This window comes from Salvelinus fontinalis, chromosome 2 (genome assembly GCF_029448725.1).
Source record: "Salvelinus fontinalis isolate EN_2023a chromosome 2, ASM2944872v1, whole genome shotgun sequence".
Taxonomy (NCBI): Eukaryota; Metazoa; Chordata; class Actinopteri; order Salmoniformes; family Salmonidae; genus Salvelinus; species Salvelinus fontinalis.
In genome coordinates, this window is record NC_074666.1 from 22,251,278 (window position 1) to 22,321,764 (window position 70,487).

Below are 70,487 nucleotides of genomic sequence, written 5' to 3' on the forward strand. Positions count from 1 at the left end.
CTGACTTGCCTAGTTAAATAAAGGTAAAATAAACCATTCCGTAGAGTACTGTATTTCTCTCAAAACAAATGCTTCACAATGTGCTTCTCAGAGGGAGGAAATCATATGTACTGTATTTCAAAGCCTTTATGGACTTGGCATAGCCTTTAAGAAGTCTAGAGCAGTATCAAAATTGAGAAATGAATGCCCATTAGACCCAGCCAGACATTCACTACGGGCATATAACTTCCTTTTATGTACATTTATGGAATTGTCTGTGAAGTGGATGATCATATTGCTCAGTTCATACTTAGGCAGACTTTGGTTTTGACAAAGCAGCATTCTGAGAGAGTTGGACAATGCCCAAAGTTAGACAAACCTAATGCTGCCAAACCACTAAACTCAAAGCTGACATTTTGGATTTGCAGACACATTCTCAGAGGATTTCTTCCCACCTGATTTATTCCAATGTCTGCTGAAGTAGATAGTTAAAGCTCTCAAGCACTGAAAATTCCATAAACAATGTATTTTGTGGCTCAGATATAATCCCTTTACTAATCTGTGTGTCTTACTGTAATTACAGGGATATTGTGGGGGTTTGTTATTTATCCTTAATTCAACTGTCTGAAAACAGAATATTGCATTTCAAAAGTTATATTCATATTTAGTTCTGGCAGTTGCATGCCCAGATATGTCAGTAACATTAAACTTAATGAACCGATACAAGCATGGTTACGACCATATTTATCTTCATAGTTCATATCATTTGTTTTAGGATTCCTTCCAAGGAAACTCTCCTGAGCAATCTCCAAAACCAACATGGAGCTCCAGTCAAAGCAAACTGTCTCAATCATCAACATCAGTAACACGTCTGAGGGCAGAGTACTGAGCAAATACTAGCTAAAATACTGTACAAGACATCGTAATACTGCTGTGCTATTGACAGAGGCACTTCTACAGAAATGATAAATAGATAATTGTGGGTCATACACTGCAGAGCTGTGCTTGTCTATTAGAGAAGCATAGTCACTATCAATTCACAATCAGTGTTGGAGAGAATCTCCTCTTTCTCACAGCAGCAACACAATCAGCGTTATGGAGAGAATCTCCTCTTTCTCACAGCAGCAACACAATCAGCGTTATGGAGAGAATCTCCTCTTTCTCACAGCAGCAACACAAACAGCGTTATGGAGAGAATCCAAAACAGTGTATAACTACGGTGATGCAGCAGAGCAGCAGTTCACAACCATTCATCACTAGCAGTAGCAGAGTCCTTCTTCACACAGCAGGCCTGGCACCACTACTGCTTCTCAGACCCAGACCCAGCCCAGACCCAGACAAGACCCAGGCCAGAGACCCATGACCCAGACAGATATTAAAGAACCACAGGAGTTCCTGCCCTGGCCTCCGTAGACAGACAGGTTAATCTAGTGCTCTGGGACTGGGAGGAACACCCAACTGAGTACGAACCCAGAGCCAGAGACATGTGGAGACCCAGTGTAAAGAGCCATCAGACTGAAGAGCAAAGCCTACACCTTTGTAGTCTCTGTAGTCTTCACATAGATTCTGGAAATTTCTGGGGATAGTTAATACTGTGATTGTTATTTAGATATGTCAGATAAAAATGGCATGAGAAGCACACAGATAGAGACAGAGGGAGATTGGCAGAGGCCATGAGCAGTCAAAGGGGACTTTGTGGTAAAAGCTGCCAAAGGAAAGGTTGTGTGGTTGAAAGCAGCGGTAAGTGTCAAAATGAATCTATAGCACAGGCCCTTTAATCACCATGGAGCCAGATGGCATAGTGAGCATGGCCCTTTAATCACCATGGAGCCAGACGGCATAGTGAGCATGGCCCTTTAATCACCATGGAGCCAGATGGCATAGTGAGCATGGCCCTTTAATCACCATGGAGCCAGATGGCATAGTGAGCATGGCCCTTTAATCACTATGGAGCCAGAAGGCATAGTGAGCATGGCCTTTTAATCACCATGGAGCCAGATGACATAGTGAGCATGGCCCTTTAATCACCATGGAGCTAGAAGTCATAGTGAGCATGGCCCTTTAATCACCATGGAGCCAGAAGGCATAGTGAGTATGGCCCTTTGATCACTATGGAGCCAGAAGGCATAGTGAGCATGGCCTTTTAATCACCATGGAGCCAGAAGGCATAGTGAGTATGGCCCTTTAATCACCATGGAGCCAGATGGCATAGTGAGCATGGCCCTTTAATCACCATGGAGTCAGATGGCATAGTTAGCATGGCCCTTTAATCACCATGGAGCCAGATGGCATAGTGAGCATGGCCCTTTAATCACCATGGAGCCAGATGGCATAGTGAGCATGGCCCTTTCATCACCATGGAGCCAGATGGCATAGTGAGCATGGCCCTTTAATCACCATGGAGCCAGATGGCATAGTGAGCATGGCCCTTTAATCACCATGGAGCCAGATGGCATAGTGAGCATGGCCCTTTAATCACCATGGAGCCAGATGGCATAGTGAGCATGGCCCTTTAATCACCATGGAGCCAGATGGCATAGTGAGCATGGCCCTTTAATCACCATGGAGCCAGATGGCATAGTGAGCATGGCCCTTTAATCACCATGGAGCCAGATGGCATAGTGAGCATGGCCCTTTCATCACCATGGAGCCAGATGGCATAGTGAGCATGGCCCTTTCATCACCATGGAGCCAGATGGCATAGTGAGTATGGCCCTTTAATCACCATGGAGCCAGATGGCATAGTGAGCATGGCCCTTTCATCACCATAGAGCCAGATGGCATAGTGAGCATGGCCCTTTAATCACCATGGAGCCAGGTGGCATAGTGAGCATGGCCCTTTCATCACCATAAAGCCAGATGGCATAGTGAGCATGGCCCTTTCATCACCATAAAGCCAGAAGGCATAGTGAGCATGGCCCTTTAATCACCATGGAGCCAGATGGCATAGTGAGCATGGCCCTTTAATCACCATGGAGCCAGATGGCATAGTGAGCATGGCCCTTTAATCACCATGGAGCCAGATGGCATAGTGAGCATGGCCCTTTAATCACCATGGAGCCAGATGGCATAGTGAGCATGGCCCTTTAATCACCATGGAGCCAGATGGCATAGTGAGCATGGCCCTTTAATCACCATGGAGCCAGATGGCATAGTGAGCATGGCCCTTTCATCACCATGGAGCCAGATGGCATAGTGAGCATGGCCCTTTCATCACCATGGAGCCAGATGGCATAGTGAGTATGGCCCTTTAATCACCATGGAGCCAGATGGCATAGTGAGCATGGCCCTTTCATCACCATAGAGCCAGATGGCATAGTGAGCATGGCCCTTTCATCACCATAGAGTCAGATGGCATAGTGAGCATGGCCCTTTAATCACCATGGAGCCAGGTGGCATAGTGAGCATGGCCCTTTAATCACCATGGAGCCAGGTGGCATAGTGAGCATGGCCCTTTCATCACCATAAAGCCAGATGGCATAGTGAGCATGGCCCTATATCACCATAGAGCTGAGCATGGCCCTTTAATCACCATGGAGCCAGGTGGCATAGTGAGCATGGCCCTTTAATCACCATAGAGCCAGATGGCATAGTGAGCATGGCCCTTTAATCACCATGGAGCCAGATGGCATAGTGAGCATGGCCCTTTAATCACCATGGAGCCAGATGGCATAGTGAGCATGAATGCCATTACTGTTTGGTGAGTGTCATGGCTGAGAGGATGCGTGTCTGTGCGTGATATGTTATTTTTTGGGGGGGGGGGGAGAACATGTGTGTGTGTGTGTGTGTGTGTATGAGAGAGAGAGAAACAGAGAGGAACATAAAGAGTGTGAGAGAGAGAGACTCACCCGTGAGATAGTGAGGGGCAGACAGAAGTCCTTTCCTCCCTGCAGTCTGAAGCCCCAGGGGGCGGGGCCACCCAGGGAGACGCTGTAGTTGCTGTTCATGATTCTCCTGCAGAAACAAAAACATATTGAGGCAAAACATTAACAAGCTGGTCCTTTATAGCTTATACAGATAAGACAAGGCACTCCTACACTCCTATCTACAATATTCTAATATTGAATAAGAAACATAAAACATCAGCAAAAACAAACTAGTACCAGCTGTTCTCAGTGGGTCACTGAAGAGTAGGGCTGTGACAATACCTGCAACAATACCAGTGTTTCCATTGAAACATTTAAAACACGAAGCAGACCAAACTCTTTGGTCCTTTACAAACCTGCTGTATGTAAATTATTGTGTGCTATAGTTTTGGAAAATAAATAAATGTGACGTTTGTTTCCAACATTAGGGTTGTTTTCCTAAAGATGTTAAATCCGCTTTGTGTTTTGTTTCCTTTCTAAAGAGTAGAGTGATACTGGTATCATCCCGGCCCCACTGAAAAGGAGAACTACAAAGCCTAAACCATAGTCCACAGCCGCTGAGGCGTGATAGTTCAGCGTCCTATTGTGACATAGCTACATGGCTCTGAGACCACCATCCACAGGGAAGACCTGGGAAGACCACACCTGCCGACAATTCAAAAACCAGCGCGGCTCCGGTACGTGTTCTCTATTCATTTGAATGAGTTGATAGTTTGAGACATTTCTTGAACTGCGCTGAGAATTTGTAAAGTATGAAAGCCAATGGTCCAATATTCTAGAACATTGCTGTGCGTAAGCTTAAGACCAAAGTCTGCCAAGCTCCAAATATCTGCAGTGTCACAAAATCCTTCACTTAGCTGATTCCATGGAGCCGGATGGGCTAAAAGTTAGGGCTTCTTTTATAACAGTATTGTTATTAGTCTGTTAAATACTTTTTGAAAGACAACACATGATTACAGTGCCTTCAGAAAGTATTCATACCACTTGACTTATTCTACATTTTGTTGTGTTACAGCCTGAATTCAAAATTGATTAAATTGCCTGTAATTAGCGCCATTCATTTTTCCCTCTATCCTTAGCAGTCTGCCAGTCCCTGGCGTGAAAAGTGTCCCCACAGCATGCTGCCATCAACATGCTTCACGGTAGGGATGGTGTTAGGCAGGTGATGAGCTGTGCCTGGTTTACTCCAGACATAGCGCTTTGCATTCAGGCTAAAGAGTTACATTTGATGTCTCATCAGACCACTGACTTTTGCCTTATGCTCTCAGTCTTTCACGTGCCATTTTGCAAACTCCAGGCATACTGTCATGTCTGGCCACTCTCCCATAAAACCAAGATATGTGAAGTGCTGTAGATACTGTTGTCCTTCTTGCAGGTTCTCCCAACTCAGCCAAGGAACTCTGCAGTTCTGTCAGAGTGGCCATTGGGCTCATGGGCACCACCCTGACCATAAATTGGCCACAGATGGACTCCAATCAAGTTGTAGTGACAAGGATGATCAAAGGAAAGTGGATGCACCTGAGCTCAATTTGGAGTGTCATATCTAAGGGGCGTGAATACTTACAGTACCAGTCAAAAGTTTGGACATACCTACTCATTCCAGGGTTTTTCTTTATTTGTCCTATTGTCTATATTGTAGAATAATAGTGAATACATCAAAACTATGAAATTACACATATGAATCATGTAACACCCAAAAAAGTGTTAAACAAATTCTTCAAAGTAGCCACCCTTTGCCTTGATGACAGCTTCATGATGTAGTCACCTGGAATGCATTTCAATTAACAGGTGTGCATTGTTCAAGTCCATATTATGGCAAGAACAGCTCAAATAAGCAAAGAGAAACAACAGTCCATCATTACTTCAAGGCATGAAGGTCAGTCAATACGGAAAATGTCAAGAATTTTGAAAGTTTCTTCAAGTGCAGTCACGAAAACCATCATGCGCTATGATGAAACTGGCTGTCATGAGGACCTCCACAGGAAAGGAAGACCCAGAGTTACCTCTGCTGCAGAGGATAAGTTCATTAGAGTTACCAGCCTCAGAAATTGCCGCCCAAATAAATGCTTCACACAATTCAAGTAACAGACACATCTCAACATCAACTGTTCAAAGGTGACTGCGTGAATCAGGCCTTCATGGTCGAATGGCTGCTAAGAAACCACTACTAAAGGACACCAATAATAAGAAAAGACTTGCTTGGGCCAAGAAAAAAAAGCAATAGGCATTAGACCGGTGGAAATCCAAATTTGGGATTTTTGGTTCCAACCTCCGTGTCTTTGTGAGACGCAGAGTAGGTGAACGGATGATCTCTGCATGTGTGGTTCCTACCGTGAAGCATGGAGGAGGTGGTGTGATGGTGTGGGGGTGCTTTGCTGGTGAGACTGTTTGTGATTTATTTAGAATTCAATGTACACTTAACCAGCATGGCTACCACAGCATTCTGCAGCGATACGCCATCCCATCTGGTTTGAGCTTAGTTGGACTATCATTTGTTTTTCAACAGGACAATGACACCAACACATCTCCAGGTTGTGTAAGGACTATTTGACCAAGAAGGAGAGTGATGGAGTGCTGCATCAGATGACCTGGCCTCCGAAATCACCCGACATCAACCCAATTGAGATGGTTTGGGATGAGTTGGACCACAGAGTGAAGGAAAAGCAGCCAACAAGTGCTCAGCATATGTGAGAACTCTTTCTAGACTGTTGGAAAAGCATTCCAGGTTAAGCTGGTTGAGAGAATGCCAAGAGTGTGCAAAGCTGTCATCAAGGCAAAGGGTCACTACCCTGAAGAATCTAAAAGATAAAATATATTTTGATTTGTTTAACACTTTTTTTGGTTACTACATGATTCCATGTTTTATTTCATAGTTTTTATGTCTTCACTATTATTGCACAATGTATAAAATAGTAAAAATAAAGAAAAACCCTTTTGACTGGTACTGTATAAATTTACAAAACATTATATGTGGGATTGGAAATTATGCAGACAATTACATTGATGGAAGCTACAATCTATCTGCGATATTAAAGCTGATCTACCCCCTAAATAAAGTAAACAATGAAATGAAAAGACGAATATGAGCAAAGTAACCATTCTATGCAGCATTCTATCAAACAGTGAACAGTGTGAAGTCAATATGTGTTGTATTGAGTAGAAGAGTGAATATCAGTGATAGGTTTTTGGTGTAGCACATGCGCATAACATTTCGAAAAGGGGAACAAGCATTGCTGGGACGGGCGAACAGGATACTATGCCACTCTGAATTTGTCCCCCATACTACTGGTATTGTGACAACACTAACCAAAACTGATCTTGTATAAAGTGTTTCAGCACAGAGATATGGAGTCATGCCAGCATTACACCTCACTGACACAATAGGCTACCACACACTTAGGAAGTGACATTGATACTATACACCCAGGAAGTGGCACAGCTACTACACACCCAGGAAGTGGCATAGCTACTACACATCCAGGAAGTGGCATAGCTACTACACACCCAGGAAGTGACCTAGCTACTACACATCCAGGAAGTGACAAAGTGATGAGAGGGCCAAACATAGAGAGTGAGGCCAGACTTAAGATGGTGGACAAATGAAGATGTCTTACTCAGGCTGTTTACCATTGAAAAAAATTGTCCCAGTTCCGGTGTGCTTATTAAGGGGTGGCTCCCTCATAGACACCAATGCGATTGCAGCTTGGTCTGGTCTGCTTAGATCATTGACTGTACATGATCCAGAAAAAATTAGGTAGTGGGATGTTCCGCTTCCTCTTCCGTCTCTGTCTAGACCACACATAAACATACGCAAACAGTAAATAAGAGATATGAAAGAAAACAAAAACAATCTAGCAGAAGATATTGCTTAATTCATGCCTGTCATCATAATCGACAGCACCAGGCCTCTTTAACGTCTTTCAACTGATAGGACTCTGTACGGCCTATTAGGTGTTTTTGCTATAAAAAGTGTTTCATAACCGCCAGCTCATCTCTGGGTTTAAGGCTAAGCTGAGGTGATTAATGTATTGTACAGTCGTGGCCAAAAGTTTTGAGAATGACACAAATATTAATTTTCACAAAGTCTGCTACCTCAGATTGTATGATGGCAATTTGCATATACTCCAGAATGTAATGAAGAGTGATCAGATGAATTGCAATTAATTGCAAAGTCCATCTTTGCCATGCAAATGAACTGAATCCCCCAAAAAACATTTCCACTGCATTTCAGCCCTGCCACAAAAGGACCAGCTGACATCATGTCAGTGATTCTCTCGTTAACACAGGTGTGAGTGTTGACGAGGACAAGGTTGGAGATCACTCTGCCATGCTGATTGAGTTCGAATAACATACTGGAAGCTTCAAAAGGAGGGTGGTGCTTGGAATCATTGTTCTTCCTCTGCCAACCATGGTTACCTGCAAGGAAACACGTGCGGTCATCATTGCTTTGCAGGCAAGGATATTGCCAGTAAGATTGCACCTAAATCAACCATTTATCAGATCATCAAGAACTTCAAGGACAGCGGTTCAATTGTTGTGAAGAAGGCTTCAGGGCGCAAAAAGAAATTCCAGCAAGCGCCAGGACCGTCTCCTAGTTGATTCAGCTGTGGGATCGGGGCACTACCAGTACAGAGCTTGCTCAGGAATGGCAGCAGGCAGGTGTGAGTGCATCTGCACACACAGTGAGGCAAAGACATTTGGAGGATGGCCTGGTGTCAAGAAGGGCAGCAAAGAAGCCACTTCTCTCCAGGAAAAACATCAGGGACAGACTGATATTCTGCAAAAGGTACAGGGATTGGACTTCTGAGGACTGGGGTAAAGTCATTTTCTCTGATGAATCTCCTTTCCGATTGTTTGGGGCATCCAGAAAAAATCTTGTCCGGAGAAGACAAGGTGAGCACTACCATCAGTCCTGTGTCATACCAACAGTAAAGCATCCTGAGATCATTCATGAGTGGGGTTGCTTCTCAGCCAAGGGAGTGGGCTCACTCACATTTTTGCCTAAGAACACAGCCATGAATAAAGAATGGTACCAACACATCCTCCGAGAGCAACTTCTCCCAACCATCCAGGAACAGTTTGGGGACAAACAATGCCAGCATGATGGAGCATTATGGAGCACCTTGCCATAAGGCAAAAGTGATAACTAAGTGGCTCGGGGAACAAAACATCGATATTTTGGGTCCATGGTCAGGAAACTCCCCAGACCTTAATCCCATTGAGAACTTGTGGTCAAACCTCAAGAGGCGGGTGGACAAAAAAATAAATAAAAATTCTGACAAACTCCAAGCATTGATTATGCAAGAATGGGCTGCCATCAGTCAGGATGTGGCCTAGAAGTTAATTGACAGCATGCCAGTGCGGATTGCAGAGGTCTTGAAAAAGAAGGTTCAACACTGCAAATATTGACTCTTTGCATCAACTTCATGTAATTGTCAATAAAAGCCTTTCAGTTATGAAATGCTTGTAATTATACTTCAGTATTCCATAGTAACATTTGACAAAAGTATCTATAAAGACACTGAAGCAGCAAACTTGGTGAAATTAATATTTGTGCCAGAGCCAGGCAGAGCGAGAGACACACCCTAGAAGACCAGGGACACGCTGGAACCTTGTGAGGAGAGAGTAGCAGAGCCAGGCAGAGCGAGAGACACACCCTGGAATATCAGGGACGCGCTGGAACCTTGTGAGGAGAGAGTAGCAGAGCCAGGCAGAGCGAGAGACACACCCTGGAATACCAGGGACGCGCTGGAACCTTGTGAGGAGAGAGTAGCAGAGCCAGGCAGAGCGAGAGACACACCCTGGAATACCAGGGATGCGCTGGAACCTCGTGAGGAGAGAGTAGCAGAGTCAGGCAGAGCGAGAGACACACCCTGGAATACCAGGGACGCCCTGGAACCTTGTGAGGAGAGAGTAGCAGAGCCAGGCAGAGCGAGAGACACACCCTGGAATACCAGGGATGCGCTGGAACCTTGTGAGGAGAGAGTAGCAGAGCCAGGCAGAGCGAGAGACACACCCTGGAATACCAGGGACGCGCTGGAACCTTGTGAGGAGAGAGTAGCAGAGCCAGGCAGAGCCAGAGATACACCCTGGAATACCAGGGATGCGCTGGAACCTTGTGAGGAGAGAGTAGCAGAGCCAGGCAGAGCGAGAGACACACCCTGGAATACCAGGGACGCGCTGGAACCTTGTGAGGAGAGAGTAGCAGAGCCAGGCAGAGCGAGAGACACACCCTGGAATACCAGGGACGCGCTGGAACCTTGTGAGGAGAGAGTAGCAGAGCCAGGCAGAGCGAGAGACACACCCTGGAATACCAGGGATGCGCTGGAACCTTGTGAGGAGAGAGTAGCAGAGCCAGGCAGAGCGAGAAACACACCCTGGAATATCAGGGACGCGCTGGAACCTTGTGAGGAGAGAGTAGCAGAGCCAGGCAGAGCGAGAAACACACCCTGGAATACCAGGGATGCGCTGGAACCTTGTGAGGAGAGAGTAGCAGAGCCAGGCAGAGCGAGAGACACACCCTGGAATACCAGGGACGCGCTGGAACCTTGTGAGGAGAGAGTAGCAGAGCCAGGCAGAGCGAGAGACACACCCTGGAATATCAGGGACGCGCTGGAACCTTGTGAGGAGAGAGTAGCAGAGCCAGGCAGAGCGAGAGACACACCCTGGAATACCAGGGACGCGCTGGAACCTTGTGAGGAGAAAGTAGCAGAGCCAGGCAGAGCGAGAGACACACCCTGGAATACCAGGGATGCGCTGGAACCTCGTGAGGAGAGAGTAGCAGAGTCAGGCAGAGCGAGAGACACACCCTGGAATACCAGGGACGCGCTGGAACCTTGTGAGGAGAGAGTAGCAGAGCCAGGCAGAGCGAGAGACACACCCTGGAATACCAGGGATGCGCTGGAACCTTGTGAGGAGAGAGTAGCAGAGCCAGGCAGAGCGAGAAACACACCCTGGAATATCAGGGACGCGCTGGAACCTTGTGAGGAGAGAGTAGCAGAGCCAGGCAGAGCGAGAAACACACCCTGGAATACCAGGGATGCGCTGGAACCTTGTGAGGAGAGAGTAGCAGAGCCAGGCAGAGCGAGAGACACACCCTGGAATACCAGGGACGCGCTGGAACCTCGTGAGGAGAGAGTAGCAGAGCCAGGCAGAGCGAGAGACACACCCTGGAATATCAGGGACGCGCTGGAACCTTGTGAGGAGAGAGTAGCAGAGCCAGGCAGAGCGAGAGACACACCCTGGAATACCAGGGACGCGCTGGAACCTTGTGAGGAGAGAGTAGCAGAGCCAGGCAGAGCAAGAGACACACCCTGGAATACCAGGGACGCGCTGGAACCTTGTGAGGAGAGAGTAGCAGAGCCAGGCAGAGCGAGAGACACACCCTGGAATACCAGGGACGCGCTGGAACCTTGTGAGGAGAGAGTAGCAGAGCCAGGCAGAGCGAGAGACACACCCTGGAATACCAGGGATGCGCTGGAACCTTGTGAGGAGAGAGTAGCAGAGCCAGGCAGAGCGAGAGACACACCCTAGAAGACCAGGGACGCGCTGGAACCTTGTGAGGAGAGAGTAGCAGAGCCAGGCAGAGCGAGAGACACACCCTGGAATACCAGGGACGCGCTGGAACCTTGTGAGGAGAGAGTAGCAGAGCCAGGCAGAGCGAGAGACACACCCTGGAATACCAGGGACGCGCTGGAACCTTGTGAGGAGAGAGTAGCAGAGTCAGGCAGAGCAAGAGACACACCCTGGAATACCAGGGACGCGCTGGAACCTTGTGAGGAGAGAGTAGCAGAGCCAGGCAGAGCGAGAGACACACCCTGGAATACCAGGGACGCGTTCGAACTAAACCCAACACCAATGCCAATCACTGGAAGCCCGAGGGCTTGACTGACACATTTCTCAACCACCTGGCAAGAATGTGCCATACTGTAGGGCAGGGATGGGCTTTTGATTAAAAAAAATATTAACTCATCATGAGAGGCTGCAGTGTTACAACTAATTTCCTGCAATTCTACACATTTTGTTATAGGGTGGAGAGAAATGTTTGCAGCTATTAAGTGACTAACAAAATCAATGGGGGACCCCCGGTCGGTGATTCAACAATGATTAGGCCTACTACAGGTTTAGATAGCTGGCCGCTTGACTTACCAAAGTAAGTTAGTCTGTGGCATGTGACCCCTCTTTTGAAGGCCCTTGGATACATTTTCTAACAATTCTAATGATATATTTATATATTTTTATTGGGGAGGCGCCCGTCGGGGTTAGAATAGTAGAACACACTCTCTCTTGTTATGTCACTCACTTATAGTCGCTCAATTAGGCCGTGTCAGCTAACAATTTTAGATTGGTAAGTTAGTGGCAAACAAGTGTTTTTTCCCCAATGTCTGATGGGCTTTGGAGGGGGGGGGGGGGTACAGGACAAGACTAACAGTGTGTCCTACTGACCCCAATGTTGCTTTGTCTAAAATGACTATACCAACAGTCACAGACATACCGTCTAGCATGCATGGTGCAGTCAAGCCATTCATGCTCTGTTGAAATTCATTAGTTTGACATTAGTATTTTTCGTCCAATTATGATTTTTTAACGCCGATACCGATACCGATTATTGGAGGACCAAAAAAAGCCCGATACCGATTAATCTGATTATTTTTATATATATAATTGTAATAATGACAATTACAGCAATACTGAATGAACAATGAACACTTTTATTTTAACTCAATATAATACATAAATAAAATCTATTTAATCTCAAATAAATAATGAAACATGCTCAATTTGGATTAAATAATGGAAAAACACAGTGTTGGAGAAGAAAGTAAAAGTGCAATATGTGCCATGTAAAAAAGCTAACGTTTAAGTTCCTTGCTCAGAACATATGAAAGCTGGTGGTTCAATATTCCCAGTTCTTCAATATTCCCAGTTAAGGAGTTTTAGGTTGTAGTTATTAGAGGAATTATGACACGTCGACTATTTCTCTCTATACCATTTGTATTTCATAAACTGTACCTTTGAATATTGGATGTTCTAATAGGCACTTTGGTATTGCCAGCCTAATCTCAGGAGTTGATATGCTTGAAGTCATAAACCGCGCTGTGCCTCAAGCATTGCTAAGAGCTGCTGGCAAATGCAGTAAAGTTTGAATGAATACTTACGAGCCTGCTGCTGCATACCACCGCTCAGTCAGACTGCTGTATCAAATATCAAATCATAGACTTAAATATTATATAATAAACACAGAAATATGAGCCTTTGGTCATTAATATGGTCAAATCCGGAAACTATCATTTCGAAAACAAAACGTTTATTCTTTCAGTGAAATATGGAACCGTTCCGTATTTTATCGAACGGGTGGCAACCCTAAGTCTAAATATTGCTGTTACATTGCACAACCTTCAATGTTATGTCATAATTATGTAAAACTCTGGCAAATTAGGTCGCAACGAGCCAGGCAGCCCAAACTGTTGCATATACCCTGACTATGCTTGCACTGAGAAGTGACACAATTTCCCTACTTAGTATTGCCTGCTAACATGAATTTCGTTTAACTAAATATGCTGGTTTAAAAATATATACTTCTGTGTATTGATTTTAAGAAAGGCATTGATGTTTATGGTTAGGTACATTTGTGCAAAGATTGTGCTTTTTTCAGCAATACCCTTTTGTTAAATCATCACCCGTTTGACGAAGTTGAAGTAGGCTGTGATTCGATGATAAATGAACAGCCACCACATTGATTAAATGCAACGCAGGACAAGCTAGTTAACCTAGTAATATCATCAACTATGTGTAGTTAACTAGTGATTATGTGAAGATTGATTGTTTTTTACAAGATATGTTTAATGGTAGCTAGCAACTTACCTTGGCTCCTTGCTGCACTCGCGTAACAGGTGGTCAGCCTGACACGCAGTTTCCTAGTGGATTGTAAAGTAATCGGCCATAATCGGCGTCCAAAAATGCCGATTATCGATTGATATGAAAACTTGAAATCGGCCCTAATTAATCGGCCATGACGATTAATCGGCCGACCTCAAATTTTTTACATTCCTTTTCCATTGAAAATGAGCAGAATTGTTAGTACAGAACAACTAAATCATTGTTAGTTGAGTTGTGACACAGGAGTGAGTGAGATAGCAGAAGTCCAGACTCAAACTGAGTTTTCATGTCCAGGAAGTACTACATAGAGTTTCTGAAGGAGTTAGCCAAAACTCTGACTGGAGAAGAGAGACCTCAAGTACATCTCTACACACACCTCTGTAGGGGTAAACATGCTTTCAAATGGTTGGACTAAGGGGGTCATTTTCACGAAACTGACATTTGGCTAACAAATTCTCAAGTGTAATTTTTCCAAAAGTGTCCTCATGGATCACTGAGATTACCACAATTTCCATAAAATCCAAAAAAGTTATAAACAAATCCATGGCTAATATTTTGTAACATTACTCTCCTAATTAAAAGGCCTGAGTTAAACATAACACATAAAAGATTCAGATTAGAAAATTTGAACAAAATGTAATTTGATTTTTCCCCAATTTTACCTTTTAAGCCTTTCGATAATGAGACGTTTATGTGGGGAAAGGGCGGTGTTTGAGAATAAAAACCTCATTCTGAAAGCATATAAGCAAATAAATTAACTTAACTTCAACTACCCCTCTAGATGATGCATCATTGGTGAATAAATCTTTATTTCAAAACTGATTCGAGTTTTTACAGGAACTTGAAAAAATGTTACGTTAATGAAACACGTCCACACACACTGTGTTTGTACGTAATAGATATTATAGTTTAATGTAAATTTCAACTAGTATTTCATGGTTCCTATTGGAATGTGCGTAGATGTTAGCTTTGTTAGCATAGCCGCCTGGGACATCAGTAAACACCATAAAAGATAACAGGCTGATGGTGACGTGGACCACAATGATTCAGCTACTAAAACAGACATTGCCAAAAACTTTTTTTCTGACAGGGCCTCTTATTTCAGTTTAAAAAGAAGAAAACAAATGTTCTGACTGTGGGGTGTATTTCATGAGTAATACCTGCCTTGTCATCCTAAAACATGATATTTCAGTGCTGTAAGTCATGCCGTCGGTCACAAATCCACACTGTGACCTGGGTAGTAAATGGTCTACCCTGAGGGCCAGAGCGCCACCTGCTCCAGCATGTCACCTGACCCCTACGTCACACTCCTCCCATCCCCTCTACTCCCCCAGTGTGTCAGACTTCATGCCCACTGGCTATCTGACTGTCTGGATCACACCTGGAGCAGGTATGGCTGTAGAGGGCTACTCTTTAACACTGGTGGTAGTGAACCACCAGCAGCCAGGGGAGGGGAGGGAGGGGGAAGGAGGGAGAGGGTCACACACCTGATGGACAACAGGACACAAGACCCATTACTCCTCCACCTCCACACACACACACACACACACACACACACACACACATGTACACATGGCATGAGGTAGTCATATAAGGCACCCTTCTCTCCTCGCCAGTGTGACCCAGGGCTGAGGTGAGCTAAATACATCTAGGGTTCAAGGGTAATTACAAGCCCAACAGCACCAACCTAGAGTTCACCAAGAGGATAACATGGTACTAACCACCTGGTAATCAACATGTTTTCAGAGTATATCCAATCGGATGGATAGTGGATACTAATTATATGGGACTTACTAAGAAAAACCCCCAGCAAAGATGGGGACCAACGTTTAACTTTGACTTCCTTCCCAACCTCTCCAAATGTGCAAATCACCTAATCAATAACAGTGGGTCAAGGATCACATCTTTCACACTGCATATCTGAGTATAGGTAAAGGTCTACAGGTTCAGATCAGTTTGCACAGCTGATGCATGGATTATTTTTGAAGCACGCCACACATGAACACGATGAACTGTTATTATAACTACAAATGGTCCTGTGGTAATTTCTATGGCTTCAGGACGTTTTCCTCAGATGTTGAAAAACAAGCCGGTCGCCACTGAACATAAGTACATCAACAGAAAGTCCAAGACAAATGTCAGCTTCACAAGACACAGATTCCCTCTATTATACTGTATTCTAACTCCACAGCAGCTTCATGTCTGAGTCCACCATAAGACTGCTTATAACTGCTTATGACAAAAGGACATACAGGTCGACTGTATGAACACCAATCACCTGATTTTAAAAAAGCTTTAAAATTTCTCTCTGACCTTCACTGAACAGACATTTGATAAAAGCTCCTGTAACTACAGATATTATTATGTGAACAGAACCTCGCCCAAAATGGACTAGAGACACATGACAACGTTTTAGGAAGGGATCCTTGGCAATATTCAAGATACACTATGCTCAGTTTAATATTGAACAAAGCATTACTTCATGCCCATGCATGCGTGTCTTACAACGCACAGGGCAGGAAAGACCTTTCACAATTTTCACACAGATCTCAACACGTTCCCTTTCCTTGCCAAGTATAAGGCGACACTGCAATACTAACTCGGCTACTGCCCATAAAATACATTAGAACAATACAAAAATAAGTACACAAGTAGTAGCCCACATGAATTCCAATTTCAGATTCTCTCTGTAGTAGCTAGTTATTGAGTCACTGGTGGCATACCAACACCATAACATGTCATATCAACCTGTAAACTGTCTATAAATGACAAATGACTTCAAACACACCTTTTTATGACTATATGACAAACTTGGCTACAATTACGTATCAGCCACCCTCCATATGGCGTGTTGTAGGTGGGTGAGTGTGGTGTGACTACAAGTTGTTGCTTATTCTTGCCTCGCGCACTTGCTCGTATCTCCTTTAAACTAAAATAAAAGTAGCCTAACAATACCTATCCATTTAATCTCGAATAGCTTTCCTATTCAATTAGTGTCTATCCCCCTGTGTACCAATTGTACTCACCTTTTTGTGGATGAGGCACAGACGGTTTAGTCGAGGTGTTGCGATGTGAAAGCGTGTGACTGTTCTACCGCTACCACAAATTTCAGACTAAACGGAATAAACTGAAGTTAACGGAACTATGACTTCCGCATCGCCCTATATGTCGTCTGACTGGAGCATGGTAGGCGGAGAATACCGGTTACTTCAGTCAACTCGACAATGTTGCAAAATGTAAAAGTAAAATGTATCAATATTACTTTCAAGGTGGTTACAATTTGTACCCACTTGCTAAGAATATTGGTCCAATTTTAAATGAAGAAAAACTTTCAGAAGATTCAAGCACAGCCTATGCCTAGTCTTTATGCTTGACAAATCAAAGTGATACTAAATAAAGGGCGATGTAAAAGGCCATTGATAAAAGGTAATTGAATCAAAATATCGTACAGAAGTTTAGAGTAAAGTGTATTGTTATCATGTAGCCTATTACACATCGAATTTCCAGTTGTATTCATTTCAATGTGGTTTAATTTCAATGTGTCTGGATGAGTCTTGATAAACAGAATGAACAGGCTTTTTCCTCAAGTGGACGAGATTGAAAGGGAACAAGGAAGTGAAAGGGGAGGGCAGAGGGGGGATTAAGAAGACACAATTAAGTCAAGGGATGAGGGCTAGAAAAGGGAGAGGAACAAAGGAGGGGAATAATTGGTTGGATTGCAATGTCTCTGTCAGTGATGGCTTTATTTATTGTAATTATGGTGGTTATTTGGCTGGTCTGGTCTAGATAGGAGTGTGTGTTAAAGTTGACTGCTGGTCCACTGTCCTGTACTATCATTATTCAAATGAGGTTTGACTCAACTGAGCATCGGTCAACTTTAGTAATTATCTCAGAGTTGTGTTGATCTTTTTTTATTTAATGTTCATTTTATTTTTTCTATTTTTGGGGGGGGCCTATCCACCACCTTCAGAGGACAAAATAACTTTGTTTTCACACCTTTTCCTTTTCTGTTACATGTACATTCTACATATACAACACTTTTTTACACAGTAGTTACATAGCAAAATATACATATAAATATATACACCACATCTGGCGGGTAGGATCGAATCCCCGAGCTGACAAGGTAAAAATCTGCTGCTATGCCCCTGAGCAAGGCAGTTAACCCACTGTTCCCCGGACACCGAAGACGTGGATGTCGATTAAGGCAGCCCTCCGCACCTCTCTGATTCAGAGGGGTTGGGTTCATGCGGAAGACACATTTCAGTTGAATGCATTCCGTTGTACAACTGGCAAGGCATTCCCCTTACCCTTTCCCATCTGGATAGATAGTACTTAAACACATCCAGTACACATGAGTGTTTTCAGTCATAACTATTATAGATCAAACATTCATTTGATTCTTAATTGGTGCTCATTAGTTTGAGTGCTCATAATGATTATACAATGAGAATTTTGTTGTCTCCAGTTGAAAGTGTCCAAAAGCCAAGGTACAGTAGGTTTTGATGGTGTACAGAAACTAAACACAGCATGAGTGAATCAACTGGTTGATTTGCATCAGTGGGTGCTGATGTCATTCTTTCCTTTGCAGGCCTCTGGCCTACAGGGGAGCGAGAGGCTCATGCCAGCAGATAGCTAGAGGTTTATTTGAACCACAATGGAAATAGTAGCATCTGTGAATGTCTTGTCTGAAGATGTAAAAATATACCAGGAATTATGTTTAAAGCAGGACTGGTGTGTGTTTTGCATGTGAGATAACCTTGCTTTGTTCAGTACACCTAAGTAAAGTGTTGCATGACAAAATTGTGTTATTTTTGTCAATTGGGCCTATTCTTTGCAATAATTTTCAGCTGGCAATCAATGAATACTCAAGTAACTAAAATTGTTAATTGTCAAATTTTTCTAGTCAGAAATTGACACAGTTCCTAACCAAAAATTAGGCCTATCACATTGGCCTGTGTACGTTTCCTCTTGCCATTTGTTGAGAAGGTAGTCGAGAGCTGTATTAAATGCTCAGATTAGGTGTGCCCTCTAGTGGTTAAATAGAAAACTGTAAATGATTCGTCTTTCTTCACAGCCCTGATTGTAGGTCAGGCTCCAATATCAACGCCGCAAATTAACCAACAAGGATCCCAGTAGTCTTAAAGCCAGAGAAGCCATTGTGGTCTTACAGTTGAAGTCGGAAGATTACATACACTTAGGTTGGAGTCATTAAAACTCGTTTTTCGACCACTACACAAATTTCTTGTTAACAAACTATAGTTTTGGCAAGTCGGTTAGGACATCTACTTTGTGTATAACACAAGTCATTTTTCCAACAATTGTTCACAGACAGATTATTTCACTTATAATTCACTGTATCACAATTCCAGTGGGTCAGAAATGTACATACACTAAGTTGACTGTGCCTTTAAACAGCTTGGAAAATTCCAGACAATTATGTCATTGCTTTAGAAGCTTCTGATCGGCTAATTGACATCATTGGAGTCAATTGGAGGTGTACCTGTGGATGTATTTCAAGGCCTACCTTCAAACTCAGTGCCTCTTTCCTTGACATCATGGGAAAATCAAAAGAAATCAGCCAATGTAAGCTAGTTGGCGGTGGTGCGCGCAAATAGCCTTTCAAACAGTGACGTCACTCGCTTTGAGACCTTGAAGTAGTGGTTCCCCTTGCTCTGCAAGGGCCGCGGCCTTTGTGGAGCGATGGGTAACGATGCTTCGTGGGTGACTGTTGTTGGTGTGTGCAGAAGGTCCCTGGTTCACGGTCGGGGCGAGGGGACGATCTAAAGTTATACTGTTACATTGATGCTGTTGACCCGGATCACTGGTTGCTGCGGAAAAGGAGGAGGTCGAAAGGGGGGTGAATGTAACCGATGTGAAATGGCTAGCTAGTTAGCGGTGGTGCGCGCTTTGTGGAGCGATGGGTAACGACGCTTCGTTGGTGTCAGTTGTTGATGTGTGCAGAGGGTCCCTGGTTCGCGCCCGGGTATGGGCGAGGGGACGGACGTAAAGTTAAACTGTTACACCAAGACCTCAGAAAACAAATTGTAGACCTCCACAAGTCTGGTTCATCCTTGGGAGCAATTTTCAAATGCCTGAAGGTATCACGTTCATCTGTACAAACAATAGTACGCAAGTATAAACACCATGGGACCACGCAGCCGTCATACCTCTCAGGGAGGAGATGCGTTCTGTCTCCTAGAAATGAACGTACTTTGGTGCGAAAAGCGCAAATCAATCCCAGAACAACAGTAAAGGACCTTGTGAAGATGTTGGAGGAAACAGGTACAAAAGTATCTATATCCGCAATAAAACGAGTCCTAAATTCAAATCAAATCAAAGTTTATTTGTCAAGTACGCTGAATACAACAGGTCACCTTACCGTGAAATGCTTACTTACGGGCTCTAATCGATAGTGCAAAAAAGGTATTAGGTGAACAATTGGTAGGTAAAGAAATAAAACAACAGTAAAAAGACAGGCTATATACAGTAGCGAGGCTATAAAAGTAGCGAGGCTACATACAGACACCGGTTAGTCAGGCTGATTGAGGTAGTATGTACATGTAGATATGGTTAAAGTGACTATGCATATATGATGAACAGAGAGTAGCAGTAGCGTAAAAGAGGAGTTGGCGTGTGGTGGGTTCGACACAATGCAGATAGGCCGGTTTGCCAATGTGCGGGAGCACTGGTTGGTCGGCCCAATTGAGGTAGTACACACTACCCTCTGTAGTGCCTTGCGTTCAGAAGCCGAGCAATTGCCGTACCAGGCGGTGATGCAACTAGTCAGGATGCTCTCGATGTTGCAGCTGTAGAACATTTTGAGGATCTCAGGACCCATGCCAAATCTTTATAGTTTCCTGAGGGGGAATAGGCTTTGTCGTTCCCTCTTCATGACTGTCTTGGTGTGTTTGGACCATTCTAGTTTGTTGTTGATGTGGACACCAAGGAACTTGAAGCTCTCAACCTGCTCCACTACAGCCCCGTCGATGAGAATGGGGGCGTGCTCTGTCCTCCTTTTCCTGTAGTCCACAATAATCTCCTTGGTCTTGGTTACGTTGAGGGATAGGTTGTTATTCTGGCACCACCTGGCCAGGTCTCTGACTTCCTCCGTCTAGGGAGATATAACCTGAAAGGCCGCTCAGCAAGGAAGAAGCCACTGCTCCAAAACCGCCATAAAAAAGCCAGACTACGGTTTACTACTGCACATGTCCTCTTGTCTGATGAAAAAAAATAGAACTGTTTGGCCATAATGACCATTGTTATGTTTGGAGGAAAAAGGGGGAGGCTTGCAGCCGAAGAACACAATCCCAACCGTGAAACACGGGGGTGGCAGCACCATGTTGTGGGGGTGCTTTGCTGCAGGAGGGACTGGTGCACTTCACAAAATAGATGGCATCAGGATGAAAGAAAATTATGTGGATATATTGAAGCAACATCTCTAGACATCAGTCAGGAAGTTAAAGCTTGATCGTTGTAACGACCGGGGTGTAGTGGGTGAGAAGTCAGGCGCAGGAAGCAGAGAGTTCAGGTTAGTGCTATACTTTTTAATGCACAAAAAACGAATGAACATAAGCCAACCCCACGAACCAAAAGCCGCACACCAAAACAAATACCCCAAACACGGGTAGGTTAAACAGTCCAGCAAAACCCAATAAAAATGGGAAACCCGTAACACACACACGTGTACACCAAACAATCCCGCACAACCAGTAGGCGGGCCTGCTGGTAAATAAAGCCTGATTAATCAGCCTAAAACACAAACAGGTGAAACCAATAAACAGAAAGGGGAAAAAGGGATCAGTGACAGCTAGTAGGCCGGTGACGACGACCGCCGAGCGCCATCCGAACAGGAAGGGGAGCCATCTTCGGTAGGAGTCGTGACAATCGCAAATGGGTCTTCCAAATGGACAATGACCCCAAGCATGCTTCCAAAGTTGTGGCAAAATGGCTTAAGGACAACAAAGTCTAATTATTGGAGTGGCTATCACAAAGCCCTGACCTCAATCCCATAGAAAATGTGTGGGCAGAACTGAAAAAACATGTGCGAGCAAGGTGGCCTTGCCTGACTCAGTTATACCAGCTCTGTCAGGAGGAATGGGCCAAAATTCACCAAACTTCTTGTGGGAGGCTTGTGGAAGGCTACCCGAAACGTTTGACCCAAGTTAAACAATTTAAAGGCAATGCTACCAAATACTAATTGAGTGTATGTAAACTTCTGACCCACTGGGAATGTGATGAAAGAAATAAAAGCTGAAATAAATCATTCTCTCTACTATTATTCTGACATTTTAGATTCTTAAAATAAAATGGTGATCCTAACTGAACTAAGACAAGGAATTTTTACTCTGATTAAATGTCAGGAAAACTGAGTTTAAATGTATTTGGCTAATGTGTATGTAAACGTCCGACTTCAACTGTAGTTACTCTGATTGATGAGTTATGCAGCAATGCCAACTGCCTATATAGTTTATCCCCACACAGCAATGCCAACAATACCCTGAACTCTACAAGCTTAAAGGAGGGAGATGCTCACACTCTGATCCTGGTAAGTGACAGACTACTTTATATATATCAACTCTTGTTAAAGACCAGAACCATACAACTTGTGTATGACAAGGACACAAAAATAAGTGGCTTGTGAGGCTCAATAGAGCAGGACTTGTTGTTTTCCCCTTATTGTACTTTCAATGTGCCTTCCTACTTTGCTTCTTTGCTCCAAATAATGTATTTCTCTGCACCTGTGAAGGGATTTAAAAAACACTTTGTTACACAAGCAATGAAGACCACCACCTTCTGATAGTACTTCTTATACCCTTAGAGATACTCAACACCAGTGCTTTGACTGTAGTAGAATAATAATAAATATAGACTAGTTTTGTTGTCTTAAAATATAATTCAGGAAGTTCTAGGTATTTCAAGAGCTTGCCATCAAGTCAAACTACAAGGCACACCACGAAAGGAAATTGAGATCCAAAATGAAACAAGAAGAGTTCCAGTAGGATCTTCAAAGAGGCTAATGGAGTGGAGCTGCGAGCTGGAGATAATCTGGTTGCACCAGAAGGGTAACAGGGGAAGATTGTGGAGGCGATGTACGCTGAAACAAGAGGAGCTGCTGCCCAGGAGTCAGAGGTGGTATACAGGGGATTATGTACTTTTATGAGTTGAGATCATTAGCTGATAAAGTCATGTTTTAACCTCAGCGAGTGTCTGACATCAGTTGATAAGGGTAGCATTTTTGTATTTCTCTGCTGATTGCTCCTACAGCATGTTCTGTTTTAAACTGATCAATGACATTCAGTGGAGAGACAGACAGTTCACTCACCTGGTCCTGGTCCAAAACAGCAACAAGCTACTGTATATGTTAAGAAAGAGAAATTAGTCACACAAAAAAATGCAATGGATTTATAGTTTAACTCTAACGCCTCCCTAACCCGGATCCGGGATCCCCCCCAACACAAAAGCTGACTAGCATAGCCTAGTCTAAAGTTACAGGGATATCATAAAATAAAATGTTCATGAAATCACAAGTCCAAGACACAAAGATACAGATCTTGTGATTCAAGCCATCATCTCTGATTTGTAAAATGTTTTACAGGGAAGACACAATATGTAAATCTATTAGCTAACCACTGTTAGCAAAAGACAACCATTTTCTTACTCCACCATTTTCTTACTGCATCAGTAGCTATCACCAATTCGGCCAAATAAAGATATTGATAGCCACTAACCAAGAAAAAACCTCATCAGATGACAGTCTGATAACATATTTATTGTATAGGATAGGTTTTGTTAGAAAAATGTGCATATTTCAGGTATAAATCATAGTTTACAATTGCACCCACCATCACAACTCGACTAGAAAAAATACAGAGAGCAACATGTATTACCTAATTACTAATCATAAAACATTTATGAAAAATACACAGCGTACACTAATTAAAAGACACAGATCCTGTGAATCCAGACAATATTTCAGATTTTCTAAGTGTCTTACAGCGAAAACACAATAAATCGTTATATTACCATAGCACATGTGCAAATATTACCCCAGCATTGATTCACGGCAAAAAGAGCGATAGCATTATCACCACCAAAATGTATTCATTTTTTCACTAACCTTCTCAGAATTCTTCAGATGACACTCCTGTAACATCATATTACAACATACATATAGAGTTTGTTCGAAAATGTGCATATTTAGCCACCAAAATCATGGTTAGACAATGAGAAAAGTAGCCAAGGCAGTCAGAAAATGTCAGGCACCATATTAGACAGTGATCTAGTCTTATACATAAATACTCATAAACTTGACTAAAAAATACAGGGTGGACAGCGATTGATAGACAATTTAATTCTTAATGCAATCGCTGAATTACATTTTTTTAATTATCCTTACTTTTCAATACAGGTTGCGCCAAGCGAAGCTACACCAAACAAAATGGCGGCATAAGCGTTTAACATTTTTCGACAGAAACACGATTTATCATCATAAATAGTTCTTACTATGAGCTGTTCTTCCATCAGAATCTTGGACAATGAATCCTTTCTCCGGTCTAATCGTCTTTTGGTCGAAAGATCTCCTCTTGTCCCGTCGAAATGGCCACTAACGTTCACCATGCACTCGAAAAGTGCCCAGCTCTTCAAAGTGCATCACACAGAAATGCCATAAAATTGCCCTAAACGGATATAAATTGCTATAAAACGGTTCAAATTAACTACCTTATGATGTTTTTAACACCTATAACGAGTAAAAACATGACCGGAGAAATATTACTGGCTAAACAACAGCTTGGAAGGAGGCAAGTCCGATGTCCATCGTGCGTCAGGCGCAGGCAGGAAAAGAAAGCTACTTCCGGTCTTTGGTGTTTTATAGAGGCCCTGATTGCGCAATCGACTCCATTCAAAGCGTCACCACGTACTGACATCCAGAGGAAGACGTAGGCAGTGTTTGTTTCTCCATAGCATTTACAGGGACTTTACAACCGACCTGGGAACAGGGGCCAATATTTCTGAAATCTCACTCCCTGTCATGAAAAGTGCTGTAGAAGGAGTTCTGTTTCACTCAGAGACAAAATTCCAACGGCTATAGAAACTAGAGAGTGTTTTCTATCCAATAATAATAATAATATGCATATTGTACGAGCAAGAATTGAGTAGGAAGCCGTTTAATCTGGAGCCCGATTTATGCTAAGTCGAAACAGCACCCCCTATATTTGCAAGAAGTTTTAACCTCATGAAGACATCCAAATCTACAGAGTCATATACCCTCATAACCATCAAGCTGTACCCTCAATAAAGATCTGGACAGAGAGTAGCAACAGGCACACTTACAGTATACATGCCATAACACAGTAATACCTGAAAATAAAATGCACAGTAGGTGTTACATCATTTTTATGGTAGAGGTGCATTAGCATCACAACAACTGTTTAATTGGGCTCAATCCTGGAGATGAGAAATGATCACTGAGCACACAACTTGACATTTAATTGATATTGCTCAGCAGTGATTCACATTTATCGAATATGATTCAAGGAATGGGTGCGTCTATGCCACTAAATGCATGCATGCTTGAATGAACTGAACTAACTAAGCATAACAAAGAGCTCTGCTGTCTTTAAATCTAGTCAGTGGTCAATTTCTACCACCACAAAAGCTTTTACCTTTTCCAAGATCAGCTAACATAACACTCAAACCAATGTGGTTATTAAAAATGATTGAAAACATCAAAACCTATTACTGCACAAGATGTTAATCTCATATAGCTTTAGACACCCGTCAGGCTACATAAGGATATGATCACTAAATAGCAGCGTCATGTCGCCAAGCCTTCACACATTCAACACCTCCCACAGACAGACAGACAGACAGTACACACGCACACACACACACACACACACACGGTCACACACACAGACACACAGACAGACAGACACACACACACACACACAAGTAATCATGTGAGAAAAGCATGTTGTATGGTGGGCCTCCCTTAAACTCTTTGAGTCCACTGAGGTCAGAGAGGGCCTTGCATTCTGCTGCATGACGAGGTTGAACTTCTCATTCTGATGCCTTTGTGCCGAAGCTGGAGCTATTGGTCTGCAGAAGTCATCCATGGTGGGAAGCTCTCATACATTTATAGAACTGTATAAGCTGTAAAGTCCTCTGGATATTCTGGAGCAAAAAGAAGTTCAAAGAGAATTTGGGTGAGAAAGGGTGAAGCAATTCCATTACTATAACTGTCTCGTTTTATCATGCCTCAAATTGGTAGGTCTACCTGAAAGAATTTCAAGGAAGCAGACACGGGTGCAATTTGAGTTTATGCAGTAAAAGTATTTCCTCATCTGAAATAACACATATCCCATAGGTAAAGAAACTTAACCAATATCACTCCGGCATCGAGTTCCCTTCCAAAATATGACTTTAGGTTCGATCAGGGTTATTCAGAGTTTGATATAGAAACTCCCATCCTTCTTCTCAAAGCGACACATAATATGAAGTAGAACTCCCTCACGACGCCAGGTCAGCGGAGTCAATCACCACCTTCCGGAGACACCTGAAACCCCACCTCTTTAAGGAATACCTAGGATAGGATAAAGTAATCCTTCTAACCCCCCCCCCCCCCCCCCCTAAAAGATTTAGATGCACTATTGTAAAGTGGTTGTTCCACTGGATATCATAAGGTGAATGCACCAATTTGTAAGTCGCTCTGGATAAGAGCGTCTGCTAAATGACTTAAATGTAAATGTAATAAACCTGGTACCTACAGGAAATACTGTACATGTGCACATACAACAGAACATACAGTACTTGTGACAGATAATAAGGAAATGCTCCACAGTCCATGGGGATTCCAAACCCAGTAGTAGACAGTTGAAAAAACAAGTGGTAATCAAACCTTGTACAGTCACGCACAAAATACTCTAAACATTTCAGTAATTGAAATGATTTAGTTTCCAAAGGTTAAATCATACGAAATTACTACATTTTCTATACTCCTCCTTTACACAAAATGTCACCCTAAGGAAAGTGTATCGTATGTATAGTAACAGTGCTTGAGCCTTTCTAACTCTCTCTAGTCTAGATGTTTTGGATTTGGATTGGGCTGCATCATTTGGTTTGAATCAAGTGGATCTTGATTTCTGGTGAATCAGTTGGTCCTCATATTATGTGCTTCTTGGTTTTAGAATGCACACTTTCAGAAAGATCCTTCGACCTGCTGGGTTGATCCCAAAAAACAAGTCCATCCGAGTCTTTACAGTGTCCTTACGTCCTTGTGCGGTGATGGTAGATTCTACTCAGGCCTAAAACAGGTATAGGACAACCTACTCAGTAGCCTGCTGTAGGAGACCAAAGGATTGTTTGTCATGAGATATTTGTTTGTCATTAAAACATAAGGCCATACATAAGACAAACACTGGACAGAAGTGTGTCAAGATCATACAGTAGATTACACATACTCTGACAGTTGTGAAAGCATTAGAAGCTGATTGGCTACACACAGAGAGTTGCGACTGAAGAACAGTAGTGATTAAAGGTGATTCTGTTTACAGCTGATTGTATTTCATATAAGTATAACCTTCTTGGACCATGACAATCGTCACTTGCTCTCTATCGTCTGTATTGTACAATATTGTGAGAGTACCACATCCACACATCATGCATACAGCAACGCCTTCAGACAGCCTCCCCAGGGGGGTTTCAGGAGAGGAACTTTTCAACCAACTCCAGCAGTTCATTGGAGCAGTTTAAGCTCTGCGGGCCCAGTAGCATGTTCTCCTCACGGGTCTGTGCTCCATGCTCCTCCCCCTTATAGTGCCCTGTCGTCTCTGACGAGGGGCTAATGATGTGTGGAACTGCAGAGTCTCTGTGTTTGTTGTTGTTCAGGGTGCTGGCGGACCTGGGGGGTGAGGAGGCGCGGGGGAGGGGGGGGGGGGGGGGGGGCTCCTCCACCTCCTCCTGAGCTGACTGGCGGGGCTCTCTCCTGGGTCTTCTCCTCCTCCTGCCACCCCTCCCCAGCCTCCTCCCTGGTCACAGATTCAGACACCAGGTCGTGGTCACAGCTGCTCAGTGAGCCCCTCTCGGGGACGGCAGCCTGACGGAGACAAACACTATTAGAGCACCAAATAAATGGGCAGTGAATGACATTTTTACCATCGTCATCACTTTTAATTAGCTAATATTTAGAAAGGTTCTAACCACCAACTCACTCCTGGCAAGAGAGGGCACGTTAAGAGGGCACGACAACACCTTTTCCCCCTCAGGAGACTGAAAAGATTTGTCATGGGTCCTCGGATCCTCAAAAAGTTCTACAGCTGCACCATCAAGAGCATTCTGACCTGTTGCATCACCGCCTGGTATGGCAACTGCTCGGCATCTGACCGTAAGGCACTACAGATGGTAGTGTGTACGGCACTGTACATCACTTGGGCCAAGCTTCCTGCCACCTAGGACCTATATACTAGGCGGTGCCAGAGGAAGGCCCAAAAACTTGTCAGAGACTCCAGTCAATCAAGTCATAGACTGTTTTCTCTGCTACCACACGACAAGTGGTACCGGAGCGCCAAGTCTAGGACCAAAAAGCTCCTTAACAGGTTCTACCCCCAAGCCATAAGAATGCTGAACAATTAATTAAATGGCCACCGAACTATTTACATTGACACCCCCCTCCTCCATTTGTTTTGTACACTGCTGCTACTCTCTGTTTATTATCTATGCATAGTCACTTCACCCCTACCTACATGCACAAATTACCTCAACTAACCTGTACCCCCGCACATTGACTCAGTACCTGTACCCCCTGTATATAACCTGGTTATTGTAATCTTATTGTGTTACTTTTTATAATTTTTTACTTTAGTTTATTTGCAAAATATTTTCTTAACTCTTTCTTGAACTGCACTGTTGGTTAAGGGCTTGTAAGTAAGCATTTCATGGTAAGGTCTACACTTGTTGTATTCGGGGCATGTGACAAATAAAGTTTGATTTGATTTGAATTGAACACGTATCTTACCTTTTTCTGCCTGCTGCTGGGCTGACTGTCTGCACTCCTTCACTCTCAGAGCTCCAGAGGAGTGGCTGATTCTCAGAGTCTGGTTCTGCTGGTCGAAGGGGTCCAGCTCCACGTCGCTCCACACCTGCTGTGAAAGTTACACACAACACAGGTCCAAGTCAGCCAGGTCCAAGTCAGCCAAGTCATCCAGGTCCAAGTCAGCCAAGTCATCCAGGTCCAAGTCAGCCAAGTCAGCCAGGTCCAAGTCAGCCAAGTCATCCAGGTCCAAGTCAGCCAGGTCCAAGTCAGCCAGGTCCAAGTCAGCCAAGTCATCCAGGTCCAAGTCAGCCAAGTCAGCCAGGTCCAAGTCAGCCAAGTCAGCCAGGTCCAAGTCAGCCAGGTCCAAGTCAGCCAAGTCAGCCAGGTCCAAGTCAGCCAGGTCCAAGTCAGCCAGGTCCAAGTCAGCCAGGTCCAAGTCAGCCAAGTCAGCCAGGTCCAAGTCAGCCAGGTCCAAGTCAGCCAGGTCCAAGTCAGCCAGGTCCAAGTCAGCCAAGTCATCCAGGTCCAAGTCAGCCAAGTCAGCCAGGTCCAAGTCAGCCAAGTCATCCAGGTCCAAGTCAGCTCCTGGTCAGTATATGTAATGTAGCTGTACATTCAGTTTCAAGAAAGTATGCCTAGATCACTGAAAACTCGAAAATTGGAAGGGGATTATTGGGTAAATCCTTTGTGTTTGGACACAACTGTAGGAGGTCCAGGATATGGACATCCTACTGTTTAGTTGTGTTTGTGTGGACTAAGCACTTGCAGAAGGTCTAAAATGGAACCGGCAGCCATAAAAGTGCTGAGCCTGCCCATGGCACGTGGGCCCTGCTACCCCTCCCTAGACCAGTAGACACTGGGCACACAGCTCTGAAAGGGCTCAGAGGTAATGTGAAGGGACACCTATTTCCCCTACAGATCTCTCCCCATGGGCCTCCCACATCAAACACACAGAACCTCGATAGAGAGATCATCAGACCAACAGCTCCTGGTGTGCTGCTGTGTGTTAGCCAGTTATTCACTCAGCAGCTGAGCTCTAATCCAGCATGTACACATAGCAAAGTTATTGCTGTGTGCTTGGACGCCTGTGTGTGACAGCCAGTTAGCAAAGAGCCCTGGGATGTGTCAGGGAGTTTGTGTCTCAGCCCCAGAAGTTTTTTTTGACTTTGTCCTCACTCAGCAGCTGATCTCCAATCCAGCGTGTAAACACATAGTGAAGTTATTGTGTGTTATGCCCATAGGGGCACAGGGGCACGTGTCCCCTCAGATTTGTCCTTTTATTTTTTAACAATAAATAAATAAATAAATTGTTTGTTTTTTCTCTGTAATAGTACTAGCCACTTAGCAACTTTGTCTTTAGCTAGCCCAGATAGGTTCCCAATCTCCCAATCTCATAACTAGCTACCAAAAGGCCATTTCAGGCTATCAATCAAGTTAGAGTAGCTAGCTTGTCTAACTATCTTAGCTGGCATGCCTGCTGGCAAGGTTGGTAAACTTGAGAAAAGCAAGCAACAACTTAATGTCCTGAATAAGACTCACATGTCCTTCAATCTTTTACCGAGATTTTAGCAGAGATGCACAGAAGCATATTTATTTTATTTTTAAAAGAACCACCAGTCAGGAGGATACAAACAGGTCAAGAGGTATGCTTAGATATTCAGAAAAAAACAAATATATTTTTGACATAGAATTTAACGTAATGATTATGGCTCTAGATTGCATGGAAAATCTGTTTCAGGTATAAAACAAAGCAACATTCTTCAACTTACAGACAAGGGGCCTAGCCCCACTCGCCAGCCATCCTCACATATTTTGTGCCCCCTTATATTTGGGGGTGCATGACGCAACTGGTTATACCAACGATGCATAACACAAAGTCTTAAACAGATTTGGAGATCAGACTTAAATACTGCGACAACATATGGTATATGTCTTGTGATATTGTTAAAAAAGTTATATACAGTATACACAGTACCAGTCAAAAGTTTGGACACACCTACTCATTCAAGACTTTTCTACATTGTAGAATAATAGTGAAGACATCAAAACTATGACATGACACACATGGAATCATGTAGTAACCAAAAAAGTGTTAAACAAATCAACATATATTTTATGTTTGAGATTCTTCAAAGTAGCCACCCTTTGCCTTGATGACAGCCTTGCACACTCTTGGCATTCTCTCAACCAGCTTCATGAGAAATGCTTTTCCAACAGTCTTGAAGGAGTTCCCACATATGCTGAGCACTTGTTGGCTGCTTTTCCTTCACTCTGCGGTCCAACTCATCCCAAACCATTTCAATTGGGTAGGTCAAGTGATTGTGGAGACCATATAATTTGATGCAGTACTCCATCACCCTCCTTCTTGGTCAAATAGCCCTTACACAGCCTGGAGGTGTGTTGGTTCATTGTCCTGTTGAAAAACAAATGATAGTCCAACTAAGCACAAACCAGATGGGATGGCGTATCGCTGCAGAATGCTGTGGTAGCCATGCTGGTTAAGTGTGCCTTGAATTCTAAATAAATCACAAACAGTGTTACCAGCAAAGCACCCACGCACCATCATACCTCCTCCTCCATGCTTCACGGTGGGAACTATACATAAGGAGATCATCCATTCACCTACTCTGCGTCTCACAAAGACACGATGGTTGGTACCAAAAATCAAAGATTTGCACTCATCAAACTAAAGGACAGATTTTCACCGGTCTAATGTTTCTTGGCCCAAGCAAGTCTCTTCTTCTTATTGGTGTCCTTTAGTAGTGGTTTCTTTGCTGCAAACTGACCATGAAGGCCTGATTCACACAATCTCCTCTGAAAAGTTTATGTTGAGATGTGTCTGTTCTCCTCTGAACTCTGTGAAGCATTTATTTGGGCTGCAATCTGAGGTGCAGTTAACTCTAATGAACGTATCCTCTGCAGCAGAAGTCACTCTGGGTCTTCTATTCCTGTGGCGGTCCTCATGAGAGCCAGTTTCATCATCATGCTTGATGGTTTTTGCGACTGCACTTGAGGAACCCTTTAAAGTTCTTGAAACGTTCCATATTGACTGACCTTCATGTCTTATAGTAATGATGGACTGTCATTTCTCCTTGCTTATTTAAGCTGTTCTTGCCATAATATGGACTTGGTCTTTTACCAAATAGGGCTATCTTCTGTATACCACCCATACATTGTCACAACACAACTGATTGGCTCAAACACATTAAGAGGGAAAGAAAATCCACAAATTAACTTTTAACATGGCAACCCAGTTAATTGAAATGCATTCCAGGTGATTACCTCATGAAGCTGGTTGAGAGAATGCCAAGAGTGTGCAAAGCTGTCATCAAGTCAAAGGGTGGCTACTTTGAAGAATCTCAAATCTCAAATATATTTTTGGTTACTACATGATTCCATATGTGTTATTTCATATTTTAGTTTTGATGTCTTCACTCTTATTCTACAATGTATAAAATAGTTGTGGTGTGTCCAAACTTTTGACTGGTACTGTAAGCACAACAACTCACTGTGTCTCTGGTGGACATGGAGGACACTTTATGGAACTTGGTCTTGGAGGTGGAGGACTGTCTGCTGAGCATAGGGTCCCTGAAGGAGGACTCGCTGTTGGACATAGAGATACAGCCATTCCTGTGGGGTTGGGCCAGGAAGTGCAGACAGGGAACCTTCTCTGCCAGAGTGTCTCTGTATGGGAGAGTCAACAAAGGAGAAAGGAAAGGGGAAGGAATAATAGAATGTCAAGCATGCAGTACACCAAACCCTCCCCACTGTCATCATCACCTAAGTCAGTTGTAAGTTAACAAGTCAGTTGTTACAAGAGTCTCATCTGGATGGCCAAGCCCAATCACACCAAAGGAGCCCTGGGGGCAACTTGCCAAAATAAACCTTAGGTTATGACAGGTTAGGACAGTACATAACTAGGGGAGAATCTCAACTGCGTACTCCTTGCATCCTCTCTTCTCGCCTCCTTCTCAAACCCATTGTATGAGAAAGCTAGAGGTCCCTCCCCTCTGACCTTCTACCTCCAAATCGTTTTGTGAAGGAGGCGAGATGAGAGATGAAAAGACGCGAGGATTATGCAACTGAGATTCTTCCAAGATGTTTTGAGTTGTGCCCTAGTGGAGGGAGACACTGAGATGACTGTACTCACCTGTACTTAGAGTGGATGATGGCATAGATGAAAGGGTTATAGATGGCTGAGGCTTTGGCAATGACAGCAGGGACGGCCTTGGAGTAGGGGCTGAGGGCACGTCCATAGCTGAAAGGAGAGAGAACATGAATAGGACACTACAAGCCTCACAGGTATGTCAAGTTATCTGAACCCTTCAGGTTTTACTGACACATGGCAGTATTCCATTCTGCTCTGTTTCCACCCTCTAACAATACGATTGGAGTCTTAACTGTATGTGTGTGTACAGTATGTCTGTGGATGGTCAGTCATGCGTTGGTCAGTCCCTGCCCGTCTGTGCCTTGGTCACTCTGTTTGCACTGCCTGCCTAGGTAGCTCCTGTGCAGCCTATTTGTATGGCTCGGCAGTGGCCCAAAATTGTCGCGAAGTGAGCATGAGGAATCATATGCTTAATAATCCCTTTCTCTCCGACAGACTACACTTCATCTCTTCACATCCACTCTCCTGGAGGTGTGAGCAAGGCCTTAACAGTGTACTCATGACCAAGCTGCTGCAGTACGTACAGGACGCTGCCAATAGACAACTCTCAAAACCATCTGTTTCAAACAGTCTCTGTTTGAAACAACGTTTTCGAAACTCCCAAAACAGTCTGTCTCAGACTCTCACCTCTTCGACAGACGTGCCTGATATTCGGAACCAATCCCAGCCTTACTCTGAGGATTTGGAGTGAGTTTCGTAGAGAATGTATCACCGATTCTTCTGCATTACCCTAAAGTTCTGCAGTACAAAAATTCTCAGCTTCATATCTGAATCAACACAGTCAGATAAAACCCCTATTCATGCCTCCTGATCATTCATACCCAGATCACATGCCCTCGAACTATAATCATTGCCTAAGTGTCTCAACAAGTACACTACATGGCCAAAAGTATATGGTCACCCTTTCAAATTAGTGGATTCGGCTATTTCAGCCACACACGTTGCTGGCAGGTGTATAAAATCGAGCACACAGCCATTCAATCTCCATAGACAAACACTGGCAGTAGAATGGCCCGTACTGAAGAGCTCAGTGACTTTCAAAAAGACAGTTCATCAAATGTCTGCCCTGCTAGAGCTGCCCCGGTCAACTGTAAGTGCTGTTATTGTGAAGTGGAAATGTCTAGGAGTAACAACGGCTCAGACGCGAAGTGGTAGGCCACACAAGCTCACGGAACAGGTCCGGCAAGTGCTGAAGCGCGTAACTCGTAAAAATCATCTGTCCTCTGTTGCAACACTCACTACCAAGTTCCAAACTGCCTCTGGAAGCAACGTCAGCACAATAACTGTTCATGAAATGGGTTTCCATGGCCGAGCAGCTACACACATGCCTAAGATCACCATGCGAAATACAAAGCGTTGGCTGGAGTGGTGTAAAGCTCACTGCCATTGGACTCTGGAGCAGTAGAAATGCGTTCTCTGGAGTGATGAATTACGCTTCACCATCTGGCTGTCCGATGGACGAATCTGAGTTTTGCAGATGCCAGGAGAACGCTACCTGCCCGAATGCATAGTGCCAACTGTAAAGTTTGGTGGAGTAGGAATAATGGTCTGGGGCTGTTTTTCATGATTAGGGCTAGGCAAATTATTTCCAGTGAAGGGAAATCTTATTGCTACAGAATAAAATGACATTCTAGACGACTCTGTGCTTCCAACTTTGTGGCAACAGTTTGGGGAAGGCCCTGAACAAAGCAAGGTCCAAACAGAAATGGTTTGTTGAGATCGGTGTGGAAGAACTTGACTGGACTCCACAGAGCCCCATCGAACACCTTTGGGATTAATTGGAGCGCTGACTGCGAGCCAAGCCTAATCGCCCAACATCAGTTCCCAATCTCACTAATGCTCTTGTGGCTGAATGGAAGCAAGTCTCGCAGCAATGTTCCAACATCTAATGGAAAGTCTTCCCAGAAGAGTGGAGGCTGTTATAGCAGCGAAGGGGGGGACCAACTCCATATTAATGCCCATGACTTTGGAATGAGATGTTCAACGAGAAGGCGTCAACATACTTTTGGCCATGTAGTGTAGATCTTTGCGCGTAATTCATAACGTTTTTCAGAGTACGAGTGCTGATCAAGGATCAGTTCCCCCATGTCCATGTAATCTTATTCAACATGCTCTAAAAACAGGATAAACTTATCCTAGTTCAGCAATTCTACTGAAACGCTTTAAGAATATGGGAACTGAACCCCACTCCATAGTTACCCAGCCCAGGCGATGAGGGTGACGCAGGCGTAGGGAGACCAGGACATCACATAGACGATGATGACCACAAAGGCGATCTTGGCCAGCTTCCACTCTGTCTTGATGGACTGCTGCTGGATGAGGGTGGACTTCCTCACCTGACTGCCCAGTTTCTCCATGTCTCTGTGGGAGATGGAGAGAATGTCAGAGGAAGACAGACAGCCAGAGGACCCCATCATCTGGATGTGTGTTTGATTGTGTGTGTGTGCATATGAGTGTGTGTGTGCGCGTGTGTGTATGTGTGTGTGTGTGTGTGTACCACTCAAAAGTTTGGACACACCTACTCATTCAAGGTTTTTCTTTATTTTACTATTTTCTACATTGTAGAATAATAGTAAGACATCAAAACTATGAAATAACACATTGAATCATGTAGTAAGCAAAAAAGTGTTAAACAAATGCAAATACATTTTATATTTGAGATTCTTCAAAGTAACCACCCTTTGCCTTGATGACAGCTTTGCACACTCTTGGCATTCTCTCAACACTAATCATTTGAAGTACTACTTAAGTCGTTTTTTGGGGTATCTGTACTTTACTTTACTATTTTACTTCACTACATTCCTGAAGAAAATAATGAAGAAAATAATGAACTTTTTACTCCATACATTTACTTTTGATACTTAAATTTATAACCAAATACTTTTAGACTTTTACTTAAGTAGTGTTTTACTGGGTGAGTCATTTTCTATTAACCTCTACAGCAGGTATTCCCAAACTGTAGTACGCGCAATGCTGTCGTTTTTTTTTTAAATCTTCACATTTTCAAACAGTACATTTATATTTTCCAAAATATACATTTGCATGAGTTTTTTTCTCTCGCCTGAGTAGCCTCGTTTCACTGCCCAAAATAAAATGAAACCATCTAGTGTTCAGGGAAATAACAACACAATGTCAAATACAGGTAGCCTAGTCAAATAATTAACATCCAATCACATTAACTGTTACTCTCTTGTGGGAAACCTTCACGCTTGTGCAGACATTTAGAAACGAAACATGACAAATTGAAAAATAAGCCACGGGAGTTGTTGGATCGAGAATAAAAATGACTTTTGAGTTGTAAGACATGTATTAAAGCAACAGATACCATGAATACAAAGGGTCCAGAAGCGTCTTATATGGTAAGCTACCGAGTGGCTAGGACAGGCAAGCCCAATTTTTTAAACATTTTTTTATTTATTAAACCTTTATTTAACCAGGTAGACCATTTGAGAACAAGTTCTCATTTACAACTGCGACCTGGCTAAGATAAAGCATAGCAGTGCGACACAAACAACAACACATGGAATAAACAAACGTACAGTCAATAACACAATAGAAAAAAATCTACAGTATATACAATGTGTGCAAATGAGGTAAGATTAGGGAGGTAAGGCAATAAATAGGCCATAGTGGCAAAGTAATTACAATTTAGCAATTAAACACTGGAGTGATAGACGTGCAGAAGATGAATGCGCAAGTAGAGATACTGGGGTGCAAAGGAGCAAAAAAAAAAAAAACAATATGGGGATGAGGTAGTTGGATGGGCTATTTACAGATGGGCTATGTACAGGTGCAATGATCTGTGAGCTGTTCTGACAGCTGATGCTTAAAGTTAGCGATCCTCGACTTCATCTACAAAATAGCTTCCAACACTCTACTCAGCAAACTGGATGCAGTCTATCACAGTGCCATTCGTTTTGTTACCAAAGCCCCTTATACCACCCACCACTGCGAGCTGCATGCTCTCGTCGGCTGGTCCTCGCTACAGACCCACTGGCCCCAGGTCATCTATAAGTCTATGATAGGTAAAGCTCCGACTTATCTCAGCTCACTGGTCACGATAACAACACCCACCCGTAGCACGCGCTCCAGCAGGTATATCCCACTGGTCATCCCCAAAGCCAACACCTCATTGGCCGCCTTTCCTTCCAGTTCTCTGCTGCCAGTGACTGGAACGAATTGCAAAAATCGCTGAAGCTGGAGACTTAAATTTCCCTCACTAACTTTAAACATCAGTTATCTGAGCAGCTAACCGATCGCTGCAGCTGTACATAGTCCATCTGTAAATAGCCCACCCAATCTACCTACCTCATCCCCATGTTGTTTTTATTTACTTTTCTCCTCTTTTGCACACCAGTATCTCTACCTGCACATCATCATCTGCTCATGTATCACTCCAGTGTTAATCTGCTAAATTGTAATTACTTCGCTACTATGGCCTATTTATTGCCTACCTCCTCACGCCATTTGCACACACTGTATATAGACTTTCTTTTTTTCTATTGTGTTAGTGACTGTACGCTTGTTTATTCCATGTGTAACTCTGTGCTGTTGTTTGTGTCGTACTGCTTTGCTTTATCTTGGCCAGGTCGCAGTTGTAAATGAGAACTTGTTCTCAACTAGCTTACCTGGTTTAATAAAGAGTAAGATTTTAAAAAATGAGTCTCCAGCTTCAGTGAAGCTATTGTGGAGGACTTAATTCTTCCTGCTGTCTCGGCTATGGCTGGGACAATGCTGGGAGAAAAGGCCCAAAAACTATACATACAATGCCTTCATCAAACAACACTGTTTCACAATGCATCAGTGATATGGCAGGAGATGTTTTGAAACAATTACTGCTTCGCATACAAGCCAGTGAATTCTATGCGTTACAGCTGAATGAGTCAACAGACGTGGCGGGCCTGGCACAGCTCCTGGTATAGGTCCGTTACGTTTATGGGGGGTCAATTAAGACATCCTCTTCTGCAAACCTCTGGAAACCAGGACAACATGAGAGGATATTTTTAAAGTACTGGACAGCTTTGTGACATCAAATGGACTTTGGTGGTAGAGATGTGTTGGTATCTGTACTGAAGGCACAAAAGCCATGACAGGAAGACATAGTGGAGTGGTAACGCGCATGCAAGCAGTTTCTCCCGATGCCACTTGGGTACATTGCAGCATCCACCGAGAGGCTCTTGCTGCCAAGGGAATGCCTGATAGCTTGAAAGACGTTTTGGACACTACAGTGAAAATGGTTAACTTTGTTAAAGCAATGCCCCTGAACTCTCATGTATTTTCTGCATTATGCAATGATATGGGCATTATGAAAGGATATGGACATACATAAGTGTGCTGGTTATCAAGGGACAAAGTATTAAGTATAGCTTCAAGTTTCTCACATGACTGGCCTATCTGGGTGATGTTTTTCTCCCCTGAATGATCTAAATCTAGGATTACAGGGACTCTCCGCAACTATATTCAATGTGACGGAACAAAATTGTGGCAAAGATTAAGAAATTGGAGCTCTTCTCTATCTGCATTAACAAGGACAACACATAGGTCTTTCCATCATTGTACATGTTTTGTGTGCAAATGAACTCAAGCTTACGGACAATGTCAAATGTGATATAGCGAAGCACCTGAGTGAGCTTGGTGCGCAATTACACAGGTGATTTCCCGAAACAGACAACACTAACAACTGGATTTGTTATCCCTTTTATGCCCTGTCTCCGGTCCACTTACCGATGTCTGAACAAGAGAGCCTCATCGAAATTGCAACAAGCGGTTCTGTGAAATTCTTATTTAATCAGAAGTCACTGCCAGATTTCTGTATAGGGCTGCGCTCAGAGTTTCTTGCCTTGGCAAATTGCGCTGTTAAGACACTGATACCCTTTGCAACCACGTACCTATGCGAGAGTGGATTCTCGGCCCTCACTAGCATGAAAACTAAATACAGGCACAGACTTTGTGTGGACAATTATTTAAGACTGAGATGCTCTCCAATACAACCCAACATTGCAGAGTTATGTGCATCCTTTCAAGCAAACCCTTCTCATTAACCTGTGGTGAGTTATTCACAATTTTTTATTAATTTTATTAACAAATAAGGTTTTATATGTAACGAGCAAAATTATTAATTATTGTTATTTGTGCCTTGGTCCTATAAGAGTTTTTTGTCAATTCCTACAAGCCAGGTTGTGACAAATTCACACTCATTCTTATGTTTAATAAATCAAATGTGACTAAATGATATTAGTCACGTGCACCGAATACAACAGGTGTAGACCTTACAGTGAAATGCTTACTTACGAGTCCCTAACCACCAATGCCGTTAAAAAATACTGATAAGAATAAGAAATAAAAGTAACAAGTAATTAAGAGCAGCAGTAAATTAACTAGAGCGAGACTATATACAAGAGGGTACCGGTACAGAGTCAATGTGCGGGGGCACCGGTTAGTTGAGGTAATATGTACACGTAGGTAGAGTTATTAAAGTGACTATGCATAGATGATAATAACAGAGAGTAGCAGCAGTGTAAAAGAGGGGGGGGACAATGCAAATAGTCTGAGTAGCCATTTGATCAGATGTTCAGGAGTCTTATGGCTTGGGTGTAGAAGCTGTTTAGTTGCCTCTTGGACCTAGACTTGGCGCTTCGGTACCTCTTGCCGTGCGGGAGCAGAGAAAACAGTCTATGACTAGGGTGGCTGGAGTCTTTGACAATTTTTAGGGCCGTCCTCTGACACCGCCTGGTATAGAGGTCCTGGATGGCAGGAAGCTTGTACCCAGTGATATACTGGACCGTTTGCACTACCCTCTGTAGTGCCTTGCGGTCGGAGGCCGAGCAGTTGCCATTCCAGGCAGTGATGCAACCGGTCAGGATGCTCTCGATGGTGCAGCTGTAGAACCTTTTGTGGATCTGAGGACCCAAGCCAAATCTTTTCAGTCTCCTGAGAGGGAATAGGTTTTGTTATGCCCTCTTCACGACTGTCTTGGTGTGCTTGGACAATGTTCGTTTGTTGGTGATGTGGACACCAAGAATCTTGAAGCTCTCAACCTGCTCCACTACAGCCCCGTCAATGAGAATGGGGGCATACTCGGTCCTCTTTTTCCTGGAGTCCACAATCATCTCCTTGGTCTTGATCACGTTGAAGGAGAGGTTTTTGTCCTGGCACCACATTGCCAGGTCTCTGACCACCTCCCTATAGGCTGTCTCGTTGTTGTCGGTGATCAGGCCTACCACTGTTGTGTCATCGGCAAACTTAATGAGGGTGTTGGAGTCGTGCCTGGCCACGCAGTCATGAGTGAACAGGGAGTACAGGAGAGGACTGAGCACGCACCCCTGAGGGGTCCCTGTGTTGAAGATCAGTGTGGCGGATGTGTTGTTACCTACCCTAACCACCTGGGGGCGGCTCTTCAGGAAGTCCAGGATCCAGTTGCAGAGGGAGGTGTTTAGTCCCAGGGTCCTTAGCTTATTGATGAGCTTTGAGGGCACTATTGTGTTAAACGCTGAGCTGTAGTCAATGAATAGCATTTTCACATAGGTGTTCCTTTTGTCCAGGTGGGAAAGGGCAGTGTGGAGTGCAATAGAGATCGCATCATCTGTGGATCTTTTGGGGAGGTATGCACATTGGAGTGGGTCTAGGGTTTCCAGGATAATGGTATTGATGTGAGCCATGACCAGCCTTTCAAAGCACTCATGGCTACAGACATGAGTGCTACGGGTCGGTAGTCATTTAGGCATGTTACCTTAGTGTTCTTGGGCACAGGCACAATGTATGTCAACTTTTTTATGTATGTCAACTTTTGACCCACTGGAATTGTGATAAGTGAAATAATCTGTCTGTGAACAATTATTGGAAAAATGACTTGTGTCATGAACAAAGTAGATGTCCTAACCGACTTGCCAAAACTATAGTTTGTTATTAACAAGAAATGTGTGGAGTGGTTGAAAAACGAATTTTAATAACTCCAACCTAAGTGTATGTAAACTTCCGACTTCAACTGTATCTGATATTGGCAGAAAGCTTAAATTATTGTTAATTTAACTGCACTGTCCAATAAACATTAGCTATTACAGTGAAAGAATACCATACTATTGTTTGAGGAGACTGCACAGTTATGAACTTGAAAAGTTTTAATAAACCAATTAGGCATATTTGGGCAGTCTTGATACAACGTTTTGAACAGAAATGCAATGGTTCATTGGATCAGTCTAAAACGTTCCACATACACTGCTACCATCCAGTGGCCAAAATCTAAATTACGCCTGGGCTGGATTAATACATTATGGCCTTTCTCTTGCATTTCAAAGACTATGGTACAAAAAAATACGAAGAAGCGCATGTTTTTTTATTTGTATTATCTTTTACCAGATCTAATGTGTTATATTATACTACATTCATTTTACATTTCCATAAACTTAAAAGTGTTATACATATCCTTGCTTCAAATCCTGAGCTACAGGCAGTTAGAATTGGGTATGTCATTTTAGGCGAAAATTGAAAAAAGGGGCAGATCCTTAAGAGGTTTTTAAGGTATCTTTACTTTTACTCAAGTATGACAACTGAGTACTTTTTCCACCACTGCATGGTTGTGTGAATGTATCTGCTTACCTACTGGCAGTGCGTATGGCCAGGAACATGCAGAGGTAGCAGTAGGAGATGATGCCCAGTGGGATGAAGAACACAAAGATGCATAGCATCAGAGTGTAACTCCTATTGGCTGGTGTGGAGGTCACATAATCCCACGTACAGGAGGTCATCAGGCCCTCAGGGATATAAGAACCTGGTGAGGGACAATGGGTTAAGATTAGTGTTGGGGTTGGGGTTAGGGTTAAGGTTAGGGTCCCAGTTGGGGTTAGGGTTGGGATTAAGGTTAGGGTCCCAGTTGGGGTTAGGGTTGGGATTAAGGCTGCGGTCAGGGTAAGTGTCAGGGTTGGAGATCAAGTGTTTGAGAAAGAGAGAGGAGATTATTGTATCATTGCACCTGTAGAGAGACGAAGAAGAGTGATGGGAAAGTGAGAGCGTTGTAGAGATAAGATAAAAGGATGGTAGTCTGGTCCGAGATCTGTTTGGACTCTTGCCACCTCTATTAGTGTCATTGTCTAGCAAATGTGTGAGTGTCTAGCACATGGCATGACTATTCCCTAACACATTGGCAAGAGAGCAGAAACAGTCAGAAAACTGGCACCCAAAAGGATGGCACTAGTGGAGGGAACTCACTCCAGCCAAGGAGAGGCGCCAGGCTCCAGGACAGCGAGTAGAGCCAGACAATGACGATGACAACGGAAGTGCGGCGTTTAGAGGTCCAGTGGAGGGCCTGTAGGGGCTTGGTGATGACGATGTAGCGGTCAATGGAGATAGCCAGCAGGTTGATCATGGAGGTGATCCCAAATAAGGCCCCACAGAAGGCGTACATCTTACACCCTGTACAGAAATCATTTAGAGATCTTACAAGCTGAGTAATCTCACAGGATAGAAAAGTAGTGATGCAGAGAGATGGAATTTCCACAATTAATTTGATTTGTATTTTTTGTTCTGCATGGATAGCGTAATTCAGATCCAAATACCAAAGTAGCTGAAGCTTTCCATTAAGACAACTGATTTGATGCGGTATTTTACCCAAGTTATGGGATGAAGGTAAAAGTACCTGTTTCTCCAAAAACCCACTCCTTGTAGAGACAGTTGACAAAGAAGATAGGGGACTGTGTGATGGCCATGAGGAAGTCACTCACTGCCAGATTCATGATGAAATAGTTGGGAGGAGTCCGGAGCTTCTTGTTACTGAAATACAGATGAAATATACAGTGTTTATGTTTTAAAAAAATAGATTCATTGTTATTAGCTTACTACTTACTTAAGATTTGACCTTTATCTTTATCACTAAAGCTTTAGCATTATAACAGAATAGCTTCTATCCAGGCAATGAAGTAAAGATTAGGTCAGAAGGCAAGGATGCGATGCTGTACTTTCACATTAGTCAAAAAGTGAAACCATTGGAACCTGACTCCACACTCAGTTTGCTAACTACCTCGTGACCACACTCCCTTCTGTGATCTGAATTCCTTTAAGTTTATGTATCTCACTCTCTTGCCAACCATTCTAATTTAGGATGTAGAGTCTGAGTGGGTGAATTATCATTACATGAATCCATGACTGTTATTACAGTTGTCCATTAATCCCACCACAAACAAAATTCAGCATAAGTAATGCTCAGTGATCAGCCATCACCTGCTGACAACCAGCCACCTCCCCAGCCCCCTCCTCCTCCTCCTCCTCCTCCTCCTCCTCCTCCTCCTCCTCCTCCTCCTCCTCCTCCTCCTCCTCCTCCTCCTCCTCCTCACCATACCAATCCCTCGCTCTCACCTCGCCCTGAGTCAATACACTCACCATTATCTCTCCTAGCAGCAGAGGTCATCCCCTACCTAGAAATACCTCCTGTTTTCCAAGAAACTAGACTGGCTCACAGCATCAGGGGAAATCAGACCGGCCCAATACAATTACAGAGTCAATTCAAGTTAGTATTTCAAGTCATTTCCAATGGCATGAAAATATCCCCTGATTTTGCTTGAGGGTGAGTGAATGGGTGAGAGAGTGCCCTCTGCCCTCCCCACTGTAAACATGGCCTGATTTCTGCTCGGAGTGTTTTGTGCTAAATAATGTTAATAACGTTTAGATAGAGAAGTGACATGTTGGATTAGTGGAGAGTGACGTGTTGCAGTTGTTGCCAGCTTCAGTAGGAGGAAGCAATGTCACCATGCTCTCATGTGAATCTGGGATTTGATTTGCACAAATCAAAGAGGAGATGTGATGCAATGGTCTCAATGGTCTCCGGTCGTCTCTCTGAGATCCTTAACCAAACACGAAGGACTCCACGGCCTGTGGAGCTCTCACGCATTACTAACAGAGAGGAGAGGACGAGGAGTACAAGGAGGAGAGGGTGGTAATGAAGACAATGATTAAGAAGAGAGGACAGAGAAAGTAAGGGAGTGGGAAAGATAATGAGGAGAAGAAGGACTTTAGAAGGTGTTTTGTGTTTAGTGACGGAATGCCTGAGCAGGTTTAATCTGTGTCCAGGAAACCAGCCCACAGTGCTCCTCACATTGAACCATCTAGTAAATGTACAGTAACAGAATGTGTCTCCACATCACCAGCACTCTAATCACTGACCCAGATGGGGATCATTAAGCATGGGGATCACATAGGGACCCAGGATGAGCCAATCTATGGTCAGATTGAGTACCAATCTGGAATGCTACCCCCATGCTGGGTCTGTTTACGGTGGTGGAGGTCAGAGCTCATGCCTGATTCCGCCAAGCTGAGTAAACGTGGTTGGAAATCAGACTTTTGTAGAAAATCACTTCCTATTATGCTACTTCTCTGAGTGCCATTTTGAGACTCATTTATAGACATGCCAGCGAGGGAGTGAGGGAAAGGAACATACACATTAAGTGTACACAAACTCATTTTCACGTGCCTGGAGTTGATGTTATTGCAAACCATAATAGGTATCTGGAGCCCTTTTCACTTTTCCCAGCAACATAATCTTTAACAACAACCATAGCAACGATGACCGCAAAATGATTCCCTTCATTCTTGTCAAAGTGAAACATATATTTTACGATTAGGACCTCAGGGCCCTTTGAAATGAAGGGATACTTAAAGGGATACTTTGGGACTTTCCCCAGAGTCAGATGAACTTGTGGATACCAATTTTATGTTTCTGTGTCCAGTATGAATGAAGTTAAAGGTTGTTTCACAAGCCAATGCTAACTAGGATTAGCACAATGACTGAAAGTCTATGGGTCTCTACTAGCATGCTAAAATCCTGAAGTATCCCTTTAAACACAGAGGCCTTTTAAACGTGTAAGTTAAAAAGAAACATACAGGACTGTATATGGAGTTACACACCCTGTCCACACAGAGCTGTCTTTGATGGCTGTCCTACATAACGTGTGCAATTCTTCCTGCGCACTGGACAAATCTGTGTCAGTGAGCATTAAAGAGCTGATGCCTCCCACGCTTTCTGCTTTGATGTCAAATGTCAAACAATTGCCTTTGCACATGCACACACATCATCACAGGGTAGCATATGGTCCAAGTTAATTAAGCTCAAATATTCACTGAGTTTGGAATTTGTTACGTAATGATTGCACTGGTACTGAAGCATTTTATTACTTTTATCATGACGATTAGATAATATTATCATAAAACAAAAATTACTAAAATGGGTGTAAGGTGATATATAATTTAAATCACCATTGCTTTTAGGCTTAAAAAACATAATTGTGTTTCTATAGTATAGTTATAACACAATGTGTGAGGATTGTGTTTCTATAGTATAGTTATAACACAATGTGTGAGGATTGTGTTTCTATAGTATAGTTATAACACAATGTGTGAGGATTGTGTTTCTATAGTATAGTTATAACACAATGTGTGAGGATTGTGTTTCTATAGTATAGTTATAACACAATGTGTGAGGATTGTGTTTCTATAGTATAGTTATAACACAATGTGTGAGGATTGTGTTTCTATAGTATAGTTATAACACAATGTGTGAGGATTGTGTTTCTATAGTATAGTTATAACACAATGTGTGAGAATTGTGTTTCTATAGTATAGTTATAACACAATGTGTGAGGATTGTGTTTCTATAGTATAGTTATAACACAGTGTGTGTGGATTGTGTTTCTATACAATGTGTGGGGGTGAAGGGTAAAAATACATGTGTGGCTACAGCAGAGATTGAATGGTTGCAGGGGAGTACCGTGTCGCAGCATCAGTCAAGGATCTTCTTGATGCACAAAGCATGTCAGCAGCACACCCAGGGAACCTTGCCATCTCTACTGCCGTCTCCACTGCCGTGTGGAGTGAGCCACTGACAGCTAGCGGAATAAAGCCACTAGCTTGGAGTCAGTCACGCTCCTACCAGACGACCTAAACTGTAGCTATATGTACAACCTAGTGAGCTCTCCCAGCTCATATAGCGCAAGGGAACAGCAGACCTGATTTCAGACAGAAATAAAGCAACACCTCACGGCACAACGCCTCTCCCCCATGTGACCTACTATTTGTGTGTATGCACTGACGTGTATGTTAACTGATAGATGGACACACGCACGCGCGCACACACACTCTAACACACACTGTACACACACTCACAAATTATTATTCTTTGGTTATATTGTTTTTGTGTTTCGTTTAAAAAACAAACATTTTTGTGTCTTTGTATATGTACTGTGTATACTGAGTGTACAAAATATAAGGAACACCCTCCTACTGTTGCTCTCAGAACAGCCGCAATTCGTCAATGAATGGACTCCACAAGGTGTCGAAAGCTTTCCACAGGTATGCTGGCCCATGTTGAAGCCAATGCTTACACAGTTGTGTAAAGTTGGCTGGATGTCCTTTGGGTGGTGGATCATTCTTGATACACACGCGAAACAGTTGAGCGTGAAAAACCAAGCAGCGTTGCAGTTCTTGACACAAACCTGGCACCTACTACCATACCCCGTTCAAAGGCACTTAAATCTTTTGTCTTGCCCATTCACACTCTGAATGGCACACATACACAATCCATGTCTCAATTGTCTCCAAGCTTAAAAATCATTCTTTAACCCGTCTCCTCCCCTTCATCTACACTGATTGAAGTGGATTTACCAAATGGGGTCAATAACGGATTATAGCTTTCACCTGGTTTCACCTGGTTTCACCTGGATTCACCTGGTTTCACCTGGATTCACCTGGTTTCACCTGGATTCACCTGATTTCACCTGGATTCACCTGATTTCACCTGCTTTCACCTTTATTCACCTGGTTTCACCTGGATTCACCTGGTTTCACCTGGTTTCACCTGGTTTCACCTGATTTCACCTTTATTCACCTGCTTTCACCTGGATTCACCTGGTTTCACCTGGATTCACCTGGTTTCACTTGGATTCACCTGGTTTCACCTGGATTCACCTGGAAATATGAATGGAAAGAGCAGGTATTCTTAATGTTTTATATACACTGAATATACCAAACATTCGGAATGCCTTCCTAATATTGAGTTGCACCCCGCCCCAACCCCCCTTCTTCCCTCAGGCCAGCCTCAATTCGTCGGGGCATGGACTCTACAAGGTGTCGAAAACGTTCCATGTCTCAAGGCTTAAAAATCCTTCTTTAACTTGTCTTCTCCCCTTCATCTACACTGATTGAAGTGGATTTAACAAATTACATCAATAAGGGATCATAGATTTCACCTGGATTCACCTGGTCAGTCTATGTCATGGAAAGAGCAGTGTTCTAAATGTTTTGAATACTCGATATATACACAATATAACATGTAACATGTAAAGTGTTGGCCCCATGTTTCATGAAATAAAAAAATCCTAGACATTTTCCATATGCACAAAAAGAAAAAAAAAATCATATTTTTGGCAAAAATTTGTTTACATCCCTGTTAGTGAGCATTTCTCCTTTGCCAAGATAATCCATCCACCTTTACAGGTGCACCTTGTGCTGAGGACAATAAAACACCACTTTAAAATGTACAGTTTTGTCACAATTCCACAGATTAAGTTTTGAGGGAGTGTGCAGGTGGCATGCTGACTGCAGAGCTGTTGCAAGATAATTTAATGTTGATTTCTCTACCATAAGCTGCCTCCAATGTCGTTTTAGAGAATTTTGCAGTACGTCTAACCAGCCTCTCAAACGCAGACCACGTGTAACCATACCAGCCAAGGACCGCTAGAATCCGTTATTGACGTAATTTGTTAAATACAGTACCTTCTGAAAGTATTCAGACCCCTTGATTTTTTCCAAATTTTGTTACGTTACAGCCTTATTCTAAAATGGATTTAAAAATCTTAGCAATCTACACACAATACCCCATAATGACAAAGCGAAAACAGATTTTTAGACATTTTTGCAAATGTATAAAAAAAAATGCTTGACTTCTGTTACCCAGCATTAGCAAGCCTCGCACTGCTGCTTCGAGCACCATCGAAAATACGTTTTTTTAAATGTCAAATTAGCAAACTGTTTTTGCTTTGTCATTATGGGGTATTGTATGTAGATTGATGAGGGGGAAAAATGTTTTAATAAATATTAGAATAAGTCTGTCAAGTAACAATATGTGGAAAAAGTCAAGGGGTCAGAATACTTTCCGAAGGCACTGTATATACGGTACTTTCGGAAAGTATTCAGACCCCTTCCATTTTCCACATTTTGTTACGTTATAGCCTTAATCTAAAATGGATTAAATAAACAAATTCCCCATCAATCTACACGCAATACCCCATAATGACAAAGTGAGTGCAGGTAATATATATAAATAAAAACAGAAATACCTTATTTACATAATTATTATTTACATATTATTCAGACCCTAGGCATTGAGACTCGAAATTGAGCTCAGGGGCATCCTGTTTCAATTGATCATCCTTGAGATGTTTCTACAACTTGATTGGAGTCCACCTGTGATAAACACAATTGATTGGACATTATTTGGAAAGGCACACACCTGTCTATATAAGGTCCGACCGTTGACAGTGCATGTCAGAGCAAAAAAACAAGCCATGAGGTCGTAGGAATTGTCCGTAGAGCTCCGAGACAGGATTGTGTCGAGGCACAGATCAGGTGAAGAGTATCAAAAAATGTCTGCAGTGTTGAAGGTCCCAAAGAGCACAGTGGCCTCCATCATTCTTAAAATGGAAGAAGTTTGGAACCACCAAGACTCTTCCTAGAGCTGGCTGCCCGGCCAAACTGAGCAATCAGGGGAGAAGGGCCTTGGTCAGGGAGGTGACCAAGAACCTGATGTTCACTCTGACAGAGCTCCAGCGTTCCTCTTTGGAGATGGGAGAACCTTCCAGAAGTTCTACCATCTCTGCAGCACTCCACCAATCAGGTCTTTATGGTGGAGTGGCCAGACGTAAGCCACTCCTCAGTAAAAGGCACATGACAGCCCGCTTGGAGTTTGCCAAAAGGCACCTAAAGTACTCTAAGACTGAGAAACAAGATTCTCTGGTCTGATGAAACCAAGATTGAACTCTTTGGCCTGAATGCCAAGCATCACGTCTGGAGGAAACCTGGCACCATCCCTATGTTGAAGCATGGTGGTGACAGCACCATGCTGTTGGAATTTTTTTCAGCGGCAGTGACTGGGAGACTAGTCAGGATCGAGGCAAAGATAAACAGAGCAAAGTACAGATATCCTATATGGAAACCTGCTTTGTCATTATGGGGTATTGTGTGTAGATTGATGAGGAGAAAAAACTATTTAATTCATTTAAGAGGCTGTAGTGTAATAAAATGTGGAAAAAGTCAAGGGGTCTGAATACTTTCTGAATGCATTGTATACAGTATACATTTGGAATGTCTACAACTTACATACATTTAAAAATATTAAGGAAATAGGGGGCGCCATTTTCACTATTGGATAAAATGGTGCCCAAATTAAACAGCCTCGTACTCTGTCCTAGATCATATAATATGCATATTATTATTACTATTGGATAGAAAACACTCTGAAGTTTCTAAAACTGTTTGAATTATATCTGTAAGTAAAACAGAACTCATTCGGCAGGCAAACTTCCAAACAGGAAGTGAAAATTCTGAAATGGGTCTCTGTGAAAGGCATCGCCTATTCAATTGCCTTGTATTTATGGATCTGTATGCACTTCATACGCCTTCCACTAGATGTCAACAGGCAGTAGAACGTGGAATGAAGTGTCTAGCCTTATGTGGGACCGGATGAGAGTCTTTGGAGTGACAGGTCAGTCATATTGACAGTTTTTGGCCACACACTTGGGTATGTCATATCTTTGTCTGCAAATCGTTAGATAGACACAAAGAAATGCTCCATCTGGGACGTTATTGGATATATATGAGAAAAACATCCTGAAGATTGATTCTCAACTGAGTTTGACCAGTTTATTCGACTTTTATTATCACATTTAGAAGTTTTCGTTCATTGCGTCAAATCTTCATGGACACGTGAGCTACACATGCTAGCCAAAGTTGCTAATTCGACAGAAGAAATTGACATTCTAAAACAAAACAACGATTTATTGTGGAACTAGGATTCCTGGGGCTGCATTCTGATGAAAGTTCATCAAAGGTAAGGGAATATTTATGATGTTATTTCGTATTTTTGTTGACTCTGTTGACTCCAACATGGCGGAGAATGGCTGAGCGCTGTCTCAGATTATTGCATGCTGTGCTTTTTACTAAAGTAATTTTTTTAAATCTAACACAGCGGTTGCATTAAGAACCAGTGTATCTTTAATTATATGTACAACATGTATTTTTCATCAAAGTTTATGATGAGTTTTTCTGTTAGATTACGTGGCTCTCTAAAATTTCTCCGTATATTTTGGAGCCATTTCTGACCATGGCGCCAATGTAAAACCACGATTTGTAGCTATAAATATGCACATTTTTGAACAAAACATAAATGTATTGTATAACATGATGTCATAAGACTGTCATCTGATGAAGTTGTTCAAAGGTTAGTGATTAATTTTATCTCTATTTGTGGGTTTTGTGAAAGCTATCTTTGCGGTGAAAAAATGGCGTTGTGTTTTGGGCTATTGTGGTGAGCTAACATAAATATATGTTGTGTTTTCGCTGTAAAACATTTTAAAAATCAACATTGTTGGCTTGATTCACAAGATGATTATCTTTCATTTGCTGTATTGGACTTGTGATTTCATGTATTTATATTATATGATATTCCCTGTTGCGCTAGGCTAGGCTATTCTAGTCAGCATTTCTGATGAGAATGATCCCGGATCCGGGATGGGTATTGAGTAGTTAACATGTAAAGCATTTTTTCGTCATGTGTCAGACCCCAGAAAGACTAGCTGTCGCCAATGGTGCTAATGGGGATACTAAATCAAATAAAATCAATGCTCTCGGCTCAGGTAGAAATGAAACATATGTTAGAATGGGATATCGCTGTAGAACTGTGAACAAAACAAATTGGATCACACATGTTCAAGCAATCAGATAAGTGTGTAGCCTGTGCATATGGTAATACCAAATCAAAACAAAATCAAATTAAATATCATAGGTATGCCATGCCTTAGTGGAAGAGAAAATGTCTCTGTGCTCTTAGATCAGATTCTGGTGTTCAACTTTCCCAAGTTCTCTCACGTCACCCCGCTCCTCCGCTCTCTCCACTGGCTTCCAGTTGAAGCTCGCATCCGCTACAAGACCATGGTGCTTGCCTACGGAGCTGTGAGGGGAACGGCACCTCCGTACCTTCAGGCTCTGATCAGGCCCTACACCCAAACAAGGGCACTGCGTTCATTCACCTCTGGCCTGCTCGCCTCCCTACCTCTGAGGAAGTACAGTTCCCGCTCAGCCCAGTCAAAACTGTTCGCTGCTCTGGCACCCCAATGGTGGAACAAACTCCCTCACGACGCCAGGTCAGCGGAGTCAATCACCACCTTCCGGAGACACCTGAAACCCCACCTCTTTAAGGAATACCTAGGATAGGATAAAGTAATCCTTCTAACCCCCCCCCCCCCTTAAAAGAGTTAGATGCACTATTGTAAAGTGGTTGTTCCACTGGATATCATAAGGTGAATGCACCAATTTGTAAGTCGCTCTGGATAAGAGCGTCTGCTAAATGACTTAAATGTAATGTAAATGTAATCAGATGCAGATATCAGTAATTGAATGTGCTTAGTTTTCTGTCAAAGCAGTAGTAGACCTAGCTACTATGTTAGCTCTGTCAAAGGTCTGCTATGACCGAAAGCTAAGCACATGAAATTACCGGAATTAGCATTTTATCGAAGAGTGCAGAGACTTTCTTCACTAAGCAAAATACAAGGTGGCCATCGAGATCCCAACAGTTGAAAAACCCAGCCACATAACTCCTGTAATTAGTTGTTGTTGTGAATTACATGTAAAATAGACAGCTGTTTGCTTGGCATGCCATTCATTATTTCTATATCTGAGAGCTCCAGTTTGTTGTTCAACGTGAACTAAAAGTAAATCAGTTGTGTGTCACCACCGCACCAGACCAGCCAGCCGGACAATGTGTGACTTCTTACTGTCACCCAGCATTAGCAAGCCTCGCTCTGTCGCTTCGAGCACCGTCGAAAATAAGTCTTAGTGTCAGAACAGTACCATGTCAAAACACATGACGCTCAAGATCACATTGTTAAATCAAACACATCATCCTGCTGTAACCTCTGAGGTTCACTTTCTCTCAGCTGGCCAAGGATGAACCAGGGACAATGATTTATGAATAGTGACTACTCCATTACCGAAGACCTGAACATGAACAGTTTTTAGGAATTTTAAAGGATAGGATTCTGTAAAGAACAGGCAGATGAGGACAAATCACAGAGCTTAAGCCAAAGGGTGTGAAAATCCAGGAAAGATTAAATAGAAGATGTAGTTGAAATGTGAGGCATGCCTGTCCTCAAATCTCTCGAAGACCTTCAGAAATCCAAATATCCTCTTTAATTACCCTGCATGGAAAAATCTCTTCTGTAAACACTTCGAAATTACTTCGGTGAATCAAATAAAAACAGGTTTTCAGGGAAAAAAAATGAAACACATCAGCCTCAGTGCCATTCTGCAAGAGAGAATAAACAGACTGGCACCCAACCTAGAACCACTTGCCCTCTCTTCTCCAAATCCTCCTTCCCTTAGGTACTGTGGCCTACCTGAAGAAGGCGTACATCACCAGGGCGTTCCCACCGACCCCCACTGCTCCGATCACCACAACGAAGCAGGCCACGATGTAATGAGCTTGGTCTGGCACGTCTACCTTCCGGAAGAAACCTCGGTCCATGTTGTCCATGCCTGACATGCCTGGGACAGAGAGAGAAGCTCAGTCCATATGAACAACCTAATGCATCATACAACACTTTCACTAAAGCACTTTAATCATAGATCTCTCTCTCTCTTTCACAACATCTCTCTTGTGAAGCTCTCTCTCTCTCTCTCCATTTATGTTTCTCCTTTTTCTCTATTTTCTCATTATATAAGACTGTGCACCATAAGTATCCATTCAAATATTTGGGGGCTACAAATCAAACGAACCACCCAGTCCCCCTCTGCATATTCACTCATGTAAACCTTTGATGCTTTCCTTCAGTTCCTTCAGTCCAGAAACAGTTTCTCCCATTTCCTAATGTAACGTACTGTCATTTATTCAGACAGGCTGGTTTGCCTTCTCAAGCTCTGTTCAGCTGAAATGTCACACCCTATGTCTCATCATAGCAGTGGAACAATACACAGAGTCTTTCAACATATTCATAAGGCATGTATACTAGGCGCTTCCTACTAGCGAGGACTGTGAAGAGACACACATACGCATACACTGTAATATTGTTGTATGGTGGTATTTTTACATTTTTGTATTGTACATTTTGTATTGTCTATATGTAGTGATGGAACAATGTTATATGATGTACTGTTTAATCTTTTGTTTTACATGTAATGTAAGGGCTTTAATGTGTTTGGACCCCAGGAAGAGTAGATGTTGCCTTGGCAGCAGCTAATGGGGATCCCTAATAAATAGAAATACACTATAGGAATGTGAATTGAAGGAATGAGTGAAATAAATTGTGCATACAAACTGCTGTGAAGTATTAGTTTTATCAGACATACACTTCCTGCTGAAGAATAATAGGTTGCTAACAACAAGTTGCTGTCATGATTTATTTGTTTCTATCAGACAAAGTTTAAATAGGTTTGACATGATTACAGCAGATGCCGAGGGTATAAGCAAATCTTTCCTCATAACGGTCTTCCATGGAATTTGTCTTGGTTCTATGATATCAGTAGTGAACACTGACTGATTTCCATCCCACCCAGAATGGAACACGGTAGTAAGACAAATGCTCTCATAACTAATCCAAACGTATTATCTGCCCTCCCATCATCCTCCAGGTGAAATGTGTCCTGTGGTTCAGATATTGATCACTTCCAGGTAGAGCCTTGAGGTTGAGCTGCTGAGGTGTAGTCAACATGGCTTTACATAACTCTGTCCAGACAGGACACTGCACAGCAATAACATTTAGAAACCTCGAAAGTCCTACTCCAGTCTCTTTTTTAGCTAATTTGCCTCAGGGCAGCAGGTAGCCTAGCGGTTAGCGTGTTGGGCTAGTACCCGAAAGGTCGCTGGATCGAATACCTGAGCTGACAAGGTGAAAAACTCTTTTGATTTCCCATTGAGCACTTAACTAGCACCTAATTTGCTCCAGGGGCGCAGAACTACTATGGCTGACCCTGTAAAACAACCAATTTCACTGCACCTATCCAGTGTATGTGACAATAAAACCGTTAAAAAAATGTATTTATCACCTGATTTACTTAACAAAAGGCACATGTCAATAGGTGGTCCCGGTATCTTCGTGACATAGTAGCACAAGTTGGGGGTGGGCCTTTCCTGATTTTTCCTTAATTTTTTTATTTAACCTTTATTTAACTAGGCAAGTCAGTTAAGAACCAATTCTTATTTACAATGCCGGCCTACACTGGCCAAACCCGGACAACGCTGGGCCAATTGTGCGCCACCCTATGGGAATCCCAATCATGGCCGTTTGTGATACAGCCTGGATCCGAACCAGGGTCTGTAGTGACGCCTCAAGCACCGAGATGCAGTGCCTTTGACCGCTCCTCTATTGATCCTCAAGCAGGGGGGAGTGCACCATCAGACCAACTCCTTGAATGGCCTACTCCATTAAACACTTTTTGCTCAAAACTGTACTTTGTATTTTTGCAACAGGAAAAGGTCGTAAATAGTGCATCTTTAAGGGAGGGTTAGTGCTATCCGGGATCCTTGGGACATCATAACCTAAACCCTACCCTATTAGCCTAAACCCCAACCCTAACCCTGAAACCCTAACCCCTAACCTAACCCTTACCCTTCCCCTAACCTAACCATTTTACATTTCAACTTGAATGGGGTGACATCAGAGTTTGGTCGGACCTTGGGACTTTTCCATTAAAGGATGGTGCATGGAGGGGCATGGCTTCACATTGCGTGACTCTATGGGCACTTTTGATTCGATTACATTAACAAAAGAAAGAAATCCTCTTACAATCAGCACCTCAATGGGACTGCGGTCACACAGAGCCAAGCCAATGCACTGAAGTATGTGCATGGCTTTTTTCATCATCACAAATGCCTCGGCTTAATCACTTCCTTTAATCATTAGAGTTATGGACATTTCCCAGTGATTAATATTATAATTTATTAACACTGACACAAATGCTGTTTGAGTCCAATGTCTCCGTTAAAGTATACTGAACAAAAATATAAATGCGACATGTAAAGTGTTTCATGAGCTGAAATAAAATGTTCCATTCTAAAACGGCCTTCTAAAATGTGCAGTTTTGTCACACAGCACAATGCCAAAGATGTTTTGAGGGAGAGTACAATTGGCATGCTGACTGCAGGAATGTCCACCAGAACTGTTGCCAGAGAATTGAATGTTAATTTCTCTTCCATAAGCTGCCTCCAATGCAGTTTTAGAGAATTTGGCAGTACGTCCAACTGGCCACAAAACCACAGACCACGTGTAACCACATCAGCCCAGGACCTCCACATCCAGCTTCTTCACCAGCGGGATCGTCTGAGAACAGCCGATGAAACTGTGAGTTTGCACAAACAAAGAATTTTGCACAAACTGTCAGAAACCGTCTCAGGGAAGCTCATCGGCGTGTGCTTGTCGTCCTCACCAGGGTCTTGACCTGACTGCAGTTCGGCGTCGTAACCGACTTCAGTGGGCAAATACTCACCTTAGATGGCCACTGGCACACTGGAGAAGTGTGCTCTTCAGGGATGAATCCGGATTTCATCTGTAATGGGCAGATGGCAGACAATGTTTATTGCATCATGTGGGCGTGCGGTTTGCTAATGTCAACGCTGCGAACAGCGTGCCCCATGTTGGCGGTGGGGTTATGGTATGGGCAGGCGTAAGCTGCGGACAATGAACACAATTGCATTTTATCGATGGCAATTTGACGAGATCCTGAGGCCCATTGTCCTGGCATTCATCCGCCGCCATCACCTCATATTAAGCATGATAATTCACAGCCCCATGTGACAAGGATCTGTACACAATTCCTGGAAGCTGAAAACGTCCCAGTTCTTCCATGGCCTGCATACAAACCAGACATGTCACCCATTGAGCATGTTTGGAATGCTCTGGATTGACGTGTACAACAGCGTGTTCCAGTTCCCGCCAATATCCAGCAACTTCACACAGCCATTGAAGAGGAGTGGGACAATATTCAACAGGTCACAATCAACAACCTGATCAACTCTATGCGAAGGAGATGTGTCATGCTGCATGAGGCAAATGGTGGTCACACCAGATACTGACTGGTTTTATGATCCACGCCCCTGCTTCTGTGACCAATAGATACCTCTGTATTCCCAGTCATGTGAAATCCAGTAGGGCCTAATTCATTTATTTCAATTGACTGATTTCCTTATTTGAACTGTAACCCAGTCATATCTTTGTTGCATTTATATTTTTGTGCAGTGTAAATAGTCTATGACTTCATGAGTCTATGATGCCACATATTGAATAATTGTATCACCACCCAAAAGCAGCATAAACGTCAATATGACAGAAATGCCCATACATTCCGTTTTGTTCATAGTATGTGCAGTCTCTCCTAAGTTCTCTTTCCAAATGCTGCTTGTCACAAGCACTCCGATCCATGAAACATAATGTAAAGTCATTCATCTTTTATCTGTGACCTACATCAGGGTAGAGCAGAGGGGGCACCATTCAACTGCTGTTTATTTGACTGACCCCCATCAGTGTGGCTGACCACAGTAATCTCAAGAGGCAAAGTTTATTTTACTGATACTGCAATAAAGTGGTTAGGAGGAGACAGAGTTCTGTGGACCCTTCTTGTCCGGAAGTCATTTAGCCATTAATTGTAGACCATTGGTGCTCTGTAGAGTTGCTATTTTCTCTAGTTTTCTCTTGTGTCAATTAAATTGTGACATTTCTGGATTACTCATTATACTAATAAAGTCAGATTTAATAAACAAATACGATAGTTAGTTTAAAAAACGTTGAGGGTACAAGATTGTGCACATATCTGGCTGTGTTGGCAAAATCACTACATATCCCTTCGAGCCAAGCGGGGAGAGGCTGCCCGTTGTCAGAATTCCAAAACCAGTCAGAAACATCCAACCCTATGCCAATGATGCCTGTGGATCTCAAAACTGAACTTGGATCCGCGTTAAGTAGTAATGATATCCTTTGCCACCATTGTCTAACGACATGACAGATAGGTCGAACCAGTCATGACTGTTCAACAAAACATAATCTTCAAGTTTCTTTCCAATATTACAGATAACAGTCCAATCATGTGAGCTGTTTAATGGCCAGAGAAATACCAGGAATAATAGTCTAATTCAAAACATTCCAGACTTATTCAATGTCTTAAGAAGGGATGTCATGCAGTGTAGTGAATCAAAGAAAGTTTTACAGAATTAGTATAGCTTTCAACTCCCAATACTGCAAACAATCTGAAGACAGATTTGGTACAGTATTAAAAATCTAAACAAGCTCCATCATCAAATCACAAAATCCATCAATCAATCTATGTTAGCAGAGAAAAGATTACTCTCTACAAATAATAAATAATAATAATAATCCAACTCCACATACCTGTTGCTCTAGTGGTGTCCTCCTCCTCCTGTTGACTCTGTGTTAGTATGGACTGGTGGAGATTGACTTTGGCTGTGCAGCATGTATAGGAAGTGTTGGAAACCGCAGACAGACTGAAGGTTTAAATGTGTATATGAGGCTCTAGACCCCAGCCCCCCCCCCCCCTCTCTCTCTCTCTCTCTCTCTCTCTCTAATCCCTGGGTTAGGAGGAGCCTGATGTTTGTTCAAATGCTCTGATGATAATCACCCAAAGCTACAGGAATCAACTGCCCTGCTTTTCTCTCACCTTAGCCTCAGTCTGCGTCCTCACAGCCAGCCAGCAGGGAGCAACACTAGTGAGAGAGCAGAAGAGCAGCCTCCCCACACCCCCTGCCTTACCCTGCTTCCCTACCTCCCATCTGTTCTCACACTGGTCATGCGTTACATTGATTTCCAATGTGCTTTTGGCACAACTTGTCATTGTTGCATGTAACCTTTAAATCTAAATTAGTAGGACTGTACTGCATTCATTTACCATGTAGACATTGACTGAATTCCACGATAAGGACATTTCTGTATTTTAGGAGGATTGGGGGGTGGCAGGACTTGGCAGTGCTGCAGTGTTAAGGTTTAGATAGTCTGATCATGTTAGGCATGGGGACTAGAGGGAGCAGCAAGAAATGTAAGTGGGGAAATGACTCACTCATGTAAATCATGTCTGAAACCTCTTACTGTACTCTAGATATTCCCACGTAGAAATGTACTAATGCTGAAGAGTCTCATAAGATATAGGCCTACTGGTGTTGAGAAACACACACGAGGAGTGCGGTAGCTAGGCCCGGTCTGCCCTAATCTGCACCGGTGCGCTCATCAATTCGCTGCTACTCACAAAATGTTTCAGAGATATAAAGTTATGATATTGCGTGCATTTCATCAAATGTTCGCAGTCTAACAATCTAACAATCACTGCTTGCCTCTGGTTCTTTTCCTGTGTTTGGTCCGGACTGCATTGCACCTGCAGTGAACCACACCACAGTACGAAAAGATGAGGGGGCATCGGGCAACCTGGAGATATAATGAGCAACTAATTCTATAAAACAGAGAAATATTGACATTTCATTCATTACACATTACATGACCCCCCCCCCCCCCCCCCCCTGGACTAAATAAAACAATAGTTAACCCTCACCCGGACTGACATTGAAAAGGCATGACCCTCCCCTGGACCAAATAGAAAAATAGTTAACCATCACCCGGACTGACATTGAAAAGGCATGACCCTTCCCCAAATTCCTCCATATACACCGGTCCCTAAGGCTGTCTGGCTCGCAGTATAGATAGTAGGACCTTCATAAGCTCCGTAATTTTTACTCTTCAAAGATATGGATGTATGCATCAAAATGGCTTAATCTACAAGCAGAAAATAACTGTCAATATTCTATTACTTACAAAATACAAATTGTGTTATTACATTATTTAGAATCTACAGCATATCATTCTTAGACTCCATTCTCCATCCATTATATAACTACTGTACATGCTGAACACCACAGAGAATTCACTACTAAAAAGTTATGTTCTCTCTAACCCTGCATGCCTTAATCAGATCTGTGTGTACATGGAGCTCCAGGGCCCAGGGTACCTGAGCGGTAAGAGCAGAGTGTGGCCCAGTCCTGCTCCCTACGGAGGGGAGGAGAGACTGAAGAGATCCTGCATGGGGATCCAGGGACAATCAGACCTTTTAGACCAGCATCAGGCCTCTTAAATGAGCAGCCATGTGTGTCCTGGGAGAGGGACAGATAAAAGCCTCCCGACTTTAATCATCTCATGCCAAAGTGAGCAAGCAGCTGCTCCTCCACCCCACTCCCCAAGACACTATTCAGATCGCTTTGTTCAAAAACCAAACCACTAGGCTCGCTTTGCCTGGGTTTACCGCAGGGCAGAACACTCTAAAGATTCATCTCCACCACTTGTACAAGAGATGGCAGGTATACTCTCTACCGGTTCAGGTTCACACTGTACCATTCTATCCCTTAAAATGTATTCATATTTAGTATTCATTTATTATAACTGTGTCCATCTTGTCTATGAGTTTCTAATAGATTGACCATATGGCTCAAGAGAAAATAGCCTAATTAATGAAAAAGCATCTAATGGCATTATTTTCAATTATACTCTGCCACTCTTCCAATATTTACTTTTTTCACAACTGCCAACAGTTTGACATCGAAACATTGACAACAAATACATATTGACAGTAAAATAAAAAATATTTGATGCTGAAACTCTCATATTAAATACCAATGGTAGTACCGAAAAGTACCCAAAAGGGTCTTGTAATAGATCACATAGAATCCTTGAAAGGTAACACAATTCTGGTAGTTTACTGGTAAACTTAGAACGTTTTCAGTAATATAACCCCCTTTGCAACACTAGTCAGGATGGATACAAGGAAAAAAAGCATTATTCCAACTCCAAAACTGAGAACAGTAAAAACTGTTGAATTCCTTCCATTTTCTAGGGAATTAGACTTGTTGCAAATAGAATACTAATCTCCAACTTCAAAGCACTAGGATTTTCCATTCACGAAAATACAGTTCCACACTTTTTCCATTAAATTGTTTTTTTTAACCTGGTGACAACTAACTGACATTAACTGACTGGTTGGTTTTTCTTAAAAATGTGAGTATATTGTCATCTGCAGCTCTGTTGATGTGTTGATGTTTTCAGTTAACTTGTTCTGTGGACCGGTTTATTTGAGGCCAAACACAGCCAGTCCATTGTTGAGATTACCAGCTGATTCACTAGCAGAGGTTTATCACTGCTGAAACAAAACCAACTAGTGTTCCTGCACATAGCAGAGACAAGAAGCCCTCAGACTTATGCACCATGAAAGGAGCATCTCCAGGCATCTCACATGCAAGCATTTGCCCCTGCTGCTACAGCACCGTGAGTGTCTGGGTCTGATAGGCCAAAAAAGGCCCTGTGGGCCCTGGTCAAAAGTAGTGCACTATATAGGGAATAGAATGCCATTTCGGACGCAGATATACACTATCAGACATCTTGACAAATGAACGGTCATCCAGTCTCAAGGACACAGCCAGAGGAGAGTCAGTCACATTAGACTACATGGCCTCAGCATTAGGTTATGTCATCTTAGTGGTATGTACTAGCATCTCAGATAGAGCTTTGTGATATTAGTTATATTATCATAACCACATAACGGCTCAGCCTGAATTGCTGCTGTTACCACCTCCTATTTTAAGTCCACAAATGCTACTACAATTACACACTCGATAACGTGTCCATTTTACTGCCCCCCCAGCCACCATTTACTCTAACGCTTTATATGACATTGTCTAATGTCATTCACTCATGCTTCCTGACTATTTCAGGAGTGAAATGACTGTGCTCTGAAATGCCTCTCATCTGTGCTAGTGACATATGCCATTGAAGCCTGCCTGGGGCTAGTCTCCAATCCGTGCTGTGGGTAACAGGCCCTCTGATTGGTCTGTCAATCTCTGCTTGTGTGCGTGCGTGCGTGCATGCGTGCGTGCGCGTGTGTGTGTAGGCACAAGATAGGGCCAGGCAATGGACCAGAGCAGAGAGAGAGAAAACACAGGTTATTGATCGGGTCTGTAATGAACACATACTTAGACAGACCAGGCTTTCACTGACAGACATTGAATAGCCTTTAAAGAGCCACTGAAGCCGTTGATTGGCATGTGTTTTTTTGTTGCTCAATAGAAAAATGAGATTTCAGTCTTGGATGCGTGTTTCCTCAACGGTTCCGCGTTTGGTTAATGATGTTTGTCTCCCATGAGACACTGTAGACAAGGAAGCCTATTTCACATCCTCAAATCCCCAGAATGAATCTAAGATAACTCACGAAGTCTGTAATTACATTTTTTTATGTTTTTGCCGAGGATGTTTGGTGCAGTACTTCTCAAGTAAAAAAATATGCAACGTGTTGTCTTATGTAAACAGTCGGAGCTGCTGAGCAGGTCTATGTCTATGCTATAGAGAGCATTCACCGCAGCTCTTCACCCCATGTTAGTGGGCAAATAGACATCGTCAAATCAAAACCGAACCTTCATTTACCCATGGATTTTCTAAACTCCGTTTTAGACCAGACTGACTTTATGACCCAAATTATCCAACTTACACTTTGTAGTCAATTTTGACACTACAACTGTTTCTGTTTCTCATACTGTTAACTGTTTCTGACTCATATCGATGCCACATTGGCCGTTTTCAAAGGGTTTCAGTGTTTTTAAAGGCAGTCAGTGTTTAAAACACGTAGAGCAGAGATGATATGGGCATCTCAACTACTACAATGGCTGTGGGACCACAACTCAGGGGATTCAGTCTGCCACAATCAGGGACATGTGATTTACTTGTCTTAGTCACTCTGATCATTCAATCAAGGCATGCAGAAAGGTACGGTGGGGTGGAGAAACCAGTTGAAAAATGTAATGTGGTTTGACATGAGGTATTACAACAACAAAAAATTACAAAAGCAAACAGCACACCCTTATTCAATTCTTGTTACATCTGTTATTATAATGAGTTAGAAGGCAAAAGTAAATAATGAGATACAATATGGTGATTTTCACACTAAAGATTTCAGGAAAAGCACTTGGCAGCAACCTTAAGTGGACAGCATGTATTCAGCAAGCTTCAATAGTGTTCTAACCAGCAGGATGTCCTGGCAGAGCCAGACGGTCACTGGTGCACCCGCTGGAATGCAGGTCTGCCATTAAGTGAAACGTGTTATCTAATAGCAGTGGGGATCAAGCTGCCATTTATGTTAGGGACCGCTGCTGTGACATCAGTGTAGATTAGTATGGATTTACCTGTATCCAATGGCAACGCACAGCCGAGACATGACAGATTATTAGTGGGGAAACTACCAATGACAGGGAGCGCAGTCGGTGATAGGGTTAAGACTGATCGTTAACAAGACGTTTGGAATTCATCGTACAGGACACACTTCTGCTTTTACCAAATAGGGATATCTTCTGTATACCACCCATTCCTTGTCACAACACAACTGATTGGCTCAAACGCATTAAGAAGGAAATAAATTCCACAAATTAATTTTTAACAAAGCACACCTGTTAATTGAAATGCATTCCAGGTGACTACCTCATGAAGCTGGTTGAGATAATGCCAAGAGTGTGCAAAGCTGTCAAGGCAAAGGGTGGCTACTTTAAAGAATTGTTAAATATAAAATATATTTTGATTTGTTTAACGCTTTACTACATGATTCCATATGTGTTATTTCATAGTTTTGATGTCTTCACTATTATTCTACAATGTAGAAAATAGTACAAATAAATAAAAACCCTTGAATGAGTAGGTGTGTACAAACTTTTGACTGGTACTGTATATTTCAATGTTTTTCATTTTTATATTACCAACCTGATACAAAACTTTAAGAACACCTTCATAATATTAAGTTGCACCCCCGCTAAGCCATAGAAGAGGAATCTCGAAGACAAAAAAACATTAAGTAGAAACTTCTCAGCACTATGTGGCTATTGTACACCAGAGAATAACACATAATGGTGAACTAGGGTGAGTGGGTAAGGTCATGGGAGTGGATTGTGACTAAAATGGAGGAAGAGTGGCCAAGTCTCAGCCTGGGAAAACAGGGGTTGGAGAGAAACAGGAACAGAGAGAAGGAAAGAAGCCAGAGCTGAGAGGCTGGAGAACAGAGAAGCTCCATAGGAAGGGGGATGAAGAGAGGTTAGAGGAGGAGTCTCAGATGGGATGATCACAATGCAATCTCTCTCTCTGTAGAGTTACACACAGAGAGCGGAACAACATCATTGCACTCGGGGGCAAATCACGTGGCCGAGAGCCAGACAGACCTAAACCGTCCGCCCACACAGCACACAGTCACAAACAAACTAAACAACCTCAGAATCATCTCTCTCTCTGAGTGTCAGAAGGTGGGTGTAGCTGGTGCATGAAGTCAGGCGCAGGAGAGCAGAATGAGTGAGCAACGTACTTTACTCAAAATAAAGGCACAAGGTAACAATACACTTGACCAACAATAAACTGTAATCAATTACGCACGGTTGAAAACAGCACCCGTCGAAAACCAGCCATAACGTACGCAATGAACATACAAACAATCACGCACAAAAACATGGGGGAAACAGAGGGTTAAATACATGAACAAGTAATTGGGGAATGAAACCAGGTGTGTAGAAAACAAAGACAAAACAAATGGAAAATGAAAGGTGGATCGGCGATGGCTAGAAGACCGGTGACTTCGACCGCCGAACGCCGCCAGAACAAGGAGAGGGACCGACTTCGGCGGATGTCGTGACACAGCGCAATCACAGACTTCTAAGATGGTATAGATTTTCTCCTCGTGGCATTGAAGCTGCTAAAAGTGCAATTACTAAAGCTTACTTTATCTTTGGGAAAAAAATATTGCAATTTTTTTGGGGGGGTTCTCAGAACATCCCAATGCATCAGGTCATGGACTCTACAAGGTGTCGAAAGCGTTCCACAGGGATGCTGGCCCATGTTGACTCCAATGTTTCCCACAGTTGCGTCAAGTTGTCTGGATGTCTTTTGGGTGGTGGAACATTCTTGATACACACGGGAAACTGTTGAGCACCTGGCACCTACTACCATACCCGGTTCAAGAGAACTTACATGTTTTGTCTTGCCCATTCACCCTCTGAATGGCACACATACACAATCCATGTCTCAATTGTCCCAAGGATTAAAAATCCTTCTTTAACCTGTCTCCTCCCCTTAATCTACACTGATTAAAGTGATTTTAACAACTGACATCAATAAGGGATTATAGCTTTCACCTGAATTCACCTGGTCAGCCTATGTCATGGACCACTGAGTGTACTGTACATCCTATACATTTCATTTGACAGACATATGGTTACAATACAATGTATGTATTATGGGATTAAATACACAAAAAATCTGGGTAGCAGTATGTTACAGTACTTTCTTCCTTACTTACTGACTTTATTGTCCCATGGGGAAATTTTGTTGTAGTGTCATGTACACATTTAGAGTGGCGTTTAAATACAAAACAAAATTGACAATACAACTTGCATAACAGTTACATACCAATAAAATAATATATATAATAATTATAATAAATAAATAAACAAAACATTTTTCAAATAAGACTAGCCTGCTGGCCTTACAGAGTCGATATGAACATTAGCCCAAGCTATTTAGGAGGGATATCACACCTGGCACAAAGGATTGTCTAGTTGAGGGGTGCCCTATACAGAGGGGAGTAGTTCAAAGTCCGGGTACAGTGGGTCTAAAATTATTTTGTGAGCCTTATGGAGGGCCCTGACCTTAAAGATCTCAACCAGGCCCGACTGTTTGACTCCAAGTACCTTACTTGCTGTGGTAATAATCCTTCTCAACATATTTCTCTGGCTGACAGTGGCATTGCCAAACCAACAAACAATGCAAAAAGTTAAAATACCCTCAATAAAATATTTGTAAAACAGAGTTAATATAGTACAGTCTACATTAAAAGATCCCAGCTTTTTGAGAAAGTACAGTCTCTGTTGGCTCAAACCCCCACACCCCACCTCAGTATCAGGCACAGAGACATTCTAGAGGAGTTCCATATCTCACTCTTCTATCAATAAGGGAATTCCATATCACAAATCAATGGACATTCTTTATAGTAAAAAAATTGAAATAATACAATATTTGCAAGTTAACCATCCATTTTCATTGTTTGGGTTCCATCAATGACATACAGTAAATATTAGCATAATAATTAACAGGCTAATGGTCTGACCTGTTAATGAGCCTTCCCTATAAATGAGTCCCACCTGTTAATGAGTCTCCCCTATAAATGAGTCCCACCTGTTAATGAGTCTCCCCTATAAATGAGTCCCACCTGTTAATGAGTCTCCCCTATAAATGAGTCCCACCTGTTAATGAGTCTCCCCTATAAATGAATCCTACCTGTTAATGAGTCTCCCCTATAAATGAGACCCACGTGTTAATGAGTGTCCCCTATAAATGAGTCCCACCTGTTAATGAGTGTCCCCTATAAATGAGTCCCACCTGTTAATGAGTCTCCCCTATAAATGAGTCCCACCTGTTAATGAGTCTCCCCTATAAATGAGTCCCACCTGTTAATGAGTCTCCCCTATAAATGAGACCCACGTGTTAATGAGTGTCCCCTATAAATGAGTCCCACGTGTTAATGAGTCTCCCCTATAAATGAGTCCCACCTGTTAATGAGTGTCCCCTATAAATGAGTCCCACCTGTTAATGAGTCTCCCCTATAAATGAGTCCCACCTGTTAATGAGTCTCCCCTATAAATGAATCCTACCTTTTAATGAGTCTCCCCTATAAATGAGACCCACGTGTTAATGAGTGTCCCCTATAAATGAGTCCCATGTGTTAATGAGTGCCCTAGGAAACGAGGTCAGCAGCTATCAGGGTCTGCATGTGTAGATGTTCTTGCCAGTGTCTGCGTCCTCCACCAGCGACAGGTGGTAGAGAGGGTGAGCTGAGAGGCTCCCACTTGCAGGAACCATGGCATCATCATCCTCCTCCTCATCATCATCACCATTATTATCAACATCATCATCACCATATCCTTCCCAACACCACCAGTATGCATACTATCTTCATCAACAGCTCTACTGACCCAGGTACAACAGGTCACGGATAGATGGGATACAGCGTATGTCTAATTGACGTCAAAATATATATATATATATTTAGCATTTTAGCTATCCCTAACCCTTTTCCTAACCTTAACCGAATTATCCTAACCTGCTATGTTAATTATCCTAACATGCTGCCTAAGTTCTCCTAACCTGTTCAATTCTGATTCCTAGAGCCTGACATCCTCAATTTGGGGTGGCAGGTAGCCTAGTGGTTAGAGCGTTGGACTAATAACTGAAATGTTGCTAGATCAAATCCCAGAGCTGACAAAGAAAAAATATGATATTCTGCCCCTGAACAAGGCAGTTAACCCACTGTTCCTAGGCCATGATTGTAAATAAGAATTTATTTTAACTGACTTGCCTGGTTAAATAAAGGTTAAATAAAATGTAAAAAAACACCCTGATACAGAGATAGTAGAGGAGATAAGACTTATTTGGATCTACTGATAAGGCTTGTTGATTCATAATGAAATAGGAAAATCGAAGGGGCATACCTCTTAAAAATGTCCTTGTTGAAATTGAGTCACCTTCGTCCAATTAACTGCAATCTCATTGGTCTATGTCACAAGAGGATATAAAGGGGAAGTTGCCCTTACCTACAATGTCCACTAGACGACACTACAACTTTTACAATGGACAGATTCATTCAGTTGTAGGCAACTCGGCAACAGAAAACAATCAATAGAATGCTTCCAATTACCAGTAAATGCCACATGCTTTCACATGCTGTTATCAATTCATGCATGCTTATTCTTATAATATGATATTGTAGAATTATTTATCTGAACAACATGACACACAGTGAGATGTACAGTTCATGTAGTAAGTCTCATATTCTGCTCAGCAATACCATGGGCCAAGAAGAGAGGGAGGAGAGAGAGGGATAGAGAGAGGGCGAGAGGTGGGTAGACTAGAGATGAGTGCATGCAGCATACACACCAGAGGAGGCTGGTGGATGAAGCTATAGGAGGACGAACTCATTGTAATGGCTGGAATGGAATAAATGGAGTGGTATCAAACATCAAATATATGGAAACCACGTTATTGATCCGTTCGAATAATTCCATTCCAGCCATTATAATGTCCTGTTATAGCTCCTCCCACCAGCCTCCTTTGATACTCATGCATTATAAAATATAAGTGTGAGAAGTCTCACCTTGCAGGTAGTGCTTGTCAGTGTACCCCAGGGGGCAGTCAAGTTCAAGTTGTATTTGTCATGCACAAGTACAATGAAATGCTTAACTTGCAAGCCCTAATAGTCACACTAATACAAGGCCTGTTTGGGGCAGCAGATGCCCCTGTTGGCACAGGTGGTGTCTACACAGGGGTGCAGGGAGTCCTCTACGTTCACCCCTTGAGAGAAGTGCTGGGGCAGATGGATGGTAAGCTCATTCAGAGTCAACTGATAGCCAGAAGAATATGGAACAGTCAATAGGATACAGGAGGGTGGAGACAAATAGTTAAGCCATAAATGTAACGTTTCCCCAGCAATCATGATGTACAATCATGTGTCCACATCACCAACGAACTATCATGGTCCAAACGTACCAAGACAGTCGTGAAGAGGGAACGACAAAACCTTTTCCCCCTCAAGGGACTGAAAAGATATGGCATGGGCGCCTAGATCCTCAAAAGGTTCTACAGCTGCACCATCGAGAGCATCCTGACCGGTTGCATCACCGCCTGGTATGGCAACTGCTCGGCATCTGACCGTAAGGCGCTACAGAGGGTAGTGCGAACGGACCAGTACATCACTGCGGCCAAGCTTCCTGCCATCCAGGACCTATATAATAGGCGGTGTCAGAGGATAGCCCATAAAATTGTCAGAGACTCCAGTCACCAGAGTTACAGACTGTTTTCACTGCTACCGCACGGCAAACGGCACCGGAGCGCCAAGTCTAGGACCAAAAGGCTCCTCAACAGCTTCTACCCGCAAGCTATTAGACTGCTGAACAATTCATAAAAATCGCCACAGGACAATTTACATTGACACCCCCCACCCGCCCTGTACACTGCTGCTACTTTTCTTCTACTTGAACTGCACTGTTGGTTAAGGGCTTGTAAGTAAGCATTTCACGGTAAAGTCTACTGATCCAAATTCTCTGGAACCCTCTTCCCGACAGCTAAAGATGCGAAGCATCTGCATCTCGTTCAGCTGCCCAGAGAACAGACTATTCTGTTGAATGGTGCTTGTTTAATAAAGTTAGCTGATTCAATGTCTGCAAGATCACATAATGAAAGTATTCTACATAGCAGAACCAAATATATTATAATATAACTTTAATAATGTTTACATACTGTTTTACCCACTTCATATATATATCTGTAATCTAGTGAAGGCCATCCTATTTAACTATTGCTGTACAAATACTATTCTCTCCACACACACTACCGTTCAAAAGTTTGGGTTCTCTTAGAAATGTCCTGGTTTTTGAAAGAAAAGCAATTTTTCGTCCATTATAATAACATAAATTGATCAGAAATACAGTGTAGACATTGTTAATGTTGTAAATGACAATTGTAGCTAGAACTGGCTGATTTTTTATGGAATAATAGGGGTACAGAGGCCCTTTATCAGCAACCATCACTTCTGTGTTCCAATGGCACATTGTGTTAGCTAATCCAAGTTTATCATTTTAAAAGGCTAATTAATCATTAGAAAACCCTTTTGGAATTACGTTAGCACAGCTGAAAACTGTTGCCCTGATTTGTCACGATGTGCGCAACTGGTTGAAGGTAAGTCAGGTGCAGGAGAGCAGAGATGGGTGATAACAGGCGCACTTTATTCATGCCCAAGGAAAACAGCGATAATGCTCAAAGTACACAAACGGTACAATAAACAAAACACACGGGTCAAACATATACCCGGTGCAAACCAGCCTGATGCGAACCACACATAACAAACAAACAATTCCACACACAGACATGGGGGGAACAGAAGGTAATGTACATTTAGTTAGATGAGGGAATGTGAACCAGGTGTGCGGATAACCAAGACAAAACAAATGGAAAATGAAAGGTGGAGCGGCGATGGCTAAAAGACCGGTGACGTCGACCGGTCCTCTGTGGAGATGGGAGAATATTCCAGATGGACAACAATCTCTGCAGTACTCCACCAATCAGGCTTTTATGCTAGAGTGGCCAGACGGAAGCCACTCCTCAGTAAAAGGCACATGAGAGCCCTCCTGGAGTTTGCCAAAAGACTATCAGACCATGAGAAACAAGATTCTCTGGTCTGGTCAAGGTTAATATTGGCCCACTAGAGACACGTATTTACAACTTAACTCGATATGTTCATTCATACAATCAACTCACTGAATGCAATATGACAGAGAAGATTTGAGATTCAAGTCTGCAGTAGAAGTGCGTCATCTAGTGTTACATTCCTTAGGTGTATCAATAAAGGTTTTTATTATCAAGGTCAGAAAGGGTCAACTTGGCAGAGTGTATTTGTGTAAGATTAGTTGGTCAGTGTTTACATATTATGCACTCCAACATATTCATGGAAATGGAATAAGAGATGATGTTCTCATATTGCATGCTCAGTTTTTTCTATTTTCAGTATTTGAATGACAAATGTAGGATCTGGAAGCCATAGCACTATAGGCAGCTAAAGCACATTCCATCTCTGTTACTCACACACTGACTCTAGCCTTAACTCCCTCCAAACCCTTTTCAAGTAAAGGCCAAGTTATGCACACACACACACACACACAGACACACATACGCGAGAACGCACACGCACACACACATACACGCACACACATGCACACACTTGAATGGCATTGTTTACAGTATAACACTTGAATAACATAACCAGGGCAGTGTTCTCGGCTGTTTCTCATAAACAAAGAGCAAACTGCTGCACAGTACCTTTGATCAACATACAGCATATAGCCACTGTTGAATGCACAGGAGGATGGTGGCCCCTTAATTTGGGAGGACGGGCATGTGGTAATGGCTGGAGCGGAATAAGTGGCATGGTATTAAATAAATCAAATGGTTTTCAGTGTTTGATCCCATTTCAATAGCTCTGATCCAGACATTATTAAAAGTCGTCCTCACCTCAGCCGCCTCCACTGGTTGAAGGATATAAATATACAATAAGTAGGTTAGACTACCAAAACATTGTAATGTCTAAATGTTTACTCCCACCTAGTGGTCCAAGTAGGAAGACACTTCCATAGGGTCAGATATACTGATGTACTGTAGAGAGTGGTGTAGAGCAGTGTAGTCGTTGGTGGTATGTGGTGGCC

The 70,487-nt window shown here is 42.9% G+C and overlaps 2 protein-coding genes across 5 annotated transcripts in view; both read right to left on the reverse strand.

The window, feature by feature from the left end:
- The window catches only part of LOC129814228 (PDZ and LIM domain protein 5-like), a 102,459-nt gene extending 85,391 nt beyond the window's left edge, over positions 1-17,068 (reverse strand). For 2 of the 4 annotated variants that reach the window (XM_055867227.1, XM_055867210.1), the window contains exons 1-2: positions 16,751-17,068; positions 3,828-3,933 (exon numbers count right to left, since the gene is read on the reverse strand). In XM_055867227.1, the coding sequence (XP_055723202.1) occupies positions 3,828-3,926 (99 nt within the window). In that variant the 5' untranslated portion in view covers positions 3,927-3,933; positions 16,751-17,068. The remainder of the gene's footprint in view (positions 1-3,827; positions 3,934-16,750) is intronic. The other 2 variants (XM_055867219.1, XM_055867234.1) reach the window with 2 other exon arrangements.
- A 10,615-nt stretch (positions 17,069-27,683) lies between these two features.
- LOC129814260 (melanopsin-B-like) lies at positions 27,684-57,689 on the reverse strand. The gene is made up of 10 exons (XM_055867270.1): positions 57,556-57,689; positions 52,576-52,723; positions 42,558-42,691; positions 42,131-42,334; positions 41,522-41,693; positions 35,126-35,287; positions 32,909-33,016; positions 32,268-32,442; positions 28,741-28,867; positions 27,684-27,822 (listed from the first exon to the last, which is right to left on the reverse strand). The coding sequence occupies exons 2-10, from the start codon at positions 52,719-52,721 to the stop codon at positions 27,785-27,787; spliced, it is 1,266 nt and encodes a 421-aa protein (XP_055723245.1). The 5' UTR covers positions 52,722-52,723; positions 57,556-57,689; the 3' UTR covers positions 27,684-27,784.
- Between the last annotated feature and the right edge of the window lie 12,798 nt (positions 57,690-70,487).

What these genes read in the sequence shown, in the direction of transcription:
- LOC129814260 (XM_055867270.1), bottom strand. Translation starts at nt 52,721, where the DNA reads ATGTCAGGCATGGACAACATGGACCGAGGTTTCTTCCGGAAGGTAGAC. An exon ending in GTGATGTACGCCTTCTTCAG is followed by an intron (nt 42,692 to 52,575) that starts GTAGGCCACAGT and finishes TCTGTATTTCAG; the next exon opens with TAACAAGAAGCTCCGGACTC. An exon ending in GTGGGTTTTTGGAGAAACAG is followed by an intron (nt 42,335 to 42,557) that starts GTACTTTTACCT and finishes ATTTCTGTACAG; the next exon opens with GGTGTAAGATGTACGCCTTC.